Source organism: Gossypium raimondii, chromosome 11 (assembly GCF_025698545.1).
Source record: "Gossypium raimondii isolate GPD5lz chromosome 11, ASM2569854v1, whole genome shotgun sequence".
Lineage (NCBI taxonomy): Eukaryota > Viridiplantae > Streptophyta > Magnoliopsida > Malvales > Malvaceae > Gossypium > Gossypium raimondii.
Genome location: NC_068575.1, coordinates 38,530,661 through 38,602,749, shown reverse-complemented (window position 1 = coordinate 38,602,749; position 72,089 = coordinate 38,530,661). Strand labels below are relative to the sequence as shown.

Sequence of the window (72,089 nt, the reverse complement as noted above, 5' to 3'; positions counted from 1 at the left end):
ATAAACATTTTCGTATAACCACTTAATATATGTAACGACCCGATAGTTACAGGTGTCGGAAAGTACATTTCTGAGACTCTGTTACCGTAAATTAGATTCGTAAATATTTATTAAAAATATTTATGAAGCTATTTGTGTAGTTAATTAGGGTTTTTTAGGCAGATTTGCTTGAATTAAGAGTAATTAGGTAAAAGGACTAAATTGCGTAATTAGGTAAAGGGACTAAATAAGCAATTATGCCAATAGTCATAATTGAGGCGACATAAGATAGATATTTATAAAACTTAAAGTTAAAATATATATTATATAATAAATAAAAGAAACAAAAAGAAATAGAAAGAAACAGGATAGAAACGAAACAGGGAGAAAAAGAAAGAAAAGAAAAAAGGGAAAGAAAAGAAGGAGAAATTAGGGTTTCAAAGTTCAAAGCTCCATTGGTTAGTCAATTTAATCCCTTTTCTTATAATTTTTATATTTTTGGAATCCTGATATTAAATACTACCCGACCCATGTCAATTTTAGAAATTATTGAGTTTTTAAGTGCTGTCTTTGTTGAATAATTTTAGTATTAGGGATTAATTGATAGATTTTTAAGTTAGAAATGAAAAGGATTGGATTGTAGAATAAATTGTAAATTTTGAATAATAGGGACTAAATTGTGAAAATTTCAAAATTTAGGGATTTAATTTAAATTAGGGAGTTAAATTTAGTTTAAAGTGGAATTTGTATGAAAATATAGGATTAATTGTAAAGAAATAAAGTTAGTCTCGGTTTAGGGAGTAAATTGGAATTTAAGTAAATATTGAGTAAAAATTTAAAATATTAAATATGAGATTGAATTGTGTTGTGTTGTATTGATGAATTTTAATTGTTTTAATTTCGTAGCTAACATTGTACCGGAACCCTCGACTAAAAAGGGAAAAGATAAAGCCGACGAGGAATAGCTTGAAATTTCTGGTTTGTATTTCAATAATCCGAAGCTAGTTATTAATTGTTGTAATTTTTATTTATTGTATATGGTAAGTGTTTAGGTGAGTAAATGATATTTTGATAATTGATTGAATGAATTGAATTAGTAGATATATATATTGAATGGACTAATTTTTGAATTGAAATGAATATATGTGTAATTATGTGATTATATGAAAAATCAGTATTAGATATTGATTATATATGAAATGTGAGATTAAACCATATTAACTGTATCGGGCTGAGTCGGATATAGATGGCATGCCATAGGATTGGAAGAGTTTAGGGATTTCTTCCACTTCGAGTTGATGAGACACTAGTTGCCAAATTATTACTTCGGGTATATTCAATGAGGCACTAGGTTTTCTTTCAAGCCTTTCAACTAATCGATACGACCCCGGAGAGCAGCTTTTGCTAAAACTCGAGCAGTTTCTTGAAAACTTGCTTCAGATATAAAACTTTGAGTGTTCGAACAGGAGAAGTACGCCATGCTAATGTGCCTTGGATGGTCCACATCTCAGGGTCAGGCGCTGATGAGCACATTGAACTATCTATGTGGCTGAGAGCCCTCACAGCCCAAGCACAACGACGCAATTATCAGGGGCACGCTCTACCACTGAGCTAATAGCCCGTCATGCGGGCCTCCTGCTGGGGGCCCGCTATGCAAAAAGCGAGAGAAACCCCATCCCTCTCTTTCCTTTTTACGCCCTCATGTCGCCACATGGGAGGGACCCGGGGGCGTAAAAGGGGATCCTATCAACTTGTTCCGACCTAGGATAATAAGCTCATGGGCTTGGTCTTAGAAATATAACTAAGATATAAAAAAAGTTATTAAATATATAGATAAATAATAAATATATATATAAAAAATAAAATCGAATTATTATATTATTAATTATTAGATTCTATCAACATTAGCTTGAATTTTAGATTGAACCTACCATTATTATATTAAATATGTTATATTTATATATTTATATTAAGTATGGCATTAAAAATTAGAAAAAATTCTAGTTTTTCTAAATTCGAGTCTATAATTCATATTAATTATGAATAACTAATAGATAGTTAATAGATAAGATCCTAATAGTTTGCTGAATCCCTATGGATACCAAATTTCTATTATTTGAGCCCGCTTAGCTCAGAGGTTAGAGCATCGCATTTGTAATGCGATGGTCATCGGTTCGATTCCGATATGCCCAGTCGATTGGAATTGAAGAAATTCTGTCCCAATTGTTACAAAGATACAATTCACGGGGAGATAAAGAAATAAATCGAATCAAGTGCTCGTATGTCACCACTTACCGAGAATATGTAAATATGACATTAGGTATATAATATATTAAGTATAAGTATATAATTAGTTATATATAACGCATATTTTCTTTATATATTATTAATATTATTTATATATTATTAAAATATTATTTATATATTATTAATAGATTTTAATTTATATATATTTAAATTATATATTTAAATGATAAATAATAATAAAATAAACAAACCAAATCCTATTTATTATATTAATTCTATAAATTGAATTTTCAAAATAGGATTTTAGAAATAGAAAAAAAAAAGAGAGAGAGAGAGGAAGTGCAAACAGAAATGGCAAGAAGATATTGGAACATAAATTTGGAAGAGATGTTGGAAGCAGGAGTTCATTTTGGTCATGGTACTAGGAAATGGAATCCTAGAATGGCGCCATATATCTCTGCAAAACGTAAGGGTATTCATATTACAAATCTGACCGTGTCGAATGTATCCGAGAAGGTAGGGTTCCTCTACAAACCATTGGAGCGAAAATTGAGTATTGCTCTTATAGAGTTCGAACTATCTATGAATTGGATATGGAATGAACAAAATTATTGTTTAAATGATATGTGTTTTATAATGTGAAAAGCTATTTATATAGCAAATATAAGAATTGAGATATTGTGAAACAAATGAAATGTGATATGGTTAATGAAATAATTAGATTGTATATTTGTGATTTCATTTTTTTTATATTCGGATTATAGAAAAACCACTAAGTTTTTACTTAGCGTATGGTTTTATTTTCCGTGCGTAAGTTAGGTACTTAATTTTGATCGCCGATTCAGCATCCAACAACTGTCCTAAACTCAAACGTGGTGATGTTTTTCTTTTTGTCGGCATGTACCTAGGGTGTCTAAATATTAATCATTTTGTGGATTGTTTGTAAATAAGATTATAAGTTAATATTGGATGGCTATATACATATAAATATGCGTTTATGTTTGAGGTCATATTATGGCATAATTAATTTAATGTTTAAATGAACATGGAATAGGTCAAATAGATTGAATTTGGCATGTTTACAAATTGGATTTGATTGATGTTTCATTGATATGTTTTGAGGATATAATTGTGGTACCTATAAGGGTACATTGGTTAGACATCTAGGATTATTTTTTTGACATGTTTTGGGATATGTTCGATTGTGTTTTGAATTGGTTAAATGAATGGTTTTTGAGTTTCTTAGTGTGTAAGCTTGCAGGGAATGGTAAACTTGTTGTTAAAGGTACATATTGAGTCCACACGGCCAGACACACGTGTGTGTGACTAGGCCGTGTGAGACACACAACTAGCACACGGGTGTGCGAAGCCATTTCGATAGGGCACACGGTCTAGCACACGGGCGTGTGGCTTGGCCATGTGACCCAAGTCAGAGAGTTAGACGGGTATAGACATGGTCTGGGACACAGCTGTGTGTCCTTATTTCGAATGCCCACACAGCCTGACCACATGGCTGTGTGAACCCTACAGCTTTGAAAATTTTTTAATATTTCACAAAAAAATTCTCTGAGTTTCCAAATTGGTCTCGATTTGTTTCTATCATGTAGTTTGGGCCTCAAGGGCTCGAATAAGTGACAATATGTATGAGTTTGATTGATTTTGACTTGAATATTATGAAATGTTTTAAAATAATGTATGTTTGATCGGTAATACTCCGAAACCCTATTCTGGCGACGGATGTGGGTTAGGGGTGTTACAATATAACTATTTCCATATAACAGATTCATATAACCATTCTGTATATCTATTTACTTATAACTGATTCATATAACCATTCCGTATATCTATTTCCATATAGCTGATTCATTTATTCATTTTCCACCTGATGAACCATAATGAAATAGAGTTGGATACTCGGGAACAATACTCACACAAACTGCGATTGTAAATGCTCACACGAGCTGTAACTGTAATTGCTCACACGAGCTATGATATGGGTCTGCTCATAGGAGCTATGGGTTGGGATTTTAGGCTACACAATGTTGCTCACACAAACTATGGAGAATCCGCAACAACTGCACAACCTCAACCATTGGTAGGTCATCCAAGACCAACAACCAAAACAGTAAATAACCCCTAATGACATGTCATTTGTATCCTAAGTATTCACAAGGCTCATACGGGTCATGTTTCATATCTATATCATTTAATCATATACACGTGATTTCATTTATGTAGTTTCCCATCTTCAAACATAACCTTTAACTTAATTAACGTTGCAATTTAATCCATTTCATTACGTACCATTTATTAAGCAAATGAACTCAATCACAACATACGTAAATAGGTATTAAATCACAAAAACAAAAATTAATTATTTTTAATTTAATTTTACGAACTTACCTAAACCAATCTACAGCAAACACGACTCTAGGGGCTAAACAACAATTTTTCCTTTTCCGCGTTTGACTATTGATTGATCCGTTTCTTGATCTATATAATAATTTAATTCAATCATTCAATTCGAATACTTTTAAATACTAAAAAAATTCACATATTTGACCTTTTTATCAATATTTTACACTTTTACCCTAAACTTTTACCTTTTATTCAATTTAGTCCCTAAACCCGAAACTTTCAAATTTATCACAATTAAACAAATTTCATACTAGTTGTATTTTTCCCTATGCAACTACATCCCATATTTATTAAAATATCATAAAAATCCATGCCAAGTTTATTATTTTATCAATTTAGTCCTTAAACTTAAAACAAACCAAAATCACTTTACAAAATAGTCCTATTTAACTAGCAAGCTTAATAATTTATCATCAAACTTCAAAAGCATCACAAATTCATCAATGGCATAACTCAAAACATTTGAAAATTTCACCAATTAGTCCCTGGGTTAGCTAAATTAAGATACAACAATCTCAAAAACATAAAAATTACGAGAAACAAAATTCAAACGGACTTACATGCATAAGTTGAAGCTTGGCCAAACCTTTAACTCAACAATGGCTTTTTTTTCATGTTTTTGTTTCGGTTTAAAAGAAGAGAAGAAGAATGTGAATTACCAAATGTCATGTTTTTTCTTTTAATTAACTTATTATTTTAACATTTTAATATAAAATTAACATTTAATTAATTTATTTCTACACCAAATTGTCCACTATGATATAATTATGGTTAAATTGCCATATAAAGCCCTTTAAAAATGTTTCTATGCTTATTTAACCAATTTTAATCAATAGCGATTAAGTTTTACGAATTTTATGATTTAATTCTTTTTCTTTAATTAACAATCCAAACGTCAATATTTCAAAACCAAATTTTACTACAATTAGAATGCTAGCCAATTTCCACCTTCAAGTTGCTAATGAAAATACTAAGTGCATATGGCTCAGGGAGATGCCACTGATTCAAGAGGCTAACAAATACATCATGATATTGTTCAACAGTACCTTGTTGTTTCAAGGTGACCAAATCAACCATTGGATCCCAGAATAGACTAAATCCAAACTTGTCTAGCAAACTCCTAGCATAACAAGGCCAGTTTAACATGTGCAGGCCACCATTCCTTTGAGAATAGAAATGGTGCCAATCCAATGCCCTTCTCTCCAAATGGAGCATTACCATCCGGATCTTAGCATCATCTTGGGTACCCTCTGCCTCAAAAAACTGCTCAAGCTTAGACCACCAGCCACGAAAATCCGTGCCATCGAACCTGGGATAATCGAGCTTATTTGCTAGGACCATCCAATGAACTAGAACAAGGTTGCAAATGGACACTACCCAACTCTGGAAGAGAATGAGTGCCCACAGTAGCATGAACTTGACCACTTGTGGAAACCTCTATAGGATGTTTAGGAGCAAATCCAGGAAGAGGCCCTCCTCTGAAAATGCCTTTTCCCTTGACTATTGCATTGGTAGAAGTAGGACTAGAGTGCCCCAAGTACTGCCCAAACAAAGAGTTAAGCTCAGAACGTAACTGCCCTTTGAATTCATCCTTAAAGTCCTGGAATCTGGTCTCCAGCTTGGCATCCCAACATGCCAATTCATCCTAGATTTTAGAAACCTCCTGTTGCAACACATAACCTCCTTCTACAACCGAGTGGTAACTCCACTGCTAACCATAAGAATCGTAATAGCTTTGATACTTTTGATGCAAGTAGAAAATCTAAGAGAAAAAAATGACAAAACAGGAAGAAGAAAGAGGAAAAAAGAAAACCGATACTGTGCTTAACAAATTCAGTAATTGTTCCTAGTTACAATTAGAGGTGCTCATGGGCCGGGCGGCCCGGCCCGGCCTGACGGCCTGCCCGAAATATGAGAGGGTCCGGGTAAAAATATAGGCCTAAAATATGGTTTAGGCAAAAAAATGAGGCCCGTTTAGAAAACGGGCCCGGGCCTCCCGACTCGATATAATAAATTTATATTTTTTTATTTTTTTATTTTTAAAATATTTTTAAAATATTCTTTATTTTTTTATTTTTAAAATACTTTTTTTTTTAAAAAATTTGGTGTTTATTAAAAAAATGGGCCAGGCCGAGCTCGGGCTTAGGAATTTTTTCTCGGGTCGGGCCTGGACAAAATTTCAGGCCCATATTTCGGGTCAGGCAGGGCCCAGGCCTAGGACACGGGCCAAAAAAAATTTCTAGGCCCGGCCCGGCCCGCCCAATGAGTACCTCTAGTTACAATCATGTGCTTAAAGAGGATTGGAAGTTAGTTGGCCTCTTTACGACTGAAGTCGTTAACCCTTATGCGCACTGTTTCATTTAATCTCCCCCTATCCGTACCGTTTAACTAACATAATACGCTCGATTTTGCATTATTGTTTTTACCTATAAACGCACCGTTTACTAAACTTTATTTAAGTTTTACCCCATAACAAGGGTAATTGAAAGAGAAAGGAACGAGATGAAGAAGGGTAAGAAATGATGAGTTGGTAAAAATATGAAATTATATTATTAAATGAGATCATTGGTAAAAAAATCTACTTAATAATTTTTCTCTTAACAGATTAATAATTTATAATCATTTGAATAATTATTTTTTTGTCGTTACTAATTTTTTTTTAAAATCCATGATTAGACTGTAGCCATTTTTTTTGTTATATATATATATATATATATATATCACTACACCAAAATAGGCTTTTAGCGGCGTTTGGACAAAAAGCGCCACAGAAAATCGAGCATTAGCGACGCTTTACGAAAAACGCCGCCAAAGATATGAGCATTAGCGGCGATATATGTAAAGCGCCGCTAAAAACAAGCATTAGCGGGGTTTACAAATAAGCGCCGCAAAACACGAAAGTCGAACGACGCCGTTTTAATATTTTTTGGGGCCCTTAGCGGCGCTTTTACATAATCGCCGCTAATGCTGCGGTCTTTCGCGGCGTTTTCAAATATGCACCGCTAATGCTGAGGTCTTTAGCGGCGATTCTGACAAAGTGCCGCGAAGGATACAGTCTTTAGCGGCATTTTTTACTAAACGCCGCTAATGCTCAGGTCTTAGCAGCGATTGTTAAAAAGCGCCGCTAATGCTACGGTCTTTAGCAGCGTTTTTTATGAAGCGTCGTAAATGCTACGGTCTTTAGCAGCGTTTTTTACGAAGTGCCGCTAATGCTCAGGTATTTAGCGGCGTTTCTTAAAAAGCGCCGCTAAAAACAGCAGCATTAGCGGCGCATATTAGAAAACGCCGCTAAAGACCAGAGCATTAGCGGCGTTTTGTAGCTAGCGCCGCTAATAATAAAATCTAAAACCAATAATATTATCTCATTCTTTGATATATTATAAGTTGAAAATTTTGTATTTATTATATATTGGTAAAATTTACATTTAAATGATAATAAATAATTGTTTAATACAAATTGTTTTTATTAAAGAGAAGTCCTAACTCCTAATTAAATATATATATATTATATATTATATATTTTTCAATTCCATTTATTTAAAATACTTTATTATTAGAAAAATTTATTAAATTATGAGTAAAATAAAATATCACACTACACCAAAATTTATTTAATTTAAAATACTTAAATTGTTGTACGTGTTGTACGTAATAAAAAATAGTATAAAATTTAATAAGAATTACAAGACTAGATTAATTTTGATAGTTAGACTAAATAAATATCGATCAAAGAAATTAAGTAATATATATATAAAACAGTACCAAATATCGTGATAAATAATATTATATATATTGATAAATTTATAACCAAAAATAATTTTATATTTAGTTAATCAAACATGAACAGAACAATGACTTAATAGTACGCCTAAGAACTGAAAATGAATGAAAAGGGACAAATATTAATGAGGTTGTTACTTGGTCTATTAATACGTACCCAATAGAAATTAATATTAGCTAAGTTTACATTTTAGTGTTAATGTGAGGTTAGTGTTTACGGCTTATAAGATAATGATCAAATATTTACTGTTTTAGGGCTTGATGTTGATTGGTTTATTGTTTAGGGTACTTAATGATTAATTTGAATGTTACAATGCATGGTTTTTGCGTTTCGGAGTTGCATGAAGAATACGAGCTTTGGGTTTTAGGGTTTAATTAATTACCTATCTAAAACAAAAGAAAAAAAATTATTTTTTACTTCTTATTATAATATATATATGTTATATATATTATGAAACATATTAATATTGTGTTAGTTACGTACATTCGTTTGTTTGATATTTTAAAATAGAGCATATATTGGGTACGAAACGCCGCAAAAGTTTAACCAAAACAACTTCGTTTTTATACTGTTTATTGGTATTAGCGGCGTTTCTGGTAAAAACGCCGCAAAAGTTTAACCAAAACGACTTCGTTTTTTCAACTGTTTATTGGTATTAGCGGCGTTTTTATTACAAACGCCGCAAAAGTTTAACCAAAACGACTTCGTTTTTTATACTGTTTATTGGAATTAGCGGCGTTTCTGGTACAAACGCCGTAAATGATAGTTATGTATTTTAGGGTATCAGAATTAATATTTAAGTTTTGTCGTATACGGTTTGGGGTTTAGGGTTCGATACATAATGTTTATTAATTTAAGATTACAGTTTTGAGTTTAGGGTTTTGGGTTTAGGTTTACGATCGACTTGGGGATTAGGGTACGTAGTTTAGGGTTTGTGTTTACATGTTAGTTTTAATGTGAGGTTAATTAGTGTTTACGTACGACTTATAAGATAATGATCAAATTTACTATTTTACGGCTTGATGTTTATGGTTTATGGTTTAGCCTTATTGATTTGAATGTTACAATGCATGGTTTTTGCGTTTCGGATTTGCATGAAGAATATGAGTTAGGGTTTAGGCTTTAATTTTAAAATTTACGGGTTATAGGGATTAATAGTTTTGGGTTTTAGGGTTTAATTAATTACCTATCTAAAACAAAAGCAAAAAAAAAAATTATTTGTGTTTTTACTTCTTATAATTATGTCATTAATTAGTGTATATATATATATATATATAGGATTATAAGGGACGAGGTTATAGAATTCCATACGATATATATATATACATATCTATATATATATATATATGTTATATATTATGAAACATATTAATATTGTGTTAGTTACATTTGTTTGTTAATTAGCTTAAAAATAGAGCAAATATATATATAAATTACAATTGTTATACATTATTTGAATAAATTCAATAATTTATAAATTATAATGTTGATTATATTAAAATCATACATACTGCATAAAATTGAAATAATTTAATAAATTCATATTAATGTATCAATTTAGAATAATGTCATAACAATTATCAAAATTAAAATCTATTAAAAGCATTAAACTTATAAATAAAGACAAATAAAATAAATTTGGAATACATTATTTTAATAATTTCAATAATTTATAAATTATAATGTTGCTAATATTTAATTTATTCGCATCAGTATAAAATTTAAAAATTTTATCAATTTTATCAATTTAAAATAATGTATTAAGTCGAAATATATTAAAAATAAAAATTATAAATAAAAAGAAATAAAATATTATAAGAACTGAAATATTAGTGGCGTTTCTATTCAAACGCCGCAAAGATCCAACTAAAAATAAAACAAAACGGCGCCGTTTCGTTGACAATTTAATTATCAGTGGCGTTTTTTCTCCAAAACGGCGCAAAAGATATAAATTTAGTGGCGTTTTCTTGTAAGCGCCACAAATGTATTTAAATGAAACGGCGTCGTTTTAATGATAGATCAGTTTTGGGGTATACCCCGCTCCCATTTCAATTCCATTTTTTTCATTCTAAAATCCCTAAGTACAGAAATCCCTAACTCGTTTAAGTGTTTTTGCTATCTCCCATTTCTAAAAATCAATTCTTCATCTCTTTCAAATTTCATTGCTTGGGTGTTTCCATTTCTTGCAAAACAACAAAATATCAGGTTCGTACATTCGGTAAACACACACTGTTGACGGAGAACGTCGAGGAGCATCATCGGAATCGGTGGTCGGGGGAATAAGTATTCCAGGTTCAGTTTCCCCATTCTGCCTCCGTATACATTGGGTTGTGCAAATGCTTTATTAATTTTATTTTTGGTTTGTTATTGTTTGTTGATCCTGAAATTAAAAAAAGTGTATTCTCTGTTTATAGGGTTTTCGGTCTTCCTCTTCAATTTTTGTTCATCGTCCTGAAGGTAATGTAATGCTTGGACTGTGAATTTATTCTCTGTTTATAGGAACTGATTTTGAGATTGTTTGTGTTTAGGGTTTCATTCCTAAAAAGCTAATCGATTTGGTTTCAAATATATCTTTCACCTGCAAAAATTTTGAATGACTCAAAATGAGATGTAATTTGTAAAGATTTGTGTTTTTTAAATTTAAATGAAGAAAACTAATAATGAAAATGGCAGTAAAAATGGATTGTGAACTATTGATTTGTTTTTGGTTTGTGAACAATGGATTGTGAACTATAGCTGAGCGTTTAGAAGAAGAGGTATACGTTAAACTTGGTACCTGTGGATTTAATGGATGCAAAGTTTTATTTCATCATTGTTTTCTTGTTATGAAACTATAATAAGTTCTTATTAACCATTTTAATATAATGGATAGTTGTCAAAAACCCATATAGTCATGGTTTCTTCTAGCGTTTATTGCTTTGAATATTTATTTTATTTATTCCTTTTTCAAGATTTTTACCATGAATGGCATCAATTATGAAATCTGGAACAGATTTCCTCTGGATACTTAGCTTTTTTGCAATTTGAAAGTTGTCTAATGTTCTTACCTGAGTGTTATGATGATTCTACTTTTGTGGTTATAGAACTATTATATTTTGTGCAACTATCCATTGAGGTTCCAAGCATCAGGTTTGCAAATTTTCAATATTAGTTCCAATTTGCAGCAGGTTGTCTGCTGTAGAGGAAGTACATAAATGCTGTTCGTTTCTAGATACTACAGGAAGTTAATTTTGTTCATTTATTTATTATGTGTGAAATTTGGTAAGGCAAACAAACTACAAAAGTTGTTCCCTAATAGCTAAAATTTATATCGACATTCATTACGATGCTTTAGTCGAAAATAGTCATGCTACACCATTCTTCTGATTTCAAACTTACTATCAATGACATAATACATCTTAACATCTTTGGAATCGTCACTGTTTCGCTTTGAGTCCTTCCATTTATGTGGGATCCTATCACTGTATAGTAAAGTGTCTGTTGTCAATGTGTTTGATACATTAAGGGTGTCTTTGGTTTGCCGAATGGAACATAATCAGTTAAAACAACACAAATCATTAGTATTAGTCTTTTCTTTTTCCACCACCAATTTGTTTTCATTTGTACTGTTTTCATTTCTACTTTTCCTTTTATTAAAATTCGGTTTGGTGTTTTTGGGTACTAATTTAGTTGTGTTTTTGTTTGGCGGCTGCCTGCTTCGATATTTGGAAAATTTGAGGTATTTATTCATATATTTCCATAGATTGTTTTATTAAAAAAACACCTCCAAATGTTTAAATTTTGTATTTGGTTATATGTTTGCTTGTATAGTTTACTTATGATTTTCGAGTTTTCAAATGGGTTTTGATTAATATTTTTGTTTTTAAACATGTGGTATCGGTTTTACATGACCAATTTTTGCGTTATATATTTGTATCCCAATTTACGCGTAATTTTGCAGCCTATTACATAATTTAATAATTCTAAATCATAATTTTATTTTCTCCCCGTATTATGTACCCAAGCAAAAGCAATTACACAAATTGATCGATTAGTTTATTCGGTTTAATGTGAATTATTTATGGGTTTACGATTTTATGACAATGAATTATCAATTTTACTTCTAATATAATAAATTATCGCCGTTAGATGTGACTTGCATACTTTAATGTATGTGTTTAATTATATTTTAAATACAATAAAGTCATCGATTAATTGATTCAATGTCAATGAATTACCCATTTATAATACATAATACGACATAACTTATTAATATATTTATGGATAAATGATGCATAACTTACATAACTTATTAATACATAACATTTTTAATACATAACTTACATAATCTGACATAACTTATTAATATATACATTTTAAAATGATACATAACTTACATAACTTATTAATACATAACTTATATAATACATAACTTACATAATACGACATAACTTATTAATATATTTATGGATAAATGATACATAACTTACATAACTTATTAATACATAACATTTTTAATACATAACTTACATAATACGACATAATAACATAAATATATATCATATGATAACTTAGATAGTGAAAAGATACCAATGAAGTTAACAACTTACCCTTGTAATTTCTGCTGAAAATCAGACTTGCAAGAATTAAGAAATGGACCGGTCTTGGATGAATTTGTCAAGGGTAAGCAACGAATATAGAAATGGAGTACAAACTTTTTTGAATTTTGCATTTCAATATGCAAGCCAAGAGAACATGATTCTTTGCCCCTGTAACAAGTGTGTCAACATAAACTGGCATTATCGTGAAGTTGTATACGAGCATCTAGTTGTTGATGGGTTTGTTCGGGGTTATAAAAAATGGTTTTTCCATGGAGAATGCCCGCCTAGTACTTCCTCTTCAAGGATAGATGTATCTTATCCTGGTACTACTTACCATCAGTCTGATAGAGGGGATGACATGGAAGGTATGTTGCGAGATGCATTTAATATGCACAGTCATGGTTTTCAGTCGTTCCTGGCCGACTTTGTGGCATCTGATGATTGTAATGTTGGTGCAAATGCTTTTACCGAACGGGGAACAAGTGTACCTCATAAAGAGCCGAATGGAGAAGCGGCGAAGTTCTATGCGCTACTTAATGAGATGAACGAAGAACTATATGAGGAATCAAAATTCTCCAAAATGGCTTTCTGCATTCGTCTTTTCCAGTTAAAATGTTTGGGAGGGTGGACCAGGAACTCTTTGACAATGCTGCTAGAGTTTTTGAGAGAAATGTTTCCGTTTGCAAAAATACCTCAGTCATGCAAAGATATGAAGAAAATGATAAAAGACTTAGGTCTTGGGTACAACAAAATCCATAGTTGCCCGAATGACTGCATGTTGTATTGGGGCGATCGGAGAAACCAATAGTGCTGTCATGTATGCGGCGAATCCCGTTGGATAAATAAAAACACAGAAGATGGGAACGACGATTAAAATGATGCACAACCAAGAAAGAAGTCAGTCAATATTTTGCGATATTTTTTGCTGATATCAAGGCTTCAAAGGCTTTTCATGTCGTCGAAGACAGCGGAGTCAATGACGTGGCACCATGATGGACGAACCGATGATGGATTATTAAGGCATCCGGCAGATTCTTTAGCTTGGAAATCATCCGACAATAAATTTTCAACCTTTGCAAGCGATCATAGGAGTGTGAGGCTTGGCCTAGCATCTGATGGATTTAATCCTTACAAGATCATGAGCACTGCGTACAGTACTTGGCTAGTAGTGCTTGTTCCTTACAATCTGCCTTCGTGGATTTGCATGAAGCAATCTTCCCTTATCTTATCTATGATTATCCCTGGAGAGAAAGGGCCCGGGAATGATATCGACGTTTATTTACAGCCACTTATTGAAGAGTTAAAACAATTATGGGCTAGTGTTGAGACATACGATGTGCTGAGAAAGGAGAACTTTAATTTACGTGCAACTTTGATGTGGACCATTAATGACTTCCCCGCTTATGCCAATTTATCCGGTTGGAGTACAAAGGGTCGTTATGCGTGTCCTTGTTATGCTGCACAAACATGTTCGCAATGGTTATACAATGGGAAAAAGATCTCTTACATGGGGCATCGTCGGTGGTTACCGGAAAATCATAGATTTAGATTTCAGAGTTCAGTATTTGAGGGTACCGAAGAGTTCAGAGAAGCTCCTTCGCAGACAAGTGGATCTGATATCTTGTTCATGTTGAAAGATATAAATTTCAGTTATGGAAAGATGAACCACCAGGCAAACATGCAAATAAATAGAAGATCAAATGATGAAGCTGATGATGACTCCGATGAAGAGGATGATCCCAATGAGGCGGACTTGTGGAAAAAAAGAAGTATTTTTTTTTGAGTTGCCTTATTGGGAGCATCAGCTTTTACGACACAATCTTGATGTTATGCACATTGAGAAAAATGTCTGCGAGAACATTGTTAGTACAATTTTGAATGTAGATGGAAAATCAAAAGACAATCTTCAGAGTCGACTTGATTTAGTCCAAATGGGAATTCGGCCTGATCTTCATCCGAATCCACTTCCTAATGGGAAATATCAGTTGCCGCCTTCAATTTTTTCGATGTCGAGGACAGAGAAAGAAGTGTTCTGTATGGTGTTGAAAGATATAAAGGTTCCAGATGCGTATGCATCAAATATATCTCGATGTGTTAGTGTTAAAGATCGAAGACTGTATTTGCTAAAATCACATGACTATCACATCTTGATGCAGGATTTATTGCCAGTTGCTCTACGATGTTGTATGTCGAAGAAGGTGACGTCTTGTATAATTGAACTATCCAATATAATAAAAGCCATTTGTGGCAAAGTTTTGGATGTTCAAGAACTTCAGAAGGTACGGGATAGAGCCGCATTGACTTTATGCAACATGGAGAAAATCTTTTCACCTTCCTTCTTCACTATTATGGTTCACTTGATAATCCACCTCCCGGGAGAAGCAATTCTTGGTGGACCCGTTTTGTACCGATGGATGTATCCCATAGAAAGGTGTTAATTTATTCTAAAAACTCTCCTTCCGTAAACCCTATATGCCTTTAAGTACAACTTTTCATAACATTATTTATCGTGTTTAGGTTCCTATCCAAATTAAAGCCTTACTGCCGTAACAAGCGTTATCCAGAAGGATCAATTGTTGAAGCCTACTTAGCAGAGGAATGTATGACCTTCTGTTCGCAATATTTGGATGATGTCGAAACAAGGTTGAGCAGACCAAATAGAAATGCTGGACTCACGGATCATAACTTGGCCGATACTTATTTGTTCCAAAGTTTTGGAGAACCAATCGGCAAAGTGGAAATTGCAGAATTAGATGGTTTTTCGTGGGTACAAGCACATCGGTATGTTCTGTTTCACCACGAATCAATGGAACCTTTACGCAAGTAAGTTCTAGAAATTTGATAAATATTAATCAATTAGTCTTCAATTGTTTATCTTCTAACAAGCTGAACATATTTTTTACATAGTGACTACAAACAAATACTGAGATCTCGTTCGCGCTCCTGAAGAACACAACTTCGAGACATCAATAATTTGTTCACAGAATCTTTCCATGAATGGTTAACTGAAACGGTATGCAATTGTAGCTTTCATCGACATATAATTATAATCTTGTCTCATAACATTTTTAATTACTCTGTTGATTTTTCATACAATAGGTTTGGAGTGGGAAGAACGTGACCGACGAAGTCAACTGGCTTTCTCAAGGTCCAAATCAGGTGGTTAAAAGATATAGTGCGTTCCTCATAAACGGATTCAGATTTCATACAAAATATCGCAAGAGATTGAGGAGAAATCAAAATTGTGGAATAGTTGTTAACTCCTCAATTACTAGTTATGCTAGTGCTAGGGACAACAATCCTGTCGAGGGAAATGTAGAATATTTCGGACTTCTTACTGATATAATTGAGTTGGATTACTACGAAAAATGGAAAGTTGTCTTATTTTGAGGTGATTGGGCCGATGTTAATACTGGTCGTAGAATTAAGCAAGATTAATTTGGTTTCACAATGGTGAACTTCACTTGATTGATTCATACAGGACAACAATTGATTGATGAGCCATACGTATTTTCTTCTCAAGTCAAACAAGTATTTTACTCAAAAGATCCAATTGATGAGGGTTGGTATGTTGTACTCCGTAACATCCCTAGGGACTTGTTTGACATGGGCAGTGGAAGTAGAGATGGCATTGACGACAGAACACAAACTTTGCCATTTCCAGAACAAAACTTGAACGAAAACATCCCTAGTACTAGTACACACAGTCAATGGGTTCGCCAGGATACAGATGAAGATATTTATGGATTATAATATAGTAAGCTTTTACGATTATTTAATTATATGTAACATCATATCATAATATTGGTCTTATTATATATTTCAACGATTTTAAACATATTATTATTGTTGTAATTGTATATTAAGCTTTCAACTAATTTATTTGTATTGCAGATAAAATGCCTAGAAGACCTGTGCGAGCGCACCGTATTGTTCAAGGTACTCCAAACTCGACCGAAACAAACAGCACTGAACAACAAACTGCTATTGGATCTTCGAACGTTCCGGTTACACTTGAGCAACCTATAGAAGCTCAAAGTAATTTAACATTTAACTTACATGTGTGTTGACTTATTATTTATTTTATTTTTTAAATTTCTTATATTACAATACTTTTATTTTCTAGCTGAAACTACTGGGACGCGGAGAGTTCGCGGACGTACGCTATTGAGGGATTTATACGATCTAGATCCAGTCGAGCGTGTCCAAGTATCCAGTAATAGCTTTGGTCAGCCTGTTGGATCAGAAGCTCGCCTTTTAGCGGGATACATGGGCATTCTAGCACGGAATGCAAATATGTTGCCAATTAACTTCGAGTCATGGCATAAAGTGCCCAAGAGTAACAAAAACCAAGCTCTCGATAACATTAAGGTAACAAAACGTGTATGTCATTTATAATACTTGGGTTTAAGTTTCGTTTACATTTACTTTCTTAAGTTGTGTTTTTTGTAGGCGAGATTTGCTCTAGAGGTCTCCAATGCTTATGTAAAGAAGGCATTGGGAAAAAGATGGAGAGACTATAAGAGCACTTTACAGAAAGACTATTTTAAGACAAAAACAACACTCGACGAGAAATTACAAAGTGTTCCGCCAGGAATGCTAAGGTACCAGTGGGAAGAGGTCGTTAGATTTTGGACTTCGAAGAAAGGAGAGGTATGTGTTACTACAAAAATCTTGTAATTATAGTATTTAATAATTAACGTACTAATAATTTCATAGCGTAGGATCGTGAACGAGTTGGAACAAGTAGTAGGCAGAAACAAAAATTCACGCACACAGTTGGGTCGAGAAGTTTTGCATGTGTAGCTCAGGCCGAGGTATTTTGAATTTTTTAATACTGGTAGATATTTATTACTTTCTATCAAATAATATTTTTACTATTGTATTGTAGGAAGTGTTGTCGGTCAAAAGTTGGACGCCTTCAACTTTTGACATTACATAGGAAGAAAGATGGAAACCCTATGACTCTGAAGGCGCAGAAATTATGGTACGTTTGCTTAATACAATTTGACTTGTTTTAATTATTTATACTGTTTTATTTTCTAATGGTTTATTTCATTTCTTGTAATGCAAATATTGTTAAGTTATGTTGCATTTGTTTTTTTAATATATATTGCGGTCTTAACTATGTGATTTATTTTTTAGGAAAAACTGAAGGATAAAAAGGTGGAGTACGAAGCTATTGCTTCCAGTGATAGTTCTGTTCATATTGACGACACTGATAACGTGATTATCACTGAAGTTTTGGGTCCTGAAAGGTATGGTCGGGTTCGATTTCAAGGATCTTTTGTTAACCCATCCCAATATTTTGGATCCAACTCGCAACAATACATGCATTCGGGGAGTCAGGCTCAAGCTGAAGTTCAGAGGTTAAGAGACTAGATAGCTCAGATGCAAGCGACAACAAGTGAGCAAATTACACAACTTAAAGCGGAGGCAACATCGAGAGAAGCTGAGGTTCGAAAAAGATATGAAGAACTCCAGCTACAACTTAAAGCAGATGCGGCAGCGAGAGAAGCAGAGGCAGCAGCGAGAGAAGCTGAGGTTCAACGAAAGTATGAAGAACTCCAAAGAAGACTTAAAGCAAATCTTTGCAATGAGAGAAGCAGAGGTCAGCAATGAGGGAAGTAGAGGCAGAGCGAGGAAGCAAAACAACTTAAAAGTTCAATGAACTCCAAAGAGACTTGAATATGATGAAGATGTTTCAAGATCATAACCATGTCTCGTCTTAGACTATCGCGTAATATACTTCAATTTTGACTTTGGTATTATCATTTTAACTTTTATAATTTTTGTAAGAATAATACGAATTTTATTTTATTTATTGACATTTATTTTAAATATTATATAGATTTATTACTTTTGGTTGGTTTAGATTTGGTTTCTTCTGATTTGTTTTTACAGGAGGGCTGAAAATAAAAAAAATTTTCAAATCTGCCAAAATTAGCGGCGTTTTTTGGATAAGCGCCGCTAAAGACCATGGTTTATAGTGGCGTTTTTCGGCTAAGCGCCGCTAAAGACCATGGTCTATAGTGGCGTTTTTCAACTAGGCGCCGCTAAAGACCATGGTCTATAGTGGCGTTTTTTGGCTAGGCGCCGCTAAAGACCATGGTCTATAGTGGCGTTTTTTGGCTAAGTGCTGTTAAAGACCATGGTCTATAGTGGCGTTTGTTGGCTAAGCGCTGCTAAAGACCATGGTCTATAGCGATGTTTGTTGGGTAAGCGCCGCTAAAGACCATGGTCTATAGCGGCGTTTTTTGTGTAAGCGCCGCTAAAGACCATGGTCTACAGCGGCGTTGTAAAGAAAACGCAGCTAAAGGTCCTAATCTTTAGCGGCGTTTATTATAAAAAGCGCCGCTAAAGTTACCGACACTCGCTCATTAGCGGTACATTTTATGACGCTTATAAAGCGCGCAAATGACTAAAGTATTTGCGCCGCTATAAACCTAAAAAAGCGCCGCTAAAACCCTGTTTTGGTGTAGTGTATATGTATATTTTACATTATTACTTTACAGAGAAAAAAATCTTAATTCAGATATGGAGATTAGGGTTTTATATTTGTTGTAGGTCTATTCTTAAATTAAGTCTAAATTCAATTAAGCGTGATTTCTTATATGGAAATGAGTTAGGCATAATTAATTCTTCGAAAATTAGGAAGGTATTCATCAAATAAAATTTAATAGTTAGGTATTGTACAGGCAGATTTCTAAGAATTTTCAGAAAAAAAACAAAATTAAATATAAATACAATTAAAACATATAAAGTAAAAGATCTAGAAAATTCTTCTTAAAGGGAAAAAAAATCTCTACTTACCTTTTTTCTGTTTCAGTATCACTCCTCCAAACAAACCTGCCATTAAAGGACAGATACACTACCAAAATAAAAATTTCCCAAAAATGCATTGCATATAAATTAGGAGTCACTAATCAAAGAACAATTAGCCATTCCCCTTTAATCAAATATTATTGGCCTCATCCTTGAAAAGCAATGGAGAGTACTGAAGCAGTGCAAGTGATAATGGTGACCTTATCCATGCAAGGTCACATGAACCCCATGCTGAAGCTCGCCAAAATGCTTGTATCAAAGGGGGTTCATGTCACCCTTGCCACCAATGATGTTGCACGTAAGCGCATGTTGGACTCCAAAATCTCCACTAACTTTACCACCATTAACAGCACTGGTCGACTCAGCCTAGAGTTCTTCTCTGATGGTCTTAGCCATGAGTTTGATCGCGAGAAGGATAGTGGAACCTTTCTTGCTTCACTCAAGGCCAACGGACCCAAAAATCTCTCAAATCTCATTACTGATCTCAAAGCTAATGGCAATCAATTCTCATGCCTTATTACCAACCCTTTTATCCCATGGGTGCCTGGGGTTGCCACCGAACATGGGATCCCTTGTGGTGTACTTTGGATCCAATCTGCAACTGTTTTCGCCATTTACTATCATTTTATTAAGGACCCAGACTTGTTTCCTAACTTGGAAAACCCCAATGGGATTTTAGAGTTGCCTGGAATTCCAGGGCTCACAGTGGGAGATCTTCCAACCTTTATGCTTCCTTGTAGTCCTTCTCACTTCCGGCTATTGGTTACCGAATTCATTTCAATTTTGGATAAGGTAAAATGGGTTCTAGGCAACTCAGTTCATGAGCTTGAAGAGGAGACAGTGAACTCCTTGGAGGCTGTTAAACCGGTTTATTCTATCGGACCATTGGTGTCACCTAGTCTTCTAGGAAAGGAAGAAACCATTGAAGGAAGTGTTGACATGTGGAGGGCTGCAGATTCTTGCATTGAATGGCTTAACAAGCAGCGACCATCCTCGGTGATATACATTTCATTTGGTAGCATCATTATGTCATCAAAGCAGCAAATTCAAAGTATTGCCACCGCATTGAAGAACATCAAAAGGCCATTCCTTTGGGTTATCAAAGCATCGGAGACGAGAAAAGACGAATTCCCAAGGGGTTTTTTGGAAGAGATCACGAAGGATAAGTCGGGCCTTGTTGTTTCATGGTGCCCTCAAGAGAAAGTGTTAACGAACCAAGCACTGGCTTGTTTCGTGACACATTGTGGATGGAATTCGACCCTGGAAACTGTGGTGGCTGGTGTGCCTGTTGTTGCCTATCCAGAGTGGACGGATCAGCCGACGAATTCGAAGCTCTTAGTTGATGTTTTCAAGGTTGGGGTGAGGATGAGCAATTGTGAAGATGAGAGATTAAGCGTAGAAGAGGTTGAAAGGTGTATTATGGAGGTGATTGATGGACCAAGAGCAGGAGAGATGAAGAGAAGGGCAGTGGAGTTGAAAAATGCTGCTAAGAACGCATTGGAAGAAGGTGGTTCATCCAATCGGAACATTGATAAATTTATCGCTGAAATCAGCGGCAAACCATCCAGCAATAACGTTTAATTCATGATTCAGCCCAAGGTTAGATACTACAATTTCTAGAGAAGGGTCAGAAATTGGATTGATAATATATCCTCACATTTAAATTTTTATGATGAAGGCATGGGTTATTTAAATTTTGATTCATCTCCAACATAAAAATGGGGTGAAGGACTAAATTTATATGAATATTTTGATGTGGTATATTTTAATCTTAATATAAATATCACTAGAAGTTTCATGTTATTGAATTTTATAAATTTTTTAAAAGGAAAAGAAATAAAATTTCAAGAGAGTTTCACTCTAATTTATCTACTTAATAAAATTTGAAGAAACTAAAACTTTTAAAATAATAATAATTGGTATGGTTTTCATCAATTGGGTTAGATTAATTGATTTTTAATTAAATTATAGAGTAAAAATTCTAAATTTTTATTCTTTTCGTACATATGAAATTTAATTTCAATACCTTTATGTTCAGAAATTTAGTATATTTACTTTCCAGATATAAACTTAGATCTAGTTGTTAATACCATTAAAATTGTTTTGTTAAATTCACTAGTGACCTATGAAATTAAAAAAAAATACACACTTGATAGTCATGTAATAAAAAGACATTGTAAGGACTTGAATTTAACAGGAAATTTTAACAGTGTTAGATTTACCACTATCTGAGTAAATCCAATTGATTCTAATCTAGCCGTACACTTAACTACGTTGTAAACCCCAATTTACCTGTAAAATTATACAATTTTCATTAACAAAATACCACTTATAACGTTGTGCTTTATATTTTCTTGTAAAAAAAAACACCTTGAACTTGCAGGAAGAGTCAAACTATGAAAATTTTGTTTCATTGGAATATCATGAAATTTTGAGTTTTCTTCCTTTACCAATATAAAAACCCACTAGAATAACAAATTAATTTTATTCCGTGTTTCCAGCTCCCAGTTTGTATTAGATTTAATTTCCAATATTTGGGCCACACAGTAAATTAATCCTTTTCCTCTTGGAGGAAAAAGAATTCTAGTAATTATGGAAGGCTTAAGCACCAAAATAAACTATAAATAATTGAAAAACCAATTAAATCCCTAGTTAGAAAAGCAATTAATTGAGTCTTTAATCGAAATTTTGTAATTAATTCAGTCCGTATAATATGATTTTTCGTTGAATCCCTAGACAGACCGTTAAATACAGACGTGAAAAATAATAATCTGATGGCTAGCTTAGCATTTAATATAAAAAATGCTGACATGGAATTTTTATTATTTTAAGAGAACATAATTAACTTTTTAATTATTTTTAAAGAGTTTACTTGATTTTTAAAGATTATATAAAATTATTAAAATAAAAAATTTATAAAATCTATAAAAGCATAAGTTCTAAAATTTTATAACATTTATATAACTTTTGCATCTTTATAATATTTTAATAATCTCCGAGAATTTAAAAAACATTTTTAATAAAAAATTATTACTCATTATTATTTTTATTCCCACACTATCTTACATCATACATCAATCTATTTTTATCGACTTCCCTCATATTATCTCTCCTCAAATAAAACCGTTACTGTAGAAGCCCAAATTTGCGGGCCTGTTAGAGAAAATAAAACCAAACAGTCCAAGTCCATTACAAAACCCAATCCCCTCAAACCCAAATACAAGCCCAACTAAACCCTAAGAAGTCTGGTGGCCCAAAACCTTAAAAATTTTGGAATGGCCGAAACCCTAGGGTTTCTGGCGCCTCAACATGTTGCTACCCCATGTGCGCCTTGTACAAGCACCACGCCTGATGTCCGCCACCGCCAGCCCTCCTTTCACCGAAATGGCAAGTTGACCTTGCCGTGTACCTGCAAACAAGCAACAAAAGAGATAAATGGAAGCAGACTAGGAAAACAGTAGCAAAAGAGGAGATTTTCCCTCGATTTTTCATTTTTTTCTTTCGGCTATAAAGCCTAGTATATTGTAAAATGTAGGGGGGCTTCATCACTGTAATCGGGAGTCCCGATTTTTGAAAAAAAACATTAGCAGAAAGAAATAAAAAGCAAAAAGCGGATTCAAGGTTTTTTTTTAGATTCGCATTTCTTTTTTTCTTGTATATTAAATAAATGCGTTGATTGAACAAAATGATAAGATGACGGCTTAACGGCAACGCTGGAATGAAAAAGCAAGCAATAATCATCAGGCAGTAGGAAGAGGTTACCTCGGAGAAGAGAGCCTTCATCTGCGCATAAGTCTTTGGTATGACACCCTGAGAATGATGTAAGAAACCAGAACGATTTAGGTCATGTATCCTCGATTTGTGATAAGATAGGATTGAGATAAAAGCCACATATTTCTACCCTTGGATTGTAGTGGGAGAATGATGGCACAAATTGTGCGTCCCAATGGATTGAACTTTGAGGTTTACAGTGGGGGCAACCTGGCTAATTGTTTCTCCAGAAAAGCCAGTCAGGCGAGAAGGCGTTGTAGCACGTCAGTCGCAAAGCTTTAATAAACTTCGAGTAATGAAAACCTAAGCGGGATCATTCTCAAAAAATAAAAAATAAAATTTTGCATTCATGCAAACACCATTTACACATGTCTAGTTAGGAGCATTTGATTCATTTTGATCATACCATCCTAATCATTAGGCATAATTAGGTTCATTATACAGGACATATTCCCCAGAGAACAGATCAGTGAAAATCGAAAACAAAGCCTTGCCTCCATAGGTTACAGTGGAGCTGGTTAAAGAAGCAGATATTGCCTTCCTGCGTTAACAACGAAGCAGATCGAAAACAAAGCGTTGCCTCCATCGGTTGCAGTGGAGCTGGTTAAAGATAGCAGATCTTGCCTTCCTGCGTTAACAGCGAAGCAAATCGAAAATAAAGCCTTGCCTCCATCAGTTGTACTGGAGTTGGTTAAAGATAGCAAATCTTGCCTTCCTGCGTTAACAGCGAAGCAGATCGAAAATAAAGCCTTGCCTCCATCGGTTGCAGTGGAGCTGGTTAAAGATAGTAGATCTTGCCTTCCTGCATTGACAGTGAAGTAGATCGAAGACACAAGCCTTGCCTCCCTAAGCGGTAGTAGAACAGATCAAGATGGTAGATTTTACCTCCTTGTGACTACAGTGGAGTACATTGAAGCCAGTAATTTTATCTCCAGACGTTGCGGAGTGGGCCGAAGCGCCAATGCCTACACCTCTGAAATTGTAGTAGGTCGGATTAAATCTATCATAGCAAGTCTTATCTCCCTGATGTTACAGTGGAGTAGACTAAAACCACGAATCTTGCCTCTCTGACATTGCGGTTAAAAAGATTAAAGCTACTACAGCGAATCTTATCTCTCAGGCAGTGCAGTAATAGATTAAAGCCACAACGGTGAATCTTGCCTCTCTGACATCGCGGTTAAAAAGATTAAAGCTACAGCAGCGAATTTTATCTCCCAGGCGGTGCAGTAAAAAGATTAAAGCCACGACGGTGAATCTTGCCTCCCTGACATTGCGATTAAAAAAATTAAAGCTACAGCAGCGAATCTTACCTCCCAGGTGGTGCAGTGGAACAGATTAAAGCCATATCGATGCATCTTGCTTCCCCTACATTGCAGTTGAAAAGATTAAAGCCACATCGGTGAATCTTGATTAAAGCTACAACGGCGAATCTTACTTCCCAAGCGATGCAGTGGAATAGATTAAAGCCAAATTGGTGAATCTTGTTTCTCCGACATTGCAGTTAAAAAGATTAAAAGCCACAATGGCGAATCTTACTTTCCAAAAGTTACGAGTTACAAGTCCTATCTCCCTTAAGTTACAGTGGAGCGGATTAAATTAAAGGGTCTTATCTCTCTGAAGTTACAGCAGAGTAGATCGCATCAGGTCTTATCTCCCTGAGGTTACAATAGAGTAGACCGAAGAATTTCAGATCTTATCTTCCTGAGGTTACAGTGGAGCAGATTGAAGCCAGAGATCTTATCTCCCTGAGATTACAGCGGAGTAGATTGAAGCTAGTAATCCTATCTCTCTGAAGTTACAGTGGAGTGGATTAAAATAAATGTCTTATCTCTCTGAAGTTACAGCAGAGTAAATCGTATCAGGTCTTATCTCCCTGAGGTTACGGTGGAGTAGACCGAAGAATGTAAGATCTTATCTCCCTGAGGTTACAGTGGAGCAGATTGAAGCCAGAGATCTTATCTCCCTGAGATTACAGCGGAGCAGATCGAAGACACTATCCTATCTCCCTGAAGTTATAGTGGAGCGGATTAAAACTGATTTTATCTCCCTAAGCAGTAATGGAGCAAACCGCACCAAGTCTTATCTCCCTAAGCAGTAGCGGAGCAAACGAAACCACAGATCTTATCTCCCTAAGCAGTAGTGGAGCAGATCGAAGACGGCGAATCTTATCTTCCTAAGCAGTAGTGAAGCAGATTTAAGCCACCAGTCCTATCTCCCTAAGCAGTAGTGGAGCAGGTCGAGGATGGTAGATCATATCTCCCTAAGCAGTAGTGGAGTAGGTCGAGGATGGTAGATCCTATCTCCCTAAGCAGTAGTGGAGCAGGTCAAAGATGGTAGATCTTATCTCCCTAAGCAGTAGTGGAGCAGATCGAGGACGGCGAATCTTATCTTCCTAAGTAATAGTGAAGCAGATTTAAGCCACCAGTCCTATCTCCCTAAGCAGTAGTGGAGCAGGTCGAAGATGGTAGATCCTATCTCACTAAGCAGTAGTGGAGCAGATCGAAGATGGCGGATTTTACCTCCCTGAGATTACAGTGGAGTACATTGAAGCCAGTTAAGACTCGGCGAGATTGGGAAAATTTGGTTTTTCTTAGTCTTTGCTTTGTTTTCGTTACACGATAACAAGCAAAGAGGGGCACTGTAGAAGCCCAAATTTGCGGGCCTGTTAGAGAAAATAAAACCAAACAGTCCCAGTCCATTACAAAACCCAATACCCTCAAACCCAAATACAAGCCCAACTAAACCCTAAGAAGCCCGGTGGCCCAAAACCTTAAAAAATTTTGGAATGGCCAGAAACCCTAGGGTTTCTGGCGCCCCTCGCGCCGTTGCTACCCTATGTGCGCCTTCAGCGCGCACCACGCCCGATGTCTGCCACCGCCAGCCCTCCTTTCACCGAAATGGCAAGTTGACCTTGCTGTGTACCTGCAAACAAGCAACAAAAGAGAGAAATGGAAGCAGACTAGGAAAACAGTAGCAAAAGAGGAGATTTTCCCTTGATTTTTCATTTTTTTCTTTCGGCTATAAAGCCTAGTATATTGTAAAATGTAGGGGGGCTTCATCACTGTAATCGGGAGTCCCGATTTTTGAAAAAAAACATTAGCAGAAAGAAATAAAAAGCAAAAAGCGGATTCAAGGTTTTTTTTTAGATTCGCATTTCTTTTTTTTCTTGTATATTAAATAAAAACAAAAAGAGAAAGGAAAAGGATTACCTGAACCGGTTTGTAAGCCCGGTGTCGGAGCCCCTCTTCGCCGTCGACGGAGTCAGACACAGGAAGGGTCTGAGGACCTTTCCTTTCGGTCCCTCAGGCTGAGAGGGGTAAGCCTTCGAAAAGGCTGCGAAGCAAGGGCCTAAGGGCCCTTTTCGCTTGTCGTCGGCCCTTGACTACGATGGCGGCGCGTAGGAAGTCGGAGAGATCCTACTGGCAGGAGAAGAAAATTTTTTAGAGAGTTTGACTCTCTGGTCTCCATTCTTTTTTTCTGGTGGCTGTTGAAAATGAAATAGGTTTTTTTGGGGGGGGTTTAATGCTTCATTAAACGACGCCGTTTTGTGGCCCCCTGACCCGCGCGTTGACCCGATCCGACCCGGAGGGTCCGCGCGTTTTGCTCAAAGGGGATATTTGCGCCATAGGGCCCTCTCCCTTTGTGGCGTGTTCGATGTGATCCTTTTTTACTCTTGATTTTGGCTATATAATTTTGCTTCTGTTTTGATTTGGTCCTCAGACCCTGGCTTGGATTCCGCTAGAACGACACCGTTCCAGTGACGTGGGAATATTTCGTGTTTGATCCTTATCCTTTTGTAGCGTGTTTTAATTATCTTTTTTTATTTATAATCTAAGCCCTTAAATTTATTCCTGATTTCGATTTAATCCCTTCCGTTTTATTTTATTTTATTTCTCCTTAATTATTAATTTTTGTTTGTTTATATTTTCATTTATCTTATATATATGTGCTACGTTATTTTAATGTGTGCTATTATTATTATTATTATTATTATTATTATTATTATTATTATTATTATTATTATTATGTATTCTTGTTACACCTTTTGGTTCCACGTTTACTATATATACACATATATTTTTGTAATGTACTTAAATGCATGCACATGTTTTACAGTCCGTATATATACGTATATATATCCTTTATGTTTTATAATTTTAAGATTGACATGTACATACGTATGTTTTATATATATGTTAAAATATATATGCATACATTTTAAAATACATGTACGCACATAGATGCTTTTTATTCTATATATATATACACACTTATATATTATTTATGCTTTATACTTTATACCTTATATGTACATATATATACACATATACATACATATTTTTATTTATACATATACATATACATATATATCCCTTCACATTTTTAACCTTATTCATTTTCTTTATTGCTATTTACATGCTCGTTATTATTTTAAAAGAATGTTTTGATTTTATTCATTTATTTACTTGTTATAATATGATTGACTTATCTCTTATATTTATTCATTTCATTTTTGAGGATTGTTCGTATTATTCATACTTACATTACGAATTCATTATTGTTTTGTCATGTGTATCAACATCGTGTTTCATTTCTACTATTTAGTGTTAAATTGTTTTTATTCAATGTATGAATTATGACTTTTGAATAAACAAAATTTCGTGTTTAGATTTGAGAAAGTCGTGCCCTAACTTACTGGGTTTCGATTTTCACAATAAATCTAAATGCGTGAATATTTCTAAACTCAAGTTTTAAACGATCTCGGGAATTAAGAAAAGATCGTGTCCTAACTTACTGGGCATGATCCCTTTTCTAAACCCGAGATAATTAAATGTCTTTTTAAATAAGTAAAAATTTCAGCATGTATTCTCGTATCGAGAATTCGATATGTTGTGTCCTAACGCATTGGATATGACATGTTGTTTTCTCGAGATGAGAATTTTTCTAAAATTTCAAAATAAGGCAATGTTTTGCGTTTGGAAATTCGAGGAACGTGCCCTAATGTGCTGGGTTTCGATTTCTCGATTGACCGAATAGCCAAATATCCTCTTGAATTTCAATCCATGTTATCCGAGCCTTTTTTAGGATCGTATTTTAAATATTTCTAAAGTTTTCAGTTTTTCGACACTAAGACATTAAGTAATCAACTAGGTACCAATTTTGGGCGTATCGAGGGTGTTAATCCTTCCTCGTGCGTAACCGACTCCCGAACCCATTTTTCTGAATTTCGTAGACCAAAATCATTGTTTTAATAAAATTAAATTGTTTATTAAAAACAACCGCTTTGCAAGGTGATTCGATCACACCTCATCAAAAAGGATCGGTGGCGACTCTCATTTTCGTTTTCACTTTTCAAAACCCAAGTCGACCCCGTTTTTCATCCAAAAAATGGTGTCAACAGTTACTATCGCTCATATTAAGTTATCAAACATTAAATTTATTGTCTCTCATACCTCTTCCTCGACACCCCATACAAAACTAATCATCATCATATTTCAAGCTTTCCATTAAAATCAAATCCAAACCTTCCAACTACTAAAAATTTTCTATAATTTTCTTATATATATTTCTAATTTTTATAACTTTTTAATGCTGTTAATACGTTTTATAACCCTTTTTTAATAATTTTAAAATTGTTATATATTTCTCTTAACTTTTTTATTTTTGTTAAACCTATCATTTTATAGCTTTTATATTTTAAAAATAATTATGTAACTTTTTAAAATTTTATATTATTATATATTTTCATATTTTTGAAATTTTTCTAGATTTTATAACATTTAATAATATTTATATTTTTCATATGATTTTTAAATATCTTATAATATTTTAATATTTTTCTATGTCAAATGCCAAATCTGCCAACACATCATCATTTTTTACACGTCACTTTTCATGTTAACATTTAACGGTCTCGGTAAAAATAATATTTTAAGGGCTCAATTAATTACTAATTTTTCATTAAGGGTACAACTAAATTCATTTTCAAAAAAATTCAATTGAATTTTTAATTAATTTACAGGAACTTTCCATTGTGTAAACAAACAAGAAAAAGGAAAACATCTAATTTTTATATCAAGAACGGAGAACTGAAAGACGACTTTAAAGTAATTCATCAAGTTTTTATATCATGTTTATGGTCAATTACGAAAGTAGTTGCTGTACTTAGGGTGGAAATGCAGATTTAATTTTGTAAAGGTTAAAGTGTAGACTACTAGTGAATATTGAAATTTGTCATTATATATTGTTTTCATTTATATTTGTCATTAGATTAGTAATTATGATTTTTTTTATCCCATATTAGTACCTAAATTTCTCTTTTATCCGCTAAATTAATATCCGAGTTTAACGGTATTAAGTGTAAGAGACATGACGGAATAATATTTTGACACAGCGTAAATCACATTCATGGTGATGTCATAATCTAAAAAATTAAAAGAAAATCTTTTAACTTTTCTCCCCCAATTTATTCTTCAAAAACTGAGCATATGCATCACTACACCCATTTTTTTTCTCACCTAATTCCTTTGCTTTTTTAATCACACTATTTTTTTTATATTTCTCTTTAAATGCTGAAGTTATAGCTTCCATCTAGTTGGTTTCCCCACCGGTTTTTCACCATTTGTTTCTTCAAAATCTCAATCTCAGCTTCACTCCATTCCTTCTCCATCAAAATTGCTCCTCGGATCTTTTTTCTTCGACTCTTGCTTTTCACCTTTGAATCTAAAAACCCATTTCCATTTTCAGCTAAATTCCCATGATTTCCAATTGGTTCATCAATTTTATCAAGCTTTGAACATCTTTTGGATGATTTTTTTCTTAGATTCAATCTTAGGTTTATTTAGCATATTAAGGCTCAAATATAAAAAAGCACCTAAAAAATCTTAGATTCAATCTTATATTTTCAATCAATTGCAACAAAAGAAAATTTCAAAATTAGAAGCCATTTCATCCCCGAAATGTTGGCAAGCAACCTCTTCAAATCTAGTATTCTCGAAACCTAATTTCCAATCAGAAGTGAAGAAATCGACTAACGCACACGTAAACAAAAGAAGAAAATTTCCAAATCTGAAATGGGCAAAAAAGGGAAATGAAAAAAAACGAATTGACTTTTTCTCCATCGAAAGGGTTTGGATCGTGGTGGTGATTTATACTCTCTCTCTCTCTGTGTTCTAGATCCAAAATTATATCCAAAGTTAGGCCAGTTTTTGTTGAGTGATTTGATGATAAAGAGACGCTTCTTTGAAGAAAGAGAAGGAAATGACAGAAAAATTAGGGGGGAAAAAAGACAAAAAAAAAGGTTTTTTTTTTAAATTAGATTATGACACGACCATGATGTTAATTATTTTGCCACATATCCTAAACTTAACAGTGTTAGACTTATGTGCTAATTTAGTTGACAGAAAAAAATTCGGATATCAATTTGAGATAAAAAATTATAAGTATCAATTTAGGAAAAGTGGACAAATTTAAGTATTAATTTTATATTTAACATTTAATTATATTTTCCGCTTAATCAAAATTTAATTAATCTATTCAAAATTTATTATTAGACTCTATATTTTATGTAAATTATGGATTTAGTATTTATATTTTAATTTGATCAATTTTAGTCTCTATATTTTCAAAATTTATAATTTTAATCTTTATCCAATGGTAACAATTAAATATGTTTGGTTAAATTGTATTATTAGTCTTTTATTGTGCATAAAGTAATAGATTTAGTTGACATTCACCAATTGGATCATCCTTAGTGGCTATATTTTTGAATTTCAAATTTTTAGTCTTAACGCAAAACTACCATCGTTAAATCTATTAACTAATTTCTTTTTTTTTTGTGAGTAATATATGAAAATAACAAATAGACATAGTATTACACATGTAATAATATGTTTGACACATCAAATTTTAAAAATAACATAACTTAACTTGATGGATCTAATAGTTACTATTTTATTAGGACTAAAATTTTTAAATTCTAAAAGTACAGAAATTGAAAATAACCAAATTAAAGTATAGGTACTAAATCCATAACTTAGTCAAAGTACGGGGTCTAATAGCATAATTTGACTAAATGAACTTAATGGTATGAGTTTTTCTTTTCAAGAGAATTTAAGCAGCTATTGTTTGAAGAAGGGCCAACTAATCTGCTCTTGTTGTAAATAAAACTAATATCGAACAGTAACATCGCTAGCAACATGATTATTCAGCCGAAGATCACGGCAGTTGGGTTTTATCAAAGCAGGAGTAGCAAGCGGCAAATTCGACTTCTGGACCGAGCAGAAAAGCCCCCGATATTTAGTACAAATCTCTCTCATTTGGATTTATGTTGCTCATTTTTTTCCTTTTATCCTTCTGGTTTGTAATATTCAGGACTCTAGTCTTGGTACATATATTATATAAGTTGTGTTTCTAGTTGGCATGTGTACAGTTTAACCATCTGGTCTAGTAAACATGTGATCTTGAAAATGGTTGTTATATTATTATATTATACATCTTGTAGTTTAAACACTGTAATTGAAATGTCTTGCTTATGAAAGCAGTGCCAAATTTAATTCTAGATGTGAAACATAGGGTAGAACAAAAAACATTGCACCGGGAAACTTTGCTTTATAAACCAAATGATTTATCTGGCTTCATCCATTTTCAATTGGGAGAACACTTGCCGATGCGATTGAGTCAGATCCATCCTCCTTTATGATGGACGTATCATCTCCCTCAACTTCGATATTTGTGGAAAGTAAACGCTGGATAACATGCAATGATAGCATACCGGAAGCATTTGATGCGCTGTCCTCGTGTAGCTCTTGGACAACTGCTGTTTGCTGGAGCTGTAACGCATACTCCAAGTCCCATGCCACATCACCCATACCAGGCTTATCACAGGCATCTTCTTGTAAACATTTCTCTGTTATCTCTGCAAATTTTCTTAATGAGTTGGGATTGATATGATCTCTTATGGATGGATCCACAATCTGATCAAGCAATCCTTTGTTCTTACAACGCATTCCCTATTCTGCTAGGTTCACTTGCTCTCTTGGGAGTGCAGGGTTGATAGCCGGCCTTGCACAGAGCACCTCAAGAAGAACCACTCCGAACGAATAAACATCAGATTTTTCTGTCAGCTGTTGCGTTTTAAAGTACTCAGGATCAAGATAACCAAAAGTTCCTTTAATGTCTGTGCTAACATGGGATTGATCCGAAGGACCTGATCTTGAAAGGCCAAAGTCAGCTACTTTAGCTACAAGATTCTCATCGAGCAAGATGTTTGTCGACTTGACATCACGGTGAATGATGCCCCCAGACGCACCTTTGTGAAGGTAATGAAGTCCTCTTGCAGCACTAATGCAAATATCGAGCCTTTGCTTCCAAGACAAGCAAGGTATTTTTGCGTTATATAGGTGATCCCTCAAAGTTCCTTTCTCCATTAACTCGTACACAAGTATCATCTCAAGCCTTTCATCACAATATTCGATCAAGGAAACAAGATGACGATGTCAAATTTCTGATAAAACCATGATCTCCGTCTAAAATTCTGGTAGACCTTGACTTGACCCTGGCTGGCTTCGTTTCACAGCCACTTTCAAGCCATTCCGGAGAGTCCCTTGATAGACAGTCCCAAATCCACCCTTAACAATCTGTAACTTCTTATCGAAGTTGTTTGTTGCCAACTTAATCTCGTCTAATGGTATCCTTAAACCAAGGTTCAAGTTAGGCACAGGGGAAGCAGTAATGGTTCCCTCTCTACTTGGTGTTTTGGAATTACCATGAGAACTTTCTTTAAATATAGGTAATGGTGACCATTCTGAAGTTTCAACAGGTTTTGGCTTCCTACGTCTCAGTCCAATAAACAACAGACCTCCAAAGATGCAAACAAGAACAAGACCTCCGAGGACCACACCAACAATAATGAAGGGAGACATATTGTTGGACTTATGTGTTACAGGGACCAAATCAGATTTCCCCATCATTTCCATTATCTCAACGCCATTTAGAAAAGCATTTTGATCTATAGAACTACTATCAGGCCCTATGGAGATATTTATGAACCCTGAATCATCAGAATCAACAATAAAGTCCACGAAAAATGGAGTCGCTAGATCATCCACTATTTGGTAATAAGAGTTAATGTTTACAGGTTATAGCAACAACGGAGAACTGAAAGACGACTTTAAAGTAATTCATCAAGTTTTTATATCATGTTTATGGTCAATTACGAAAATAATTGTGTACTTAAGGTGGAAATGCAGATTTAATTTTTACAAAATTAATTTTGTAAAGGTTAAAGTGTAGACTACTAGTGAATATTGAAATTTGTCATTATACATTGTTTTCATTTATATTTATCATTATATTTTAAAATTATGAGTAAATTTACCATTCAACTCTTATGTGATTGAACTTTACCATTAAACTTTGAATTTTAATAAATTTTGCCACCAACTTTGTTTTTTAATTAAAATTTACCATTCAATATTAATTTTGATGATTTAAAATTGTTAAATTTGTGTGGCTCGAATCTTTGTTAAAGAAATAAAATACAATGGCAAAACAAAGGGATTTGTGTAGGGCTATAGTTCCTTTTCACATGCTATAGTTCCTTTTCACATTGATTAGAATAGAGTTTTTCAACAGTTAAATAGACGTAGTCAAAACTTCTTTTGTATGATTCAGTTTTCAACATTAATGAATTTCTTCTCATTTGCTTGTGATTTTTCCTGAAAAAGTTTTTCATGTAAAATCTGTGTATTTTATTTTCTTTTCTTTTTGATTCGCAACCATGTCTATTGTCATTATCGACGTTAATTTTAACAAAAACATATTTTGATAAAAAAATCCTTTCAAATATTGTATTTTAATAGGTAGCAATAATTTAACTTATAAATATTAAAAATAATAAGCTCAATTGAAAATTCTAATTAATGAAATAAAAACAAGAAAATGGAATACATATATTGCAAAAGAAAAAAATAAGTAATAACCATTGTTATTTAATTTTAATATTATATTAATTAATTAATTATTAAATATTAAATTAAAATATAAAAATATTTTTATTAATTTTTTCTTCAAATTCTTTCAAATTAAAATTGAATAGTAAAATTGAATAAAAACAATTTAAATTCAGTGGCAAAATCAATTAAATAAAAGTAAAGCACAAAATCCAATATAGAGTTAAACTATAATGACAAATTTATTTTTGATTTATAAGAATAATGTCAAATATCAATTAAAGTGAAATATAGGAATAACTTTTAATTTTCACTGAGAAATTTACCTATTAACTCATTTTTAATAAAAATTCAAATTTATTAATTTGTCGAAGTTTTAAATTTAAATTTAAATTTTACTTAATGTAGAATTGATTTAATTAATTTATTCAATCAAGACATGAATTAATTATAGGGTTAAATATAAAATTAGTATCTAAACTTTTCACTTCTCTTAGATTGGTAATTATGGTTTTTTGTCTCATATTGATACTTAAATTTCTTTTTTATCTGCTAAATTAATACCTGAATTTAATGGCGTTAAGTATAGGAAACATGACAAAATAATATTTTGGCACATAGTATAAATCACGTTATGTCATAAACTAAAAACTTTAAAAAAAAATTTCTTTTAACTTTTCTCCCCCAATTTATTCTTCAAAAACTGAGCATATGAATCACTACACCCATATTTTTTTCTCACCTAATTCCTTTGCTTTTTTAATCACACTATTTGTTTTAAATTTCCGTTTAAATGCTGAAGTTATAGCTTCCATCTGGTTGGTTTCCCCACTGGGCTTTTCACCATTTGTTTCTTCAAAATCTCAATCTCAGCTTCACTCCATTCCTTCTCCATCGAAATTGCTCCTCAGATCTTTTTTCTTCGACTCTTTGCTTTTCACCTTTGAATCTGAAAACCCATTTCCATTTTCAGCTAAATCCCCATGATTTCCCATTGATTCATCAATTTTATCAAGCTTTGAACGTTTTAGATGATTTTTTCTTAGATTCAATCTTAGGTTTATTTAACATATTAAGGCTCAAATATAAAAAGGCACCTAAAAAATTTTTACAGTGAAAGTTTTGGCCGATAAATCGTGTAATACTCCCAAAAATTACTACAGTAAGAAAGTAAGATAATATTCTTGATATAGTAAAATAAGAAAATAAAGTGATAAAAGGGTAATTTTGAGTTATGTCAACATTGGGAAGTATATTATGACATATTAATTCAAGAAAGGAGTAAATCGTAAAAGTGAGAAAAGTTTTATTGTCCAAGAATAAATACTCAAAATTTGAGGGGTTAAAGTGTAAATACAAAAAGTTGAAGGACCAATAGTGTAAATATTTTAAGGGTGGAATAATCTAGAAACTAAGGAAAATGGATGAATTAGGACCAAATTGAAAAGGTGAAGAATTTTGAGGATTAAATTACAATTTACCAAATTAAGTGATGACTTAATGATGAAATTTCAAAAGATTATAAAGGGCAAAATGGTCAATTAGAGAGAGAGAATTCTAGAAGGTAATTATATGTTTGTTTTATTTTTAATTAATTAATTAGATCAATGTTATTTAATTAATATTTTATTAAGATTTTTAGTATTATTTTATTATTAAATGCTTAATATAAAAGGAAGTAAAGATGATGAGAAATCATCAACCTCCCATGCATTCCAACATATGAGGGAAAAAAAAAGAAAGTTTTGTTTTTTTTACAATTTGGTCCTTCCACCAAAAATTTACCATTTTCACTTAAAAATCAAAAGAATTTTCATAGCCATCAAGAGAGAAAGATAACAAGAAGACTATGAGGAGCTAGAATATCAAGTTAGATTCAAGAAATAGAAGCTGGAGGAGAGAGAAAATCAAGTTAAAGATTGAAATCAATAGCACAAGGTAAGAACATCAAGATTTCAATATATTTTTGAGTTTGATATTATTGAAAAGCATAGAAATGATGTTATAGTAGAGTTTTCTTATATAAAGTCTTATGTTCTTGATATATTAGGGAAGAGAAATAAGTGAGAGTGATGAGAAATATTATAGAGAAAGGGAATAAGGGAGTTATAAACTTAGTAATCAATATATTACACTAAAACAGTTTTGGACAGCAGTAATAGGTTAACTTTGAAAAATCACCATAAATTGTGTAAATTGAATTACATGACTAAAAAATATGGAATTAAATCTTACTGAGTATAGTTTCTCATAGAAGAAACGGTGTAAGTAATAAATTTTAAATCATGAGATATAATAAATTTTGTGAGATAAGGTCAGAATGATTTCGGGTTCCCTGTTCTGATTTTGAAAAATCATCAAAATTTTGAGAAAAATAATTGGGGACTTAAATTTATATGTTTAAAATTATTAATGAGTCTATTTTCAAAAGGAACAAACGAGAACATTATCCAAATTATGTACAAGGATATAATTAATTTTTAGTGAAGAAGGGTCGAAACTGTCAGACAGCAGAACATGGATGACTTTAAAGAATAAACTGTACTTATTGGATAAATAAAAAATTCTGAAAATTTTATGGTAAGAATATATGTGAACCTAGTTTCGGGTAAAATTAGCGGATCTTAATTCAGAGTTCTGTATCTCAAGATATAAATAATTTACTGACTGTGACTCAAGTGGACAGCTTTGAATGAATGTATAAATAAATGGTGAAATTATAGATAATGTTACATATAAGCATGTTTTATACATTAAGGATGTGGAATGAAGAGGAGGAGGAGGAAAATATATGATTATTCAACTAGCATGAGTTTTCATTAAAAATGGCCAATTTGCATGTTTTAGGTTCAAGGACTAAATTGAATAAAAGTAATATTTTAAGGGTAAATTGGTAAAAATGTCAAAAGTGACCAAATTGCATGAAATGAATTGCTTTATTAGTTAAATTAATAAATTGAATGAAATAATAATTTAGATCAAGATTGGGTGGAAATTGAGAAAATAACCAAAATGTCCTTGAATTTTGGTATTTCGCAATTTATTACGGTAAGTTCGAGTAACTTGAATTATATTCTTAAATGCTTAAAATGTATGTTATTGATGTGAATATGATTTGAATGTTCATTGTATGAAAATTGATGAAACATTGATATATTTGATAAAAAAGGGAATAATGCATTGAATAGATGTATGAATGTTTATCACACTATCCATTAATTCTATCGGTAATTTTGGATGTTTTGATTCTGATTATAATGGCATGTATGATTTAAATTGGCCAACGTTAGCTCATTAATATTTTGATTTTGATTGATTTTAAATAGGAATGCTTGATGAAATGAAATGTCCGTAAATTAATTTGTAAACTCCGGTAATGCTCTATAACCCTATTTTGGAGATGGATACGGGTTAGGGGTGTTACAAATCGTATAATTTCAATCAATTGCAACAAAAGAAAATTTCAAAATTAGAAGCCATTTCATCCCCGAAATGTTAGCAAGCAAGCTCTTCAGATATAATATTCTCGAAACCTAATTTCCAAACGAAGTGAAGAAATCGACTAACGCACACGTAAACAAAAGAAGAAAATTTCCAAATCTGAAATGGGGAAAAAAGGGAAATGAGAAAAATGAATTGACTTCTTCTTCATCGAAAGGGTTTGGATCGTGGTGATGATTCATACTCTCTCTCTCTCTCTCTCTGTGTTTCACATCCAAAATTATCTCCAAAGTTTGGCCAGTTTTTGTTGAGTGATTTGAAGATAAAGAGACGCTTCTTTGAAGAAGAAAGAGAAGGAAATGACAAAAAAATTAAGAGGGGGGAAGACAAAAGAAAAAAAAGGTTTTTTTTTTTTAAATTTGATTATAACATTACCATGATGTCATTTATACCACGTGCCACAATATTATTTTGCCACATATCGTAGACTTAACATTGTTAGACTTAAGTGCTAATTTAGTTGACAGAAAAAAATTCGGGTATCTGAGACAAAAAAACACTATAAGTATCAATTTAGGAAACTGTACAAATTTAGGTATTAATTTTATATTTAACCTTTAATTATATTTCTCCCCGCTTAATCAAAATTTAATTAATCTATTCAAATTTTGTTATTAGACTCTATATTTTATGTAAATTGTGGATTTAGTATTTATATTTTAATTTGATCAATTTTAGTCTCTATATTTTTGAATTTTAAAATTTTAGTCTTTATCCAATGGTAACAATTAAATATGTTTGGTTAAATTGTATTATTAGTCTTTTATTGTGCATAAAGTTATAGATTTAGTTGACATTCACCAATTGGATCATCCTTAGTGGCTATATTTTTGAATTTCAAATTTTTAGTCTTAACATAAACTACCATCGTTAAATCTATTAACTAATTTTTTTGTGAGTAATATATGGAAATAAAAATAGGCATAGTATTACACATGTAATAATATGTTTGACACATCAAATTTTAAAAATAACATAACTTAACTTGATGGATCTAATAGTTACTATTTTATTAGGACTAAATTTTTAAATTCTAAAAGTACGTAAATTGAAAATAACCAAATTAAAGTATAGGTGCTAAATCCATAACTTAGTCAAAGTACGGGGTCTAATAGCATAATTTGACTAAATGAACTTAATGGTATGGTTTTTTTTTTCAAGAGAATTTAAGCAGCTATTGTTTGAAGAAGGGCCAATTGCTCTACCCTTGTTGTAAATAAAACTAATATCGAACAGTAACATCACTAGCAACATGATTATTTGATGGTGAAATATATGAAGCGGAACCCTGATTTAGCCCGTTCACAAACATATATACCCATATCTGATTCTCAAGTTAACAGAGTCAAATAAATCCTTATTGGAACCACTTTAGAAGGCCATAAACCATCCTTTCCTTCGCCACCCAAACCACCCCTTCTTATAAAAGGGGATGTACCTCATTCAATAGAGATTCTTGGCAATATCCGATCAAGGAAATAAGATGGGATGTACCTCATCTCAATGGAGCTATTTAATGGGATGTACCTCATCTCAAACCTTTCATCACAATATCCGATCAAAGAAGCAAGATGGCGATGTCGAAGTTTTGATAAAACCATGATCTCCATCTAAAATTCTGGTAAACCTTGACCTAACCCTAGCTAGCTTCGTTTCACAGCCACTTTCAAGCCATTCCGGAGAGTCCCTTAATAGATAGTCCCATATCCACCCTTAACAATCTGTAACTTCTTATCGAAGTTGTTTGTTGCCAACTGAATCTCGTTTAATGGTATCCTTAAACCAAGGTTCAAGTTAGGCACAGGAGAAGAAGTAATGGTTCCCTCTCTGCTTGGTGTCTTGGAATTACCATGAGAACTTTCTTTAAATATAGGTAATGGTGACCATTCTGAAGTTTCAACAGGTTTTGCCTTCCTATGTCTCAGTTCAATAAACAACAGACCTCCAAAGATGCAGACAAGAACAAGACCTCCGAGGACCACATCTACAATAATGAAGGGAGACATATTGTTGGACTTATGTGTTACAGGGACCAAATCAGATTTCCCCATCATTTCCATTATCTCAATGCCATTTAGAAAAGCATTTTGAACTGTAGAATTACTATCAAGCCCTATGAAGATGTTTATGAACCCTGAGTCATCAGAATCAACCACAAAGTCCATGAAAAATGGAGTCGCAAGTTTATCCACTTTTTTGGTAAGGGTTAATGTTCTGGCTGAAGTTGCTATTTATATAGAGAAAAAAACTTAAAATATTTTGTGACACACTAATAACATCGCATAAATGAACCTGAATCAAGTGCCTAGAATCTTTGGTTACATCATAAGACTAGGTTACATTAGAGTCGTTTGATGCCATCTCTTTGGAAGTCTTGTACACTAGATCTAGTGCAATAAAATTGGTAACAAGATCATAATTAGGCCTACTTGTGAATCAATGATTCCTATTGAAAGATTAAAGATAAGTCAACAGGGAGCCTGAATTCGTTTATGAAACAAAATAGGCTCAGAGAAAATTCTAAGCCGTGTTGCATTGGGAAATGATTTAAATGCCCTCGTAATTGTAGACTTTGTTCATTCAAGAGAGGACGCTTAAACTTTAGGCATTTACTTGGTCAATGGAAATAATGTGATGCTGATGTAAGCTTAAATAAATATAAAGATGATTTGTCTTCTTGCAATCTGGTCACATCAAAACTATATTTTTTTAATATTCTTTCAATAATTTATACTTCTAGATGTAACCTTTCAATCACCATTTCAGGAACCATTTGGCAGAAATTAACCTACTATCAGATTGATATAAAAACTAAAAACAAGATCACTCATGAGAAATTACTTTGTATTACTGTAGTGAAACATGTACATTGATGGGGTTGCCATTGTCTTACACCACTGAAATTCTTCTAAAAAATGGGGTTTTTCCTTTAAACAAGTGAAGATTATCTAGAATCACCAATCCTCAATTTCGTAAGTACTTCACTAGTAGTTACATCTGAAGTATCATCAAATACTAGAGTAGTGTTGTCTTCATTAACAGCTGGAGAGCTATTGGATGGTAATCGATGGAGAATAGGCATCGAAAATTCCAATGAAGCATTGGTTATACTATCTTCAAGTGGGCCCCTGTTGATTGGAGTAAGTTGAAGCTGCAATGCATATTCCAAGTCCCACAAAACATCACGCATGATTGGCCTTTCACTACCATATACCCTCAAACACTTCTCTGTTGTTTCAGCAAACTTCCGAAATGAGTTGGGATTAATAGTATCCACTAGCACTGGATCAATAATATTATCAAGTTGACCTTTCCTCAGCCAATGCATTCCCCATTCAGCTAAGTTCACTTCCTCCCTCCTGTTCGAGTTGATGACCGCTGGCCTAGCACAAAGGACTTCTAAGAGTACAACTCCGAAAGAAAACACATCGGATTTATCTGTCAACTGTAGAGACATGAAGTATTCAGGGTCAAGATAACCAAAGGTACCTTTTACATCGACGCTATGTTCTACATCAGGAATGCCTGATTTTGAAAGACCGAAATCAGCAACTTTGGCCACAAACTGTTCATCAAGTAAGATGTTTGTTGACTTAACATCACGGTGAATGATTCCTCCAGCTGCACCTGTATGCAGGTAAATAAGGCCTTTAGCTGCACCGATACAAATTTCTAGTCTTTGCTTCCAAGATAATTCAGAACATGTACTGTATGATTTCTCAAAATCGGCAGTTGAATAATAGAGATGATCTCTAAGAGTTCCTTGCTCCATGAATTCATAGACCAGTATCATTTCAAATCTTTCATCACAATATCCGATTAAGGAAACAAGATGACGGTGGCGAATTTGAGATAAGACCACTATCTCAGTTTGGAACTCTAAAAGGCCTTGGCCATGTCCTGGTTCACTCCTTTTCACAGCCACTTTTATGCCACGAAACATTCCTTGATAGACTTTTCCGAATCCACCCTCCCCAATTACCAAGTTGGAATCGAAGTTCTTGGTCGATTGCTCAATTTCATGATATGATAATCTCAAAGTAAGGTTTAAATCAGTAGGCAACATATTGGAAGTCTTTTCAGACATTCCATTGTAAGAACTGCTCCTTGCATAGAAAGGCCCGGAGAAGGGCCAACTTGAAGATTGTCCACGCTTTGTGTTTCTCCTTTTCAAACTCAGAAGCACTATTGCTACCAAAATAATAACAAATGAACCCCCACCAATGGATCCAACTATAGCAAACAGACTAGTCCTATTACTTTCAAGATTCCCTGGACACGAAACAAAATCTGATTTCTTCATTAACTCCATTATCTCCAGCCCATTCAGAAAGGCAGTTTGATTTGGAGAATTCGCTCGAGGCCCTATACTTATGTTCATGATTCCGGACTCATCAGAATCAACTACAAAATCATAGTAAAATGGAGCAGCCAACTGACCCATTTTATCATATGGATTAATCCTTGCACTAAACTTGTTATAGATATAGAGATCGAAGATTATGACATTAAGAGATACACTAATTATGTCACAAAAATGGACCCGGACGAAGTGACTTGAACTCTTGCTCACATTAAAACTCCATGTAACATTGAAGAAATTTAGTTGTCTGCTCTCATCTATATTCATTTCTTTTGCAGTCTTATACACAGGGTCTGGGGCAGTATATTCAGTGGCTCCCCCTTCTCGATAGTTAGGTGAATCAGAGAAGAAGTCACTATTCCTTGCAGTCATTGGATTAAGCAAGAAACTATCATCCGGTATCCAGTTCCTCCACAATGTATCATTTATTGGTGTGAGGGTAGACCCTCCAACATTAATCCTAAAGAGTGTATGCAACACCTGAGAAGACAAACCATCAAAAGAAATTCTACTTCCTGCAGGAGTAACAAGAGAAGCGGTATCGGGGATGAAATCCTCAGGGGCAAGAAAGACTTCGATGGCATTTACGAAAGCCAAGTTTGATCCTTGGGAAGGTATGAAGCAGATCCTAAATCTTTTTTCATTGATGGTGACCAAAAATTCTTTGATGATAGGTGAACTAATACTGTTCCTGAGAGCAAAGTTTGATAATAGCCAAAATCCTGAAGCTGATACATTAAATTTAGCTGTGGCTAGATTAGAATCAGATGAAGAAACAAAGAAATGGAGACGCACAAAGTAGGTGCCGTTCTCATTAATTACAAACTCGTAAAAGAAAGGGTGTCGATAGATTCTTGCAGATTGATAGAGTTGAGATGAGGAAGGATTTGCATGAGGGACAGGGCTGCTTTGCCCTACAAAGAAGGAAACACCGGAATTCAGGTCACCAACAAATTTCCGACCTCCGCTGCCTGAGACATTAGAATTTGATCCACAATTGATGAAGTACTGATGTGGAGGTGTGTAAGCTGATGAAAAGGGAAGAAGCAGCAACAACTGGAGGAGGAGGTTTTGAAGCTTTTCCATTGGAGGAATGAGATGGTAAAGAGGCAAGTGTAACGAAGAATAGATGGGGGTAGACAACTTGAAACCAAATAAAGGAAATTGAGAATTGTTGATAAAAGAGGACCATTTAGCTCTACTTTTATGGTGTGGAAGCTGGAAAGCATTGCAATTTCCTTGAGACTTTGGAGGCAGTTAAAAGTAGATGAATTATTAGTCTAAAAAAAAAGATGATTGTTCTTTAACTTTAATAAAGAAGTAGGGTATGTCAACCTAAAAGATTATCTTTCTTTAACTTTAATAAAGAACCAAAGTTATTGCGTTCATATTACCTACATTTCTTTTACTATTTTTGTCCTCAAACCACATATTTTCTTTTAAAATAACTTAAAAAATTGGTACGAATTTGAAAATTAATTACTTTTTCTAACCAATAAATATATTCGAATACCTTGATTCTCAGTTGTGAGTTTGTTGAACAGTCGGAGTCTTTTAATTTCTGTGTGAAACTCTTGCATAATAAGAAAACATTTTTAGATGCTTGCAAATTGGAACATGTCTATTTTTTAATTCCATCCTTTTACTTTATTAATTTTAAAAACTAATCCTTTTATTTTCAACCATCATCATATTTAATAAAAATTTAAAAGTTGTTTAGTTGTTGATAAACATATTAATCAAAATTATTGATTTTTATTAATTTGTTGTATATAAAATATTAAATTTTTTTGGTTTATAAATTGTTTTTAGTGTTAATTCCAACTCAACATTTTAATCACAATGTTTAATAATTTTATCCAAATTGGACTAATTTTTAATTTTTGTAAAATACTGAAAAAAAATGTCCTATAAATTAACTTCTCAATTTTTCTAGGAATTTGGTTTTTCTTTTCTTTTTGGAGTTTGAGATTAAAGTGGCAATGAGTTTCGATTGTGAATTGGTCATTGTCTTCCATAAGTGAGACACCTATTTAAAAGATATCTCCTTTTAAGGAATTTAAAATTTCATTATTATACAATTATGGTATAGTTTTGAGTTCGTATGCGATATTGTTTTTACTATAGAAAACATAAATAATCTTGACTCATTATTTTGAGAAATATTTTTTAATTTTGTTAAAATATTTTCAAATATTTATTATATTCTACTAATTATAAATGAAAAGTTGAAGTATTTATAATGTTATAATATTTATAAGTGAAAGGTTAAAAGCAATAAACCTTACTTTTTCCACCCACTAATTTGTACACTTTAACTTTTAATTGTAAAAATTTTTAATTTTTCTTTTGGTAGAAAAGAACAACATAAAGTGATTATAAAAAAACACACATATTAAGACATATGAAAGCTCTTTTTATCAACCAATAGAAGTTATTGGATCGATATTGAAGATTCTTAAAAAACCATTAGACTTGGAAGACCAGATACCGCAAGTCTTGCCCTATGAACTACAACCGCGTTTTGGGATCTAGGAACATGGCGAATGCGCGTCTTCCATTTACGATTAAAGATACCATGAATCAAATGTAGCTCCACCATTCTGCTATTAACAGATCCACCAACCAACAATAATTCTACTAAAAGTGCATTATCACATTCTACCTCAACCTGTCGAAATCCTATCCCCATGCAACACGCAAACCCTTTAGCACAACTCTCACTCCCACCTTGAAAATATTTTCTTGCGGAAAGTGAATTAACATGTAGCCATATCATTGTCATTGTCATTGCTATCCTCACCCAATGGTAGTCCTAAATTAGAGCTATCATCCTCCATGATTGAATTGAAGCTTCAATGCCTCGATCAATATTATTCAATATTCCATTCACTGCCACTTCCAAGTCCACTGTAAATGGTTTATTTTATAATACGGTCACTCCAAACCTATTGCTTAAGTTGTCAATTGCCTTCTAGAGCTATTGCAATTTCAGTCTAATAGTGCTAATCATGCTTATTATAGATATACGTACTAATCGTGCATTGGATGCTTTACCGCCTCGTCTAATAGTGCTAATTGTGCGTATTATAAATATGTGTACTCTTTTTCCTTCACTAAGATTTTTTTCACAGGGTTTTTATACTTTAAATTCTAATAGTCATTAGAAGTGGAGTTCTATTTTATTTATACTTCTTATATCTATAAATATAGACTCTAAAGAAGCATTGTAAAGTATTCCTATTGATCAATAAAATACACTCTCTTTTTACTCTCTTATCGTCTTTGCTCTTTACTTTATGTCTTTTTATTTTATAAATGTCTTTTTTTAAATTATTATAGGTAAAAGTTTGTAAAAATATATTTAAAATTTTCAATGATGTAGTTTTTAAATATATTTTCCATAAAATGTATTCAATTAAATTAAGAATAAATATTAAAACTATACATGAACTTTGATCCACTGTGCAATCTCATACATTAACTTTAAATTTGTGTGATTTTATATATGAAATTTTGTTTTGATTCAATTTTCATAAATCATAAATCATAAACAGCATTGTCAAATTAGCATCATTTTACATGCATGTATTGCATACACAAACAATTATATTATTCAATATAAAAACAAATGTATGTATTTTTTCTTTAAATATGTACAATAGAATGCAAATCAAAGTTTTATGTATACATATAATTCTCAATTTAAATTTCACGTGTATAATTGCACCAAATCAAAGTTCATGTATCAAATTACACATTAGACCAAAGTTTATGTATAAATTTGATATTTATCCCAATAAATCATTTAAAATAATTGATCTCAAAGTTTAAAAATTTATCTAAAAATTTTCACTATGACATTTTTACTGAGATAAAAAGGTATATCCCTTAGTTATTAATTAAAATTATAGGCATTGAAATATATTTCAATTCGATTAATTATATATCTATTTAAATAGTAATATTTATTCATAAGAGATGTGGCTATCTAAGAAAAGTTGTGTTTGTATAAACAAACTTGAAGTTTCCTATAAGACTCAAATCAATTGGATGGATGACTTAGACATAGAAAAAGGTATAACAACAAATTTTCACTCTGTTTATTTTATATCGTTATTTAATGTTTAATGTACTATTTTCATTAATACAAAATATAGATAATCATTGGGTTTCTTTGTATCTTAAGATTTATTTGTCTAGAACTCTTTTACACACCAATATATACATGGAGACAAATAGAACCTTAAAAAGTTGCACACCTTAAAATTTTCATTTAATTTCTCATAATTTTAACATAAATTTATGAAATACTAAAACAAAGAAGAAAAGATGTGTCTGTTCATTGTACATTCACATTCCATCTCAAATTATAGTACTATGAAAATGGTTAAAGACGATAAGGGTAACGTTGAGGTTAGTGATCTTGTTAACTTTTATTTTGAAGAATCTTTGTACTAAGAAAAGGTACATCGAATTTGTTATTCTACTATTGTTGCATGAATTGGATTATTGAAGTTAGTTATTCTATCCTTTTATTTATAGCTATTGAAATACCATAAATATTTTGAAAGATTTTAGAAAATATTAAAAAACAAATGTTATTTTCTTATATACAATTTGTATAATCAAACTTGTTCTAAGATATTTATTGATAAATTTATACTTTCAAATGAAATTGAAAATTAGTACATTTTCACCCACGCTTTGTTTTGAGTTAATTATTTAAATTTAATTTAGAATTTAATCCTTGAAATATACTTATTTTCATTTTTAGTATCTGAAATTTTTTATCCAATTTGATATGTAAAGTATCATTCACTTATATATTTTGGTGTTGATAAAAGAGGACCATTCAGCTCCACTTTTTTGGTGCGGAAGTTGGAAAGCATTGCAATTTCCTTGAGATATGGGAGCCAGATAAAAGTAGATGAATTATTAGTGAGGACAGTCCAAAAAGAAAGAGTATCTTTCTTTTAACTTCAATAAAGAAGTAGGGTATGGAAACCTAAAAGATTATCTTTCTTTAACTTAATTAAAGAAACCAAAGTTATTGCGTTCCTATTACGATTCTTTATTTTTAAATTTCTTTTACTATACTCTAATATATCTGTCCTCAAGCCAGATACTTTCTTTTAAAATAAACAATAATAACTAAAAGAATTGGGAGAAAATTTGTTTGATTTAATAGCTCAAAATTAATTACCTTTTCTAACAAATAAATATATTTCAATTTATTATTTTAATAACCCAAAATCAAATATAATTTCTTTCTTTGATTCTCAGTTGTGAGCTTTTTTTTTTAACAGTCGGAGGTTTTTTTTTTTTTTGAGTTTGAGATTAAAGTGGCAATGAGCTTCAATTGTGAATTGGTCATCATCTACCATAAGTTTTTATCGTTATTTAATGTTTAATGTACTATTTTCGTTAATGCAAAATATAAATAATCATTGAGTTTCTTTATATTTTAAGATTTATTTGTCTAGAACTCTTTTACACACCAACGTATACATGGAGATGAACCTTAAAAAGTTGCACACCTTGAAACTTTCATTTAATTTCTCATAATTTTAAGCATCCATTTTCATAAATTTATGAGATACTAAAACAAATGTATGTATTTTTTCTTTAAATATGTACAATAGAATGAAAATCAAAATTCCATGTATACATATAATTCCCAATTTAAATTTCATGTGTATAATTGCACCAAATCAAAGTTCATGTATCAAATTGCACATTAGACCTAAGTTCATGTATAAATTTGATATTTATCCCAATAAATTATTTAAAATAATTGATCTCAAAGTTTAAAAATTTATCTAAAAATTTTAACTATGACATTTTTGTTGAGATAAAAAAAGTATATCACTTAATTATTAACTAAAATTATAGCTATTCAAATATATTTCAATTCAAATAATGATATATCTATTTAAATAGTAATATTTATTCCTAAGAGACGTGGCTATCTAAGAAAAGTTGTGTTTGTATAAACAAACTTGAAGTTTCCTATAAGACTCAAATCACTTGGTTGGATGACTAAGACATATAAAAGGTATAAAACAAATTTTCATTCTATTTTCCTTCATCTTACAATATTCAATGATTGCTCTATAAAAATACTTTTATATGTTATTTAATGTTTAATGTACTATTTTCATTAATTTAAAATATAGATAATCATTGGGTTTCTTTGTATCTTAAGATTTATTTGTTTAGAACTCTTTTACATACCAACATATACATGGAGACAAATAGAACCTTAAAAAGTTGCACACCTTAAAACTTTCATTTAGTTTCTCATAATTTTAAGCTTGCATTTTCATAAATTTATGAGATACTAAAACAAAGGAGAAAATATGTGTCTGTTCATTGTACATTCACATTTCATCGCAAATTATAGTACTATGAAGATGGTTAAAGACAATAAGGGTAACATTGAGGTTAGTGATCTTGTTAACTTTTTATTTTGAAGAAGTCTTTGTACTAAGAAAAGGTACATCAATTTGTGATTCTATTATTGTTGCATGAATTGGATTTCAATGATTATGTTTATTGAAGTTAGTTATTCTACCCTTTCATTTATCGTTATTGAAATACCATAAATATTTTAAAAGATTCCAAAAATATTTTAAAAAACAAATGTTATTTTCTTATATACAATTTGTATAATCAAACTTGTTCTAATATATGTATTGATAAATTTATACTTTCAAATGAAATTGAAAATTTGTACATTTTCACCCACGCTTTGTTTTGAGTTAATTATTTAAATTTAATTTAGAATTTGATCCTTGAAATATACTTATTTTCCTTTTTGTATCTGAATTTTTTTATCCAATTTGATATGTAAAGTATCATTCAGTTATATAATTTGGTCCAAAACTTAACTAGCGATAAAAAAATTCACCTAATCTATACATGCCATGTGTCTTTGCCTATTTAATTCATAAAATAATTTTATTAATTTTTTATTAAAAACATATTTTAACCAAAAAAATAAACATGTAACACCCCTTACCCGTGTCCGACGCTGAAACAGGGTACGAGGCATTATCGAACTTAAACACAATCAAACACACAAAACCGGACCATTTAAGTCCACTTTTCTCACCCTCATACTATCCTCCTACACAAAAACATATTTATATACTAATAAAGTCCAACCAATCAACCATTTCAAGCTAAAACATGTATATTTCAATATCTGACATAACCACCACATTCAGATTTAGGGTTAGTTCTTCATTGCTTTTGAAAAGTGCTGTAGAAAAATGCTTTTGAAAAGTTTGGTTTAAAATTTGAGTGTTTAGCATTGCTATCAAAAAGTTCTTTTGAGAAATAAAATGTCTATTTTAGACATGTTATTATCAAGTAACAAATATGCATTTAAATAATATTTAAATTAGTTAATATTATTATATTTTAGTAAGAATATAAAAAAATTATTATAACTTGTTGTTAATATTTTAATATATGAAATATAAATTTTAAATATTTTAAGCAATATATATTAATTATTTATAAAATTTAATTAGAATATATCAACTATATTTTAAATATTTAAATATAACCATTAAATATTTGTAATTAGTATTTTAAAAAATATTTTTTATTTTTAATTAATGATTTTAATACATTTGTAATTAAGCACCAAGAAAAAAAAAGGAAAGTACTATGTTATTGGAGGGGTGAAAAAGTAATTAAGCACCAAAAGTGCTTTTGGGAGAAGAAAAGCTAAAATTTTTAACTTCTCCTTTTCAAAAGTGCTTTTCAAAAGCACTTCTGAAAAGCTAAAAATTTCAGCCAAAATCACAACTGTTCTTCCAAAAGTGCTTTTGGAGTCAGAAGTGATTTTTTTAAGCAATGAAGAACTGGCCCTTACTTTGCATACTTAATAATTCATACTACTACTTTTTTTTTCTTCAACCCCTATACATGCCATATAAATCAAAAAGTTGTTTAACAAAATCTACCGGAGTAAATCTAGATAGTGTGATCCTTGATGTAGATCCGATCCTCCGAACATATATATATACGTCAATCTACAAGGAACAATAAACACACACAAGTAAACTTACAGAAAGCTTAGTAAGTTCATAGGCTCATAATAAAATCTTACCAAAATCTCACTAACAGTTATAATAAACAAGTATAATATAACATTTCCTGCTAACCACAATCTCAAACAATGAATTTACTCAATCAAGCTCAATATCAGATATCAACTTATATTCCAATATTTAGCTTCAATTGCACTTACAAATACTTGTCAAATTAAGGATCATCTTACGGATTTGAGTACATCGTTTGTCAAGTGCCACTATTTGCTTGAATATTTTACAATACTATAACTCTGTATGGTTTTCTTCACTGAAATACCATACCTACTTTTCACGATTCAGTATGGTTTTCTTTACTGAAATACCATACCTACGTTCCACAACTCAGTATGGTTTTCTTTATTGAAATACCATACCTACATTCCACACTTTGTCATGGATCCACCATGGACTTATTTGTTAATTCATCACTGGTTACTAAACGTACGTACTCAATCCTGCGTATCCCTTAATTTGAACTTACAATTTGATTTTCACATTTTTACAATAATCATAATTCAACAACAATACAAGAGTTAATACTTTATATCATTATCACATTAACAATTAATCATAAAAGTTCAGTCGTATGAACTTACCTGAGCCAATTTGTAGGAGTTGTAAAAGTTTAGGGACTAGTTTGATATTTTCTCTTTTTTACGTTTATCTTTGGATTCCCGATCAATAATATAAAATTTTTCATTCATTAACATCTAATTCAATACTAATTCACTTCGCAATTTATGTCCATCAAATTTCAAAATTACACTTTTACCCCAAAATTTACATTTTTATAATTTAGTCCCTACTCAATTAACACTTTAATTGAACAATGTTTTCCTTAAATAATGCTTTATTTAATCATTTTAGGCTATTATAAAGCCTTTTACATTCAAAATTTTAGTACAAAACCCCAAGTCCTAGCTTTTTCACAATTAGGTCCTAAAAATCATTTTCTACTAAAATCACTTAATAAAATCATAATATAATGAAATTAAAGCTTCAAATATATGATAATTCATCATAAACTTCCAGAAATTATTCATTGTAACTTAAAAAATCACCCATGGAATCAAAAACTGATAAATTCAACAGTTGGACCTAGTTGTAAAAGTCACAAAACATAAAAATTTCAAAGAAAAAGCAAGAATTTAACTCACATGGTATAAAAATATGAGAAACCAGCTTGTTTCAGACCTCCAATGGCATTTTTGCTGATGAATTATGAAGAAATCTCTAGATTTTTACTTTTTTCTTTGTTTTATATATTTAATTTGCAAAATTTTCAATTTTGCCCTTGTTTCTCCTTATTTTCTTGCTGATTTTCTTGCCCAAACCGTCCAGCCCATATAATTTGGGCATAATTTCCTTTTAAATCCCTCCTTATTAGTCACTTAAGCTATTTAATCACAATTTAACCAATTTTACACTATTTTCAATTTAATCCTTTTTAATTAATTAACCATCCAAACATTAGAATTTTCTAACAAAACTTTAATACCAACTCAATGACACTCTATAAATATTTTTAAAAATATTTATGACTCGGTTTATCAGTTTGAGGTCTCGATACCTCGTTTTAGACCCAATTTACTTATTAATTTCTTTTTAAAATAAAAAAATTCACTAATCCAAAAATTCTTCTATAATCACACTTGACTCATATGTATTTATTTATTAAATTTTAAAACTCAGTGGTCAGATTTAGTGATCTCGAATCACTATTTCTGACACCACTGAAAATTAGGCTGTTACAAAACATATATTATTAAAAAGCTTAACTTAAACCCATCCCTTAGCCTCTCACGCATGCCTCCCTCATCTGATCCCTAACACATCAATGAAGAAAGAACAACAAGAACAATGGTAAAAAGATCAAGAAAAATTGAGAAGATAAATCTCTTTTTCTTTTGCTTTGGCTCTCCGATTTTGCAAAGAAAAATCCCTAGCCCATCCCACCTCACTTTTGCTTTGGCTCTCTAATTTCTTGGATACAAGTCTCTTTTTTCCTTGACCCCATAATTTTTTGTTCTCATTGTATTCAAGAATGAAAGTGAATGAACAAAGAAATTTTGGGTTTGTACAATGAAATTCTTAGATCACTATAAACAATTTTAGTTTTGTCTAGGTTTGTTTGGGTGTATCATATTGATATATGGTTTCTAGAAAAATTTTAGGTTAGTACAATGGAATTTTTAGATTATCGTAAACAATTTTGGATTATTTTCGGTTTGTCTTTGTTTATATTGAGTTTTTGGTTTTAAATTTGCAAATGGAGAACAAATAGAGAAATAGGAATTCGGAAGAACATTATGATCATAAATTACCCAATTTGGGTTAAAACATTTAATTATTAAATGGAATGAATGAATTTCTAGTTTTATAATCTATAATTTATTTCTATTTTATTATATATTTTTGAATTTTTATATATTTAATTTTATTTTCTATAAGTTTTAAAATATATTTAATAAAAATACATTTTAATTAATAATGCCATATGGCATATTTTTATTGGTCACTTATATTTTTCTTTAATGACATTTAAAAATTGGACCAAAACCTATATCGAACTGAACCTTTATGTACCAAAGTGGGAACATTGTTAATTTGTGTTGACATGACACTGTTAGTTAAGATGGTGTCAAATGACAACCTCTCATATACCAAATGACAAACATAAATAAAAGTAAAAAAACTCTTTACAAATGTATAAATTACAAAAATATATATCTATATGTTTTTAGAAATTATATACTTTTAATGTATTTATAAAATATTATATTATTTATATTATTATTTTCAAACTAAAAAATATATAAGTTCTTTTATGAAAATAGATGCATACTTGTCAAGCCTGGGGTTCGAGAAGAGCATTAGTGAGCCTACACTTTATGTGAAGAAGCCTGAAAAGGAAACCTTGCTGATTGTGTCTCTATATGTGGATGACTTGTTGGTTACTGGTTGTAGAGGTAAGTTGATTGAAGAATTCAAGAAGCAGATGCAAGATGTTCTCGAGATGACCAATTTAGGCTTGATGACCTACTTCCTTGGTATGGAAGTGAATCAAAGTGAGCATGGTATTTTTATAAGCTAGCTGCAATGTAGATTATTTTAAAGCTGCTAAAAGAGTCTTAAGGTATGTCAAAGGGACCTTAAGCTGTGGAGTGAAATTTGAAAGAGCTAAGGACTTGAAGCTGATTGGCTATTCAGACAGTGACTGGGTTGGCTCAGCTGATGATATGAAGAGCACATCGAGCTACTTCTTCACTCTAGGTTCAGGAGTTTTTTGTTGGAGCTCTAAGAAACAACAGACAGTAGCTCAATCCATTGTAGAGGCAGATTATATTGCAACTGCTACTGCTGTTAATCAAGCCATTTGGCTTAGGAAGCTTTTGTGTGACTTGAATGTTGATCAAGAGTAAGCAATAGAAACTAAAGTGGATAATCGATCAGCTATTGCTATTGCCAAGAATTCTATTTTTCATGGCAAGACCAAGCATTTCAAGATTAAGTATCATTTTGTAAGGGAGGTAGAATTGTCAAAGGAAGTCAACTTAATTCATTGCTGCTCGGAGGTTCAGCTTGCAAACATTCTGACCAAGCCACTAGCTGCTACAAGATTCGAGTATTTGAAGAAAGAAATTGGAGTTTGCTACTTTATAGCCAAGGAAGAGTGTTGAAAGGTGGCAACACAGCAACAGTATGCAAGTAACCAAGCAACACAGCAGCAGCATGCAAATGTCCATGGTGTAATTCGGTTGTAGAGCTTTTGTAATAGTTGAATTTTGCTAGTTTGGTTGTAATCCTTTTTTGTTTGTTCAGCTAAGGTTTAATCATGTACTTTGTTGATTTAGTAGTCATTTAGGTTGTCTTTAAGTTGATTTAACAGCTTGGATGCTTACACAAGCATGTTTTATTTTTTACCAATGTAATTGAACTACTTATGTATATGGTTTTTTGCTTATTCAAGTAATGAAGTTAATCTTTTCATCAACATCAAACATTCGATTTTTTCTTCTGTTTTTCATCTTTCAAACACAAAATTTTGTTTTGATCTTTAGTTATTGATTTAAACTCTACACTATCAGATTGATATAGAAACTAAAAACAAGATCACTCATGAGAAATTACTTTGTATTACTACAGTGAAACATGTACATTAATGGGGTTCCCATTGTCCAACACCACTGAAATTCTTCCAAAAAAATAAGGTTTTTCCTTTAAACCAGTGGAGATTATCTAGAATCACCAATCCTCAATTCTGTGAATACTTCACTAGCAGTTACATCTGAAGTATCATCAAATACTAGAGTAGTGTTGTCTCCATCAACAGCTAGAAAGCTTTTAGACTGTAATCAACGGAGAACAGGCATCGAAAATTCCAATGAAGCATTGGTTATACTATCTTCAAGTGGGCCTCTGTTAATTGGTGCAAGCTGAAACTGCAATGCATATTCCAAGTCCCATAAAACATCATGCATGGTTGGCCTTTCACTACCATGTACCTTCAAACAATTCTCTGTTGTTTCAGCAAACTTCCTAAATAAGTTGGGATTAATAGTATCCACTAGCATTGGATCAATAATATTATCAAGTTGACCTTTCCTCAGCCAATGCATTCCCTATTCAGCTAAGTTCACTTCCTCCCTCCTGTTCGAGTTGATGACCGCTGGCCTAGCACAAATGACTTCTAGGAGTAAAACTCTGAAATAATACACATCGGATTTATCTATCAACTCTAGAGACATGAAGTATTCAGGTTAAGATAACCAAAGGTACATTTTACATCGACGCTATGTTCTACATCAGGAATGCCTGATTTTGAAAGACCGAAATCAGTAACTTTGGCCACAAACTGTTCATCAAGTAAGATGTTTGTTGACTTAACATCACGGTGAATGATTCCTCCAGCTGCACCTGTGTGCAGGTAATTAAGGCCTTTAGCTGCACCGACGCAAATTTCTAGTCTTTGCTTCCAAGATAATTCAGAACGTGCACTGTATGATTTATCATGACCGGCAGTTGAATAATAGAGATGATCTCTAAGAGTTCCTTGCTCTATGAATTCATAGACCAGTATCATTTCAAATATTTCATCACAATATTCGATTTAGGAAACAAGATGACAATGGCGAATTTGAGATAAGACCACTATCTCAGTTTGGAACTCTAAAAGGCCTTGGCCATGTCCTGGTTCGCTCATTTTCACAGCCACTTTCATGTCACGAAATATTCCTTGATAGACTTTTTCGAATCCACCTTCCCCAATCACCAAGTTGGAATCGAAGTTCTTGGTCGATTGCTCCATTTCATGATATGATAATCTCAAAGCAAGGTTTAAATTGGAAGGCAACATATTGGAAGTCTTTTCAGACATTCTATTGTGAGAACTGCTCTTTGCATAGAAAGGCCCAGAGAAAGGCCAACTTGAAGATTGTCCAGCCTTTGCTTTTCTCCTTTTCAAACTCAGAAGCACTATTGCTACCAAAATAATAACAGATGAACCCCCACCAATGGAGCCAACAATAGCAAACAGACTAGTCCTATTACTTTCAGGCTTCCTTGGCCACGAAACAAAATCTGATTTCTTTATTAACTCCATTATCTCCAGCCCATTCAGAAAGGCAATTTGATTTGGAGAATCCAATCGAGGCACTATACTTATGTTCATGATTCCAGACTCATCAGAATCAACCACAAAATCATAATAAAATGAAACGGCCAATAGACCCATATCATATGGATTAATCCTCGCACTAAACTTGTTGTAGATATAGATATCGAAAATTATGACATTAAGAGATACACTAATTATGTCACAAAAGTGGACCCGAACGAAGTGACTAGAACTCTTACTCACATTAAAACTCCATGTAACATTGAAGAAATTTAGTTGGCTACTCTCATCTATATCATTTCTTTTGCAGTGCTATACACAGGGTCCGGGGCAGTAAATTCAGTGGCTCCCCCTTCTCGATAGTTAGGTGAATCAGAGAATAAGTCACTATTCCTTGCTGCCATTGGATTAAGCAAGAAACTATCATCCGGTATCCAGTTCCTCCATAATGTATCATTTATTAGTGTGAGGGTAGACCCTCCAACATTAATCCTAAAGACTGTATGCAACACTTGAGAAGACAAACCATCAAAAGAAATTCCACTTCCTACAGGAGTAAGAAGAGAAGCGGTATCGGGGATGAAATCCTCAGGGGCAAGAAAGAGGCGTTTACGAAAGCCAAGTTTGATCCTTGGGAAGGTATGAAGCATATCCTAAATCTTTTTTCATTGATGGTGACCAAAAAGTCTTTGATGACAGGTGAACTAATATTGTTCCTGAGAGTAAAGTTTGATAATAGCCAAAATCCTAAAGCTGAGACATTAAATTTAGCTGTGGCTACATTAGAATCAGATGAAGAAACAAAGAAATGGAGATGTACAAAGTAGGTGTTGTTCTCATTAATTACAAACTCGTAAAATGAAGGGCGTCGATAGATTCTTGCGGATTGATAGAGTTGAGATGAGGAAGGATTTGCATGAGGGACAGGGCTACTTTGCCCTACAAAGAAGGAAACACCGGAGTTCAGGTCACCGACAAAGTTTTGACCGCTGCTTGATACGTTAGAATTTGATCCACAATTGATGAATTACTTATCTGGAGGTGCGTAAGCTAATGAAAGGGGAAGAAGTAGCAACAATTGAAGGAGGAGGAGGAGGTTTTGAAGCTTTTCCATTAGAGGAATGAGATGGTAAATGAGGCAAGTGTAACTAAGAATAGAAGGTAGTAGACACCTTGAAACCGAATAAAGGAAATCGAGAATTAATGAAATGTTGATAAAAGAGGACCATTCAGCTCTACTTTTTTCGTGTGGAAGCTGGAAAGCTTTGCAATTTCATTGGCAGTTAAAAGTAGATGAATTATTAGTCTTTCTTTAATTTTAATAAAGAAGTAGGTAAACCTAAAAGATTATCTTTCTTTAACACTTTAATAAAGAAGTGTTACTATACTCTAATATATTTGTCCTCAAACCAGATACTTTCTTTTAAAATAAAGAATAATAACTTAAAAAATTGGTAGAAAATTTGTGAAAGAAATATTTACATTTCTTTGATTTAATAGCTCAAAATTAATTACTTTTTCTAACCAAGAAATATATTTCAATACCCAAAATTAAAAATAATTTTTTATTTGATTCTCGGTTGTGAGTCTTTCAATTTCGTGTGAAACTCTTGCATAATAAGAGAACATTTTAGATGCGTCTTCCATTGGTTTTTTATCTCACAAATTGGAACATGTCTAATTTTTAATTCCATCCTTTCACTTTATTAAATTAATCAAAATTATTGATTTTATTAATTTGTTGCATATAAAATATATATTTTTGTTTATAAATTGTTTTCAGTGTTAATTCCAACTCAACATTTTAATCACAACATTTAATAATTTTATCTAAATTGGACTCATTTTAATTTTTTAAAATACTAAAAAGAAAATGTCATATAAATTAACTTCTCAATAGGAATTTGGATTTTTTTTTTTTTTGGAGTTTGAGATTAAAGTGGCAATGAGTTTCAATTGTGAATTGGTCGTCGTCTGCCATAAGTGGGACACCCATTTAAAAGATATCTCGTTTTATAGCTTCCATTATTTTTTTAAGAAATTTAAAATTTCATTATTATATAATTATGGTGTAGTTTTGAGGTAGTATGCGATACTGTTTTTACTATAGAAAACATAAATTATCATCGACTCATTATTTTGAGAAATATTTTTTAATTTTTGTTAAAATATTTTTGAAATATTTATTATATTCTACTAATTATAAATGAAAAGTTGAAATATTTATAATGTTATAATATTTATAAGTGAAAAGTTAAAAGCAATAAACTTTACTTTTTCCACCCACTAATTTGTTACACTTTAACCTTTAATGGTAAAAATTTTTAATTTTTCTTTTGGTAGAAAAGAACAGCATAAAGCCATTACAAAAAAAAACACACATCTTAAGACATATGAAAGCTCTTTTTATCAATTAATAGAAGTTATTGGACCGATATTGAAGGTTCTTAAAAAAACACTAGACTTGGAGGACTAGATACCGCAAGTCTTGCCTTATGATCAGCAACCACGTTTTGGGATCTAGGAACATGGTGAATGCGCATCTTCCATTTACGATTAAAGATACTATGAATCAAATGTAGCTCCACCATTTTGCTATTAACAGATCCACAAGCCAACAATGATTCAACTAGAAGTGCATTAGCACATTCTACCTCAACCTATCGCAATCCCATCCCCCATGCAACACGTAAACCCTTTAGCACAACTCTCACTCCCACCTTGAAAATATTTTCTTGCGGAAAGCGAATTAATATGTAGCCATGTCATTGTCATTGCTATCCTCACCCAATGACAGTCCCAAATTAAAGCTATCATCCTCCATGATTGAATTGAAGCTTCAACGCCTCGATCAATATTATTCAATATTATCCCTAACACATCAATGAAGAAAGAACAACAAGAACAATGGTAAAAAGATCAAGAAAAATTGAGAAGATAAATCTCTTTTTCTTTTGCTTTGGCTCTCCGATTTTGCAAAGAAAAAATCCCTAGCCCATCCCACCTCACTTTTGCTTTGGCTCTCTAATTTCTTGGATACAAGTCTCTTTTTTCCTTGACCCCATAAAGTTTTTTTTTTCTTTTCTCATTGTATTCAAGAATGAAGGTGAATGAACAAAGAAGATGATCCCATAAACCTTGTTACGGAGCTAATGAGGGGAAATTTTGGGTTTGTACAATGAAATTCTTAGATTACTATAAACAATTTTAGTTTTGTCTAGGTTTGTTTGGGTGTATCATATTGATATATGGTTTCTAGAAAAATTTTAGGTTAGTACTATGGAATTTTTAGATTGCTGTAAACAATTTTGGATTGTTTTCTGGGTTTGTCTTGTTTATATTGAGTTTTTTGGTTTTAAATTTGCAAATGGAGAACAAATAGAGAAAGAGGAATTCTGGAAGAACATTATGAACAAAAATTACCCAATTTGGGTTAAAACATTTAATTATTAAATCGAATGAATGAATTTCTATTTTATAATCTATAATTTATTTCGATTTTATTATATATTTTTAATTTTTATATATTTAATTCTATTTTCTATAAGTTTTAAAATATATTTGATAAAAATACACTTTTAATTAATAATGCCATATGGCATATTTTTATTGGTCACTTATATTTTTCTTTAATGATATTTAAAATTGGACCATAACCTATATCGAATGAAACTTTATGTACCAAAGTGGGAACATTATTAGTTTGTATCGACATGACACTGTTCGTTAAGATGGTATCACATGACAACCTATCATATGCCGATGATAAAGTTAAATAAAAAAAATCTTTACAAATGTATAAATTACAAAATATATATATATGTTTTAGTAATTTTATATATTTTAATTTATTTATAAAATATTATATTATTTATATTATTATTTTGAAACTAAAAATATATAATTTTTTATGAAAATTGAAATATATAAATTAATAAAAAATATAATTTTTGCATAAAAATAAATCTAGACAAATTATTGCTCAGATTCAATTGTATCTAGACAATCATTTGTCTAGAATGATTCTAGACACACTTTTAGTTTTTATATACTTTTTTAATATTTTAATATTTAATTTTTTATAAATTTATAAATTATTATTTTTATAAAATGAATCGATGATGTATCTAGACAACCATTTGTCTAGAATGATTCTAGATACACTTTTTAGTTTTTATATACTTTTTTAATATTTTATAAATTTATAAATTATACTTTTATATATATTTCAAAATAAAACATAAAATTTGATATTTTATTAAAATTAAAATATATAAATTTACTAAAAAATATGGAATGAATATGAAAACAAATTGTTGTCCATGTACTTGATGCGAAAAGGTTTAAATATTTTAAAATATTTTTATTTAAGTTTTTTATGTGACATATTAAGAGGTTGTCACATGGCACCACTAAATTAGCTAGTAGTGTTACGATAACACGAACTAACAGTGTTAGTACGAAAGTACTAACCTGGTTGATGGAATATAAGTTTAGGTATCAACTAGGTCAAAAAAAAGTACCAACTAAGTACAAATGGACTAGTTTAGGGGCAATATATATATATATATATATATATATATATATATATATTAACCCAATTTAAAATTTTAGGTTATTTTGTTAACACCATTAAAATTATTTTATTAAATTTGTTGGTGTGACATTTTGAACTTAAAATAGAACACACTTGGCATCTAGGAAACAAAATAAAATGGCATTATAATGGACTTGAACTTAATAGAAAATTTTAATGGTATTAACAATTCTTAAAAGAATCAAATCGGTATTTTAATCAAAATAAATTACTTAGATTAACTAATAACATTATAAAAGTTGAGATACCAAATTTTATCAAAACTAAAGCAATAGAGAATATATTTCAAATTTGAGCTAAATACAAGGATCAAAATTGAACTTTAACCATTTTCTATGACCTAAAAATATATATGTATTAGAACTCAAATTTAGCCATTATCTTCTCCTGTTAAAAAAAACAATGTACAAGTGTCAAGTAAGGCCTTTCTTTTATATATAGTAATAAAATTACATTAGAAAATGTAACTAAGAATTGAAGGATTGGTAATGTGAATTTACCATATTGAATTGTATGATTAAAAGACTAAATTGACATTATGTTTAAAATATTAGAATAAATAGTAACATATATATGCCAAATTTATTTAAATCTTGTATAAACTAAATTGAATAGACTTAAAAATACAAAGTATTTAACTTTACAACATACCATAAAACTGAAAAGGCTGGTCGTAATTGTAGAACATGAATCGCTAGACGCAATATTCTTCACTCCATCTCTATTTCAGCAATTAACACCCAAAATTTTATGTAGTGTAGCAACATGTGCAATAATTTGATTTAGTTTAGGCAAATATTATGTATTTGTTGATTAAATTATTTAATATAAAAACAATTTAATAATAGAAACATATTTTGAAAAGGAAGTAGTAAAACTAGTGATATATTATTGATAAATACACATAATTGAAAATTTTGAGTCAAATTCCTTTTAGTATTTATGCCTTTTTTTTTTTAGAAATGCTTATTTATTACATATGTATTATAATAGTTAGGATGAGTAAAACTCTGGTAGAAAAATAAAACATCTTCAAAATAAACGAATTTTTTCTTTGTTTTACTAAAATAAATCATAGGAGTGATTTAAATATACTAATTAAATTATTTATTGTTAATTCAAGATACTAAAACATATGTAAAAATAATATTTTTACCAAAAGTAGCATTAATATTTTATTCATGATTATGTTATCGCATATATATTGGAATAAATTTTAGGCTTAAGGTGTAAAAACTTTTAAACTTTTTCAAAAAAGCAATTAGGCCCCTACTTTTTTTTGCACTCAATTGTGAACTTGAACTTTCAAAATGCATAAAAAAATGCCCTCAAACTTAAAAAAAAAAAAATTAAACCCCTACTTTTTTTTTCACTCAATTGGGTATTTGAACTACCAAAATGCATAAAAAAAAACCCTCAAACTTTTTCAAAAAAAAAAAGCAATTAAGCCCTTATTTTTTCTTTTTGCACTCAATTGGGTACTTAAACTGTCAAACTGCATCAAAAAGGTTAGGGGTGGATCTAAGGAGCTAACAGGAGTCTTGACCCTCCTAAAATAGAAAATTTTTCAATAAAGCCCTTTATAATTTATAAAATTTTAAATTAGTAATCGTAAAATTGCACTCTGCCCCCCCAAATAATAAAATTTTCATTTAATCCTCTAAAAATTATAAAGATATAGGCTATTAAAATGGTGAAATTGCATTTTTACTGTCATAAAAATATATAATTTAATTCCACCCCCAAAAAGTTTTTTTGACTTCGCCCCTGCTTTCCCAAGTCATATTTCTAGATCTGCCACTGAAAAAGACCCTTTAACCAATATAGAAAAACTATAAAATACTTCTTTTGGTACGTTTATTTTTATATTTTTCTACTAATTTAATATTTTTTACATTTTTCATAATTTTCTTACGACTTTATAAAATTTTATAATTTTTTTCTATATTTCTATATATTTGATAATTTTTTATGATTTTTATAAAATTTTACAATTCTTTATAAATTTTTACGATTTTTATATTTTTTCTAATTTTATTTTTAAATATTTATATATTTTATTAAAATTTAATAATTTTTATAATATTTATTTATTTTTATATTTTTTGCCACATGTCACGTTGTGGTTGTGACACATGATGACTTTAACTGAAAAAAATTAGGGGCGATTAATTTTAATGGTTAAAAGGCCTTTTCAAGTGGTGGATCTAGAAATACGACTTAGGGAGACAAGGGAGAAGTCAAAATTTTGGGGGGCGGAATTAAATTATATATTTTTATGATACTAAAAATGCAGTTTCGTCATTTTAATAGCCTCTAGAGAATTAAATCAAATTTTTATAATTTTTGGGGGGCAAGGTGCAATTTTACCATTATTAATTTAAAATTATATAAATTATAAAGGGTTTAAATGGAAAATTTTCAATGTATTTTGACAGTTCAAGTACCCAATTGAGTGCAAAAAAAAGTAGGGGGTTAATTGCTATTTTTGAAAAGTTTGAAGGCCTTTTTTATACATTTTGAAAGTTCAAATACCCAATTGAGTGAAAAAATCAATAGCTTAATTATTTTTGTGTAAAAGTTTGAGGACTTTTTACACCTTTAATTTTAGTACTTTTATTTTCCATTTGATAATTGAATTATTTTTGGGAATTAATTGGTTGCATAAAATTGTAAATAAGATCATAATTTAAAAATAGAAGCATTTTTATAAAGAGGCGTAAAACAGGATATTATATTGATTAATATTTTTTTTGCAAAAAAATACAATGCATTAAAAAAAGAAATATGGACACAATATCCTAAGCCTAAGTTTGCCATCCGGCTTTACACAAAGAGAATTAAAATGAAAAAAAGAAAGATAAACACCCCCTATCCTTTTAAAAACAAAACCTAATTAGATTCCTAAAAAACCTTTCAATATTTCTTCAAAACCTCTCTCCTTCCATGCATCAGTTCCAAATCTAGAAAAATGCTGGCTTCAACAAAAACTTTGGTTGTCTTCTCTCAATAACACTAGCCCCTCTGTATTCCTAAATTTTTCGAAAACCCATAACAGACCCATTTCTAGACTCAGTTCCCACTAACAAAGCAACCTTCCTTACATAACCCTCTTCTATCTCCATTAATAAGACATTCCAGTTCCTCTGGGACCTCTTCCATCCAATACACAGGTTCCTCATACTGTCGACCTTTTGCAGCCAGCGCATGTACCAATGTATTATTCGTTCGTAAAGCATAACGAAAGATAAGTCTCCTGAACCTTGTACTTCTATTTTTATCTAATTGACTAAATTTTCGATGACTGACTTATCATTCTCTCTGTCCCTTAGCTTCCTTATTACAGTTAAAGCGTCCCCTTCTACGCATACATCCCTGAAGCCCAACTTCTCTACGAACGTTACAGCCTGAAAGCATACCCATGCCTCTGTCATAGTGGGGTCTCTTACATTGGCCATCGGGTAAACACATGAAGCCATAACTAACCCTTCGTTGTTCCTTATAATGACGCCTTGTATAGATTTATTTTGATGACCCTGATAGGATGCATCAAAGTTTTCTTTAACCATTCGTCTGTTTGTGTTGAATTCAATATCCATGCAGCAGCCAAGGTGGCCATGCAGAGAGCGACTAGCAAGCAGCAAGTTGAGACTGTTTAGTTACTTCAATGAGTTCTTTGTATTTCAGTTAGTCAAAAGCTTAGTAGGTAACTGTATTTTGATGTAATTAGGTGTTGATTAACTGATAATTCAGCAAACCAACACATACAAGCAAGTTTAACAATTTACTAGGCAGATTAGTGGTGTTACGTATGTTATTAGGTAGTAACTTGCTTGTTTTGTAATTGAAAACTCATTTATGTATTGGCATCATGCCTCTTTTGATGTTAATGAAAAATTCAGTTTGTTTTCATTCAAAAATTCTCTCTTCTTTTCTGTTTTCCACTTGCAAAATTTTTTTCTTCTTCAATTGTTTCTGCTACAAGGCTCGAGACTTGCTGACCAAGCAAGACCAAAGCAGCCTGTTGCTACACTTAAACACCAACAATTGTTATCTAGAGCTGCATTCTTAGAGGACCTGTTATACTTCAATATCAGAAACCATGGCTTCTTCAGGATTTTCACCTACAACCCCACCAGTTTTTAATGGAGAAGGCTTCCACATATGGCTGGTCAAGATGAAGACTTACCTGCAGGCCTTTGATATGTGGGAAGTTGTCAACACAGATGCTGAGCCAGCACCACTGAGGGCCAACCCCACAGTAGCTCAGATCAGACAACATGCTGATGAGAGGACCAAAAGGCATAAAGCCATGTCCTGCATTCAGAACTGTGTGTTAGATGTCATCTTCACCAGAATTATGGCCTGTGAGACTCCAAAACAGGCCTGAGATAAGCTTAAGGAGGAGTTTCAAGGCACAGAAAGGACAAGGCAACAACAGCTGCTCAACTTGAAAAGGGATTTTGAGAATCTGAAGATGAGGGAAGAAGAAACAGTGAAGCAGTATGCTGATAGAATCATGGCAATGGTTAACAGTATAAGGCTCCTAGGTGAGCACTTTGATGAGGCAAGAATTGTGGAGAAAGTCCTCTCCACTTTACCTGAGAGATATGAGGCAAAGATATCCTCTCTAGAGGACTCAAGAGATCTTGCCAGTATCTCTTTGACTGAGCTGATTAATACCTTCTATGCTCAGGAACAAAGGAGAGCTAGCAGGGCTGAAGACCATCAGGAATGTGCTTTTCAAGCCAGAGTCAGAGAAGCCTCGAGCACCAATACTCATAGAGGCAAAAAGCCCTGGAAAAATAGGCTTAAGCCTGATGCTGCAAGAAGCAGTGACCAGTCCTGCAGATATTGCAAGAGGCCAGGTCATCCAGAAGACAAATGCTGGTTCAGACCAGATGTTGTATACTAGTATTGCAAAAAGAAACGCCATATTGAAAAGGTTTGTAAAAACAAAACCAAACCAAGGCAGAGCCAATTTCAACAACCAAAGGTTGAAGCTTGAGTGGCTGAAGACAGTAGTGACCAAGAAGAGCAGGTCTTTGCTGTGTTTTATTCAGCTGCTGAGAGGAAAAGCTCAAAAGGCTGGCTATTGGACAGTGGTTGCACTAACCATATGTCACCAGATGCATCCTTGTTTAAAACCTTGGACAGAAGCTGCAAAACCAAGGTCAAGGTTGGAAATGGTCAGTTCATAAAGGCTGAAGGAAGAGGAGAGGTGCTGATATGCACTCCCACAGGCAACAAAGTCATCTCGAATGTCCTATTTGTGCCTGAGATTGACAGAAACCTTCTCAGCATAGCTCAACTGCTCGAGAAAGGCTATTCAGTTGTGTTCAAAGACAAGTAGTGCCAGATTACTGATCCAAGTGGATCAAGCCTCATGACAGTCACTATGACTGACAAATGCTTTGAAGTTCATTGGCCAAATGACTCAAAGTCAACATACACAGCCTTTACAGATGATTCCAAGCTCTGGCATCAAAGGCTTGGACATGCCAACTTCAGGTCGATGGCTCGAATGGTTAGTGAAGGTTTGGCTAAAAACTTCACCAACTCAGTGGAGAATGATGAAGTATGTGAAGCCTGCCAGCTAGGAAAACAGGCAAGATTGCCATTTCCTACAAACACAGCATGGAGAGCCACTGAAAAGTTGCAGCTAGTGCACACTGATGTGTGTGGCCCAATGAGGACTGAATCACTTAGCAAAAACATGTATTTCATCCTTTTAATTGATGACTTTACAAGATATTGCTGGATTTTCTTCATGAAACACAAGTCTGAGGTAGCTCAAGTGTTTGTGAAGTTTAAAGCTGCTGTTGAAACAAAAACAGGCTCCAAGCTGAAATCGATAAGATCAAACAATGGGACTGAGTACACTTCAGCTCAGTTCCAAGCCATTTGCAATGATACTGGCATCACACACCAGCTAACAAATGTGTACACACCTCAGTAGAATGGGGTATCTGAAAGGAAGAACAGAAGCCTGATGGATATGGCCAAATGCCTGCTGTTTAAGAAGAAACTGCCCAAAACCATGTGCGCTGAGGCAATAAACACTGTTGTTTACCTTCAGAATAGGCTTCCTACCAAAGCTCTTACTTCCAAGACATCCTTCGAGGCTTGGTTTGGATTCAAGCCTTCCTTGGCACATCTGAAAGTGTTTGGTTGTCTATGCTATGCACAAGTACCAGCAGTAAAGAGGGACAAGCTTTCAAAGAGAGCTCAGCCTGGCATCCTAGTAGGCTATAGCTCAGTTAAGAAGGGTTACAGAGTACTAGATCCCTTGACAAGAAAATTCCAAGTAAGCAGAGATGTTATCTTTGATGAGAAGGCATGTTGGAACTTGTAGAAAAATGAGCCAGAAGTTGTTTCAGAAGAACTGGTGCCTAACCAAGCTGAACTTGAGTAGCTTAGTCTTGAAATGGACATTGATGATGTGCCTGTGAGAGGCACAAGGTCCCTAGATGAAATCTATGAAAGTGCACAGATTGCTATAGCAGAACCTAACAGTTTTGAAGAAGCTGAGGCAGATGAGGGCTGGAGGCAGGCCATGGTTAATGAAATCAACATGATTCAGAAGAACCAAACATGGCAGTTGGTTGAAAAACCAGCTAACAGAAAGACCATTGGTGTAAAATGGGTCTACCGAGTAAAGCATAATGCAGATGGAAGCTTAAACAAGCTGAAAGCCAGACTAGTTGTAAAGGGCTTCAGTCAACGATATGGTCTAGACTACATAGAAACATTTGCTCCAGTAGCCAGACTTGATACAATCAGATTGCTAGTTGCTCTAGCTGCTCAAAACCAGTAGACAATTCATCAAATGGATGTGAAGTCTGCATTTCTCAATGGATTCCTAGAAGATGAGATATACATCGAGCAGCCTCCAGGTTTTACAATGCCTGGTAAAGAACATATGGTGTACAGGCTAAGAAAGGCTTTGTATGGCCTAAAACAGGCTCCTAGAGCCTGGTATGCTCAAATTGATTCATATCTAATCAGTTTGGGATTTGAAAGAAGTGCTAGTGAGCCAACACTCTATGTTAAGAAGAATCGAGCTGAAACACAGCTCATTGTGTCACCCTATGTTGATGATCTTCTATTAACTGGAGGAGACAAAATCAAGTTAGCTGACTTCAAAACAAAAATGAAGGAGATGTTTGAAATGTCAGACCTAGGATTGATGACATATTTCCTAGGAATGGAGGTAAATCAAGCAGAAGAATGAATCTTCTTGGGACAAAAATCATTTGCTCTAAAGGTTCTATCCAAATTTTCAATGGAGAATTGTAAGCCAACCAGCACACCTATGGTTGTTGGCATGAAACTATCGAGCCAAGAAGATCATGAACCTGTGTGTGAAACTGATTACAAAAGCCTTGTTGGTTGCTTGCTATATTTGACAGCAACAAGACCTGATATTTTGTTTACTGTGAGCATGCTGTCAAGGTTCATGCATTGTTGTAACCAACAGCATTACAAAGTAGGAAAAAGGGTGTTAAGGTCATCAAAGGTACCTTGAACCATGGAATACATTTCAGAAGGGCTGAAGAGTTGAAATTTATTGGCTACACTGACAGTGATTGGGCTGGTTCAAAAGATGATATGAAGAGCACTTCTGGTTATGCTTTTACACTTAGTTCAGCTATGATATGTTGGAGTTCAAGAAAACAAACAATGGTGGCTCAATCGACAGCATAAGCAGAGTATGTAGCAGCTTCTAATGGTGTTAATCAAGCTGTGGCTAAGAAAAAATCTAAATGATTTGAATCTACAGCAGAATGGAGCAACTGAGATTCACTGTGATAACAAATTAGCTGTTGCTATTGCTAAAAATCTTATCTTCCATGGTAGGACAAAACACTTCAACATCAAGTTGCATGTGATAAGAGAAATGGAACAAGCTCGAGAGATCGAGTTGATTCACTGCAGTTCTGAAAATCAGATTACTGATATTTTTACAAAATCTCTTAGTGCATCAAGATTTCCGAGCCTAAGAAACCAATTAGGAGTCTGCAGCATAGAAACTAAGGAGGAGTGTTGAATTCAGCATCCATACAACAGCCAAGGTGGCCATGCAGAGAACGACTAGCAAGCAGCAAGTTGGGACTGTTTAGTTACTTCAATGAGTTCTTTGTATTTCAGTTAGTCAAAAGCTTAGTAGGTAACTACATTTTGATGTAATTAGGTATTATTTGACTGATAATTCAGCAAACCAACACATACAAGCAAGTTTAACAATTTACTAGGCAGATTAGTGGTGTTAGGTATGTTATTAGGTAGTAACTTGCTTGTTTTGTAATTGAAAACTTATATATGTATTGGCATCATGCCTCTTTTGATGTTAATAAAAAATTTAGTTTGTTTTCATTCAAGAATTCTCTATTCTTTTCTGTTTTCCACTTGCAAAATTTCTTTCTTCTTCAATTGTTTCTGCTGCAAGGCTCGAGACTTGCTGACCAAGCAAGACCAAGGCAGCCTGTTGCTGCCCTTAAACACCAACAGTTTGCTGGCCACCACCTCTCGTTTCGCGTTTCTTGTACAACTCTAGGTAATGCTTCTAAATGTTTTAACTCCATTTTATACGCATTAATAACTCCTGCTACCTCTTGTATATTTCTCTAATTCCTTCGTGGTAAACTTTATTTCTATTATACCATATTGCCCAAAAACATATTGCTAGCATTAAACACTCATGTGAATTTTTATTATCAAATTCTGTTACTAACCACCACTGCTTCCATCCTTGCTCCTGATCTGTGGACGAATGAGTTATTCCTAACTTTTGCAGGACCTGTTTTGTAAACATGCAATCTTTGAACAGATGGGGCACAGTCTCTTCTGCCTTGTAGCAAGCTGGGTAAATCGCATTCTCAATGAGGCCTCTTGTTTTTAGATTACCCAATGTAGGCATGAATTCTTTTGTAATCTTCCATAGGTTAATTCTGATTTTGCTGAGAATTTTAAGATTCCATAATTTTGTAAAGTAATTGCTTGTATCTTCGGTTTGAGTTGTACTATTGTTCCCTAGCTTGTTTGTACCATTTGTAAGAAGTCATTTATACCCACTTCTACCTGTATAGACCCAATGTTATCACCCTTCCAGATTTCTTCGTCTGTCTGCCTGCTATTGATTAGTGGGATTGATAAAATCCTTCCTATTTCCTCTTCACTAAAAAGCGTTCTGATAACATCATTTTTCCAGGTAGCCGTTTCCCAATTACTTAAATCAACAACAATTGTATAGTTAATGTTAATATTTTGACACTTTATTCTGCCCTCTCTAGGTCCGATAACCATGTGTCATTCCAGATATTCACTAATGCCCCGTTCCCTATTTCCAACCTGTTCCCTTTTCCAGTAAGCTACGCGCACCCTAGATATTGCGCCAAGTAAAAGAAGGGTAAGACCCTAGATTTGCACTCATAAACTCCTTTTGAGGATAATATCTTACCTTCATAACTTATGCAAACAGACAATTAGGATGATTGGCTAGTTTCCATCCATGTTTTGCTAACAGGGCTATGTTAAAATTCCTAAACCCAATCCCCCCTCGTGCTTTTGGCATGCACATAGCACTCCAATTACACCAGTGAATACCTTTATTTAATTTTAAATTTCTCTACCAGAATCTGCACATCAGATTTTCCAGTTCATGACATAACGAAACAAGAAACTTAAAACACTGTATTGCATAAATCGGTATGGCTTGTAAAACAGATTTAATGAAAACTTCTTTTCCCTAAATTGATAAATTACTTACACTCTAATTTTTCATGTTCTTAATAAATTTTTCCTTAATATCAACAAAATCATTCTTTTTCATCTACCCACCATAGTTGGTAGCCCAAGATACCTTTTTAGGTTGTTTAAGGTTTGTACACCCAGCACGTTTCCTACCTGGTATCGTAATTATTCCTCTATGTTGTTACTAAAATATATAAGTGATTTATCGAAATTAACGAGCTGACTTGAAGCCTCCTCATACTTCTTTACCACTAATTTGATTGCATAAGCTCCCTCTAACGACGCCTCTCCAAATAAAATACTATTATCAATAAATTACCTCTTCCTATTCTTGCTCCACCAATTCTTCCCTCCCCTTTTGCAATGTTTATTAAGGTAGAGAAGCCTTCCTCATAGATAATAAAAAGATATGGGCTTAGAGGGTCTCCTTGTCTGAGCCCCCAAAATGGCTTAAAATCCACTCCTTGAATTCCATTCAGACTTACCAAATAGGAGACACCCTTTACAGACATCAAAATTAAAGATATCCATTCATTGCAAAAACCTAATCTTTTCATCATTATTTTCATAAAGCTCCATTCCACCCTATCATAAGCCTTACTCATATCCAGCTTTAGAGCAAAAGAACCGACTCCACTTTCTTTCTTCTTTTTAAAAGAATGTAAAACTTCTTATGCCACTAATATGTTGTCAGTTATCTGTCTACCGGGAACAAAAGCTCATTATGTTTCCTCAATGAAAAAAATTAAAAACTCTCCTAAACCTATTAACCATAATTTTTAAGATGAATTTATATAGAACATTACAAAGGTTAAGCACTATGCTTGTTTTATTAATTTCTTCCATATCCCTTTGTTCATTCAAAACTCCAAGGAAAAATTTGGTAATCTCATTTCCCATAATGTGCCAAAACTTTTGAGAAAAAAACAAAGTTAGGTATCCATCCTTTCCTGATGCTTTGAGTGGGGCCATTGATTTTAGGGCTTCCACTACTTTTTCCTTGAATCTTGTTGTTAACTCTTTGTTTAAACAGTCTAATATGCATGGTTGTACCTCAGCAAATAATTTATCATTGGTTTGGATAAGTTTTGATGTAAACAATTATTTGAAATGGTTAAATGCCAACTCAACTAATCTTTCATCACCATTTATCCATGTCACATTCCCATCTTCTAAACCTTTTATTGTATTGCTTCTTTTATGGTATGAGGCAAAACTGTGGAAAAACGTTTTATTGCAATCTCCCATTTGAAGCCAATTCACTCTTGCCCTTTGCTCTCAATACAATTCTTCCTTGTCCGCTTTCATATTTAAATCTAACTTTACCTCGGTAATCTCTGCCAAATTTTCTTCATCTAGTTCTTTTTCATTTAGCTCGCTTAGCTTTAAATTCAAATCCTCCCTTCTTTTGGTTCGAGGCCCTCTTTTAATTTTTGCCTATTCTTTAAATGATTTCCCAAAATCGACAAGTTTATTTAAAAGCTCTTCCCCGCTTGCATCCCATCTTTTCTTAACCCGATCTTCAAAATCCTCTTCCAAAATCCAATTCGCATCAAACCTAAAATGAATGTCACCTTGTAATAACCTCTCATTTCTT

The 72,089-nt window shown here is 32.5% G+C and overlaps 3 protein-coding genes and 2 pseudogenes across 3 annotated transcripts; 2 read left to right on the top strand and 3 right to left on the bottom strand.

Moving 5' to 3' along the window:
* The first annotated feature begins 19,992 nt into the window (after positions 1 to 19,992).
* Positions 19,993 to 21,633, top strand: LOC105801540 (UDP-glycosyltransferase 84B2). Its single transcript, XM_012632797.2, has one exon. The coding sequence runs from the start codon at positions 19,993 to 19,995 to the stop codon at positions 21,409 to 21,411; it is 1,419 nt and encodes a 472-aa protein (XP_012488251.1). The 3' UTR covers positions 21,412 to 21,633.
* A 10,430-nt stretch (positions 21,634 to 32,063) lies between these two features.
* LOC105801077 (probable receptor-like protein kinase At5g24010) lies at positions 32,064 to 33,657 on the bottom strand (annotated as a pseudogene).
* Positions 33,658 to 40,884: 7,227 nt separating this feature from the next.
* LOC105803969 (probable receptor-like protein kinase At5g24010) lies at positions 40,885 to 43,619 on the bottom strand. The gene has a single exon (XM_012636446.2). The coding sequence runs from the start codon at positions 43,501 to 43,503 to the stop codon at positions 40,999 to 41,001; it is 2,505 nt and encodes an 834-aa protein (XP_012491900.1). The 5' UTR covers positions 43,504 to 43,619; the 3' UTR covers positions 40,885 to 40,998.
* An 11,093-nt stretch (positions 43,620 to 54,712) lies between these two features.
* On the bottom strand, positions 54,713 to 57,316 carry LOC105803970 (probable receptor-like protein kinase At5g24010; annotated as a pseudogene).
* A 9,850-nt stretch (positions 57,317 to 67,166) lies between these two features.
* On the top strand, positions 67,167 to 67,556 carry LOC128034801 (uncharacterized mitochondrial protein AtMg00820-like). The gene has a single exon (XM_052623641.1). The coding sequence runs from the start codon at positions 67,167 to 67,169 to the stop codon at positions 67,554 to 67,556; it is 390 nt and encodes a 129-aa protein (XP_052479601.1).
* Positions 67,557 to 72,089: the final 4,533 nt, after the last annotated feature.

Bases quoted from the DNA above. Each gene is read 5' to 3' on its own strand.
- LOC105803969 (XM_012636446.2), bottom strand. From the start codon at position 43,503: ATGGAAAAGCTTCAAAACCTCCTCCTCCAGTTGTTGCTGCTTCTTCCC.
- LOC128034801 (XM_052623641.1), top strand. From the start codon at position 67,167: ATGGACATTGATGATGTGCCTGTGAGAGGCACAAGGTCCCTAGATGAA.
- LOC105801540 (XM_012632797.2), top strand. From the start codon at position 19,993: ATGGAGAGTACTGAAGCAGTGCAAGTGATAATGGTGACCTTATCCATG.